This window comes from Chenopodium album, chromosome 13 (assembly GCF_948465745.1).
Source record: "Chenopodium album chromosome 13, dcCheAlbu1.1, whole genome shotgun sequence".
NCBI classification, from domain to species: domain Eukaryota; kingdom Viridiplantae; phylum Streptophyta; class Magnoliopsida; order Caryophyllales; family Amaranthaceae; genus Chenopodium; species Chenopodium album.
The window spans coordinates 23,029,989-23,099,583 of NC_137846.1; the positions used below are offsets into that span (position 1 = coordinate 23,029,989).

The following is a 69,595-nucleotide window of genomic DNA, read 5'->3' on the forward strand; positions in this document are numbered from 1 at the left end:
TTTTTAGCTATATTAAACATTGAAAGTGTAGAATAATTATGTCATGTATTCTATACAAGATATTGCATAATGGCAGGTATTTTATATAAGATGTTGCCTCAAGTCGTTAAATCTGGTGATTGATTACTTATAGTAAAAAAGATCCCATTACAAATTCTAACAACTTTTTTAGTTTGGATACAAATTTTCATAGTTGATTGCATTAGTTTAGACCGGGAAAAAAGATATATGTACAATTGCATGCTTGAGCATAAGTTATTTTTTTACAAATCCATGAAATCAATTTTATTGTTACCACAAAACACATTAATAGATGGCAATACTTGACATGATTACAAGTCGCACAAAACAATGACATGACCACTCATATGCTACATATGTCACCCTCAACTAATTATTGAATGCTTTGTACTCCATGTAACCCATACTTTGTATATACTACGAGTATTAAGATTACTGGTGGTAGTCAAGTATTTGCATATTAAAAAAAATTAAAAAAAAAAAAGTAAAACCTAATTTAGATTACCAAATTTATTATTTTGTGATCTTTATGTATTTACCTGTAATATCATTAACAATTACCCAAATCATTGTGGGTTTATTTAGTAAATAGGTACTAGCATATAATATATGGAATAATTATGAACAGTTATACAAGACATAAAAAAGTAGAATTGGAATCGGATTGCAGTATAAAGGTTTTTGACACAAATTGTACTATGATATTACCTGTTAACAGTGCAAAGTATAGGAAATACAATTTAGCATTGTCACATTATTATTTTTTTAGAAAGCATTGTCACATTATTACAACCTCAATTAGATTTTTGTTACATCTTCTAACAATATAATTATATGTAAAAATTTTAAAAAATACAAATTTAATGTCATCATTATCACATCCACTTAAGCACTCCATCTTACCCCAACCACATACACACACCTCGGTTAGAGGGAAAAATAAAATAAAAAATAAAATAAAATAAATAAATCAAAAGAAAAAATCAAAAGAAAACCGTCAAAAATTTAAAACAAAAGGTAAAAAAGTATTCCTCCCATAAACCGCAATTCACAATCCCCAATTTTCCAAAACCACTCTTCTCAACTAAAACCTCTCCATCTTCACCATTCACATAATCACATTCAACCTTCTTCAAACTCGAGCACAAGGTATGTAAATTCTTTTTTAGTTTTTTTATGTTTTTAATTTTGTTAATTATTGCATTTACAAAATTTACGGCATGATTATACCTAAAGACCAAAATTATGTACAAAATTTTGTCAAAAAATGGGTATTACCACATTTTTGTGAAATTTGTTATAGGTTTAATAGAATTGCCGCCATTGATTTGATGTATAGTTTATGCATAAATTGTGTATTTAGATTTCATTTCAGTTTAGAATTAGATTCCGTAGTTTTACAGTGAATGAATTAACTCTGTTTATTTTGTTTTTTTTTTAAATTTCCAATTTTTTTTTTCGGTTCCGATTATAGGTTACTTTTATAGTTCATATCTTTAATTGAGTTAGTATAATTTGTCATGTCGATTGAAAAAGTATAATGTCCAAATTTACCCCTTTCAAAATAAATAAACTGATTATTGTCATGTCCAAATTTGCATTTTTTTATTTTGTTATGGTATATGTTTTTCAATTTAGAAAAAAGGCTTAATATGTTGTTGCTTTTTCTGTGTTTCCAACAAAATGTATATTCTATTATCTTGCACATGACAATAGTTTTACTCTACCTGTTTGGAAAATCAAAACTGTAGTTTGTTCACTTGAAACTTTGTATATTTGGGTATATACATCTTATGTTTATGTTGGAAATGACCTTTTGGTATTTTGGTGATTACTAGTTTGTTGACCTCTTAATTTTTGCATCTTTGTGTATATTGACTACCAATTTACCTTTGATAGTCACACTGTATTTTTTTTTTTTTGGCAATGACTTAAAATTTTTGTATCTTTTGGTATATACATCTTATGTTTTTGTTGGCAATGAAATTTGGGTATGTTGGTGAATACCTGTTGTAGACACCCATTTGTGTCTCCCCAAAACCAAACCCAGTGATGAATACCTTTTGCGTCGAATGATTATCGAACGAGGTGAAAGTGTGAAAGGTCAAGTGTTGCGGTTAGTTTTATTAAAAATTCTTTCTTTCTATTTTCGAAAAACAACTCTATTTTATGAAAACAGCCAATCCAGTTTAGTTTGGTCCACGGCAAGGGTCCAATAATAGTGTAGTTGGATGGGGCTTGCAAAGAGCTTTCCAACGATGTATTATAAGCCCAATTCCGATGAATAATGAGGAAGTTATGGCCAAAATACTAAACTAGGCCCGGTTTGGTCTGTACATGCGGCCCAATGATCTAGGGGAAGGCCCAATGTTAATTATTATTCCTAAAGTTATTAGAATTAATTATAGTCTTCTAGAATTCTCTAGAAGGTTCTTTTAAGTCCTAATAAAATTAGAATTAATTATTATATTTTGATAAGTTTTACTTGGAATAAAATATTATTTTATGAAAAATACGATTTCAGTTTTCATACAGACTTTACAAATCAATTTTGATTGATAAGTGGACTCCGTGTTTGAAAGCGCGTAGGAATCCAGGCTGTCGCCAAACAACAGGCCTGTCGCTACGCGACAAGCCTTGTCGCCACGCGACAAGACTAGTCACCACGCGACAGAGCTTGTCGCCAAGCGACAAAGTCGGTTTTGCGGCGACAGAGTGGAGTTTTATTCCTTATCAAATTCTACCTATTTCCGGACTGCTTTCTTAAATAGGGTCCTGAACCTCCGTTTTTATTCAATCAACAATCAATCATCATCAACAATCAATCATCATCAACAATCAATCTACAATCAACAATCTTCTCTCTCTTTCTCTCTCTCTATTCTTTTTCTAAACCTTCCCTCTTACAAAATTCCGCATACACGAGATCTAGACACACCTAGCCAAGTTCGAAGTTGCCTTCGCCCTAGACGTGAAAGGTTATAATTTCTGAGGGTTTGGTCTCAAATCTCTATTTCAATTATTTAATTTAATTGTTTGTTTTATTATTTTCCTTTGAAGTTACTAACATGTGTATTTTGTAATTAGAAAGAGGTACGAGGCATCAAAGCATGTAATCTTATTGCTCTATTCTTGTAGAAAGCATGTTTGTTATTTATTAATTCCTAGCATCATGTTAGGATGTTATTATTGCTTTCTAGTATCATGTTTAGGGTGCCTTTTACTCTTTTCTAATATCATATCAATATCATGTTAGTATCATGTTAGGGCTAAAGCTTTGATCTTTATTGCTTAGTGACATGCTAGGGTTTGTTATAAATCTTGTTAGTATCATGCCTAGGATCTTGCTATTATTATGCTTTAGCGTTAACATGATTATTTCAATTATGATTGTTATTATAATTTATGATGATTGTTATAATGATTATTATTATGATGATTGTTATTATGTTGCTTGATGCTTATTTATTGTTATTGCTTGATCACGCCTTTTATGCATGTCTAAAGGGAATTTGTACTTGTAATCACGCTTAATAAGATAATTAATAATCTTGTTTAGGGTTAATATGATTATAATTCAAGTGATCGCCGATAATAGTTTTGTTTGTGCATTATATTCAACCAACATAGATAAACAGGTTTAGGGTAAACCTATTGTTTGCATGTTAGTCAGAAAGCGCACATGAATACGAGAAGAATAAAGTAGAGGCCTTTTTAGGGAAGGTTCAATCTCTTTTAGGTTGGATTTGTACCTTCATCCCCGAACCCTATTTGGTTCCAGACCTTTTGGAGTTGACGATCTCCTGGATCGTTAAGGGTGTAACCTTCACCCTGTGAACGGTTTACAAGTTCCTAAAACTTGTTGGCGACTCTTTTGCTCTAGCTTCTTTCCCTTTGGACGCCACCATGCTTAAGTGTATGATCACAGTGGAGTTCAAGTTTGGGGTAATGCTTGAAATATTCCCTACACCTGTTATTCTTTAAAAGTAATGTCAGGGTATATACATCTTATGTTTGTGTTGGCAATGACATTTAGGTATGCTGGTGAATACATGTCATTATTTAAAAGTAATGTCAGGATATATACATCTTAAGTTTGTGTTAGCAATGACCTTTGGGTATGTTGATGAATACTTGTCATTCTTTAAAAGTAATGTCAACATGGTACTTCTTGTTGGCAATAACCTATTAATATTATGGTTAATACATGATTTCATATACCAAAAAATACATAGCACGGTTTTTTCTTAGTATGCTACATTTATTTATTTATTTATTTATTTTCAATAAAATGGCTAAAGTGAAGCAATCAGCAAGGCGACAGAACCCGCGTAAGAGAACAGGGGCCACATACAATCATTGGCATTCAACCAACCAACTCTCCAACCACAAGGTCAAGAAGGCAAGCTTCGGTCGCTACTACCCCACCCTCTCCTGCTGCATAGGGTAGTAGCAGAGGCCAAACATCAACTGATGATGAAAGGTTCAAGTCCTCCCTGTACCGTGAATTGTACTTTAAGACATTCGCGAAACGAAAAATCTGTGAAGGGAAACATGTAGACTTTAACTCCCTTGACTTAGCCCATGCTGATTTTTTACGAAAGTGGTTTAAACACCAAGGATGGGACAAGTTGCTTACAGAAAATTACCCTATATACCCCGACCTTGTTCGACAGTTCTACACCCACTTCGATCATGCAAACAAACAAGATGGAGTAATATACACTTGGGTGAAGGGGAAGGAGATAAAGTTGGATGAAGCTACCTTGAGCAGCATCTTGAAGATTGCCAGACAAGGGGTGCAAGCTAAGCTCCCGGGGAAAAAATGGAGTACACAAACGGAATTTGATGTTGAGAAATGCCTTAATCTTGTGTTTATGGAAGATGAATCTAACAGAGATAAAAAGCCAGAAGTGTATGAATTGCCGCTACAAACTCGTCTTTTGCATTTGATTCTCTTCAAGTCCTTCCTTATGCGAAAGGGGAGACTGTCCTCCTTAACATACCTAGACATGTTGGTCATGTACTTTGTCCTCACCGCTGTGAAGATGAATATGCCGAAGATGATGATTGATTACATGATTATCGTTCAAAAGGGAACAAAGGAAAGGTTGTTCCTTCCTTATGGTATGTGGTTGACCAAGGTGTTTGAGAGATTTGAGGTCGATTTATCGGAAGAAGTGATGGAAAGTAACCAAAATAACCATTCAACTCAAATACAATTCATAATGCTTTGGGTTACTTATATGATGGCGACAATGAAAAGTGGGTAAATAAAGAGGTACCACGTGCTCCTGTTCGAAAACGGCAGCGTGTTGAGGAAGAAGAGGGTAAAGATGATTCTGAGGAAGATGGTAAAGGAAACCGTTGTGCGACATCCTTTAAAGCTGTCATGTGTGAGAGCATGACTGCGCAAGAAATGCTTAAGCGCATTAGGCCGGATATCTTCACTAATGCTGTTATGCTTGAGGTCCAAGAGACTGTACAGTCTCGAATAGATGCCCTTAATGAGAACTCAGGTATTTACTGTCCTTATGTTTCATTTTCTGTTGAATTTTCTGGCATTGTTAACCTTAATTTCATGTCTAATTACATATGTAATTACATTTTATGCTGTTGTACGTTGCCAATTATGTATTGTGACGTTAAGGTTTTCTCTGTTTTTTCATTGGTAATATATTTTGTAATGTTGGGATATAACCTATATTGATGAATGCATGTTACATTTCTATTTTGTAAAATCATGGGTAATGACTAACTATATTTTAAGTTATAGACTTTTTATATTGTCCTTATGGTTAATTTTCTATAGACATTCTGGTAATGTTGACCTTAAAATCATATATGATCCTATATGTATGACCTTATATGTTATATTACATTGCCTATTATGTTGTGATCTGGTTATTCTCTGTTTTGTCACCGGTGATTACCTGATTTTGGAAATTAACTATATTGATGAATGCATGATAAAAATTCTCAGTTTTAATATTAAAAGGGTAATGACTAATTATTATTCGGGTCATTACCTGAAAGTTTTTTATGTTAAATTCAGTTCCAGTGACATTCTGGTATTTTTTATTTTTAATTTAATCTCACATAATGACCTTATACATAGTTGTATATTGTATCCTTCAAAAAAAAATAGTTGTAGTGTACACCTATTTTGTCATTTATATAATTGCACAAGTGCATTTTGTAGTGTACTTATATTGCTGAATTCTACATAACAAGTCTGGTTTGTATATTAATGGATAATAACCCTATGTGTTTCGTGTTATTACCCATTTTAGTTTATAGTATCAATTAAAGACATTTTATCGAATTACATTTGTTCTTTGTTGGGAAGATGAAGATGTTGGTGACGATGAAGATGAAGGTGAGGGCGACAACTCTAAGAGAGTACGAAAGGCTTCTGCTGCACCTGTTGATGAAGATTATGATTTTGGAAATGAATACTTCTATAATACTTAGGTTTCTTCTATGTATCTATGTATGCCAGGGAGCTATATACTATTATTGTTGTATTTCTGTTTTCTCAACTATGATCCTAAGACGTTTTAAGTAGTAAATTATTATGTGGGTACTAGCATGTATTTTGGCCCAATGTGGCGAAACTGTAATGGTGGCATGTCACATATTTAGTCTTTGTAACGTATGGTAACTAATTTCTACGTAACTAATTTCATTTTATGTTAAAGTACTTTATGTTCATACATTGAATTTTGAATTAGAAAGCTCCCTATTTTCACAACCTTTACAGTATTAAAGGGTCTATATTAGGGGATTATTCTAAATATTAAAGGGTCTCTATCTGTACATGAATTTAGTATTCCTTGTAAATTGTTTTAAATAGTTAATTTTGAAAAGTTAGTTACCAATTAAATATAATTAACATGTGTTACAATTGGAAACATATCAATTGATATCCCCATTTTATATGAGCTCAATCAGGATATGTAAATATTCCATTATATCTACAAAATATATTAGGTTAGTAATAATACAAGTACTGATACATAATAAGCCATTTTTCCTTTGATAACTCAATGTATTCAAGGCAATCAAGGCATATTTTTTAAAAATTGTCATGAATTTGAATTGATGTATCAAATGATACGGAGTATTTTTGTTTAATATTATAACATAAATAGAAAAAATAAAATAAATGATATTTAGAATTAACCAAATCCTCAACTAGTAATTCTGCAATGTATTTTATTCAATAATCTTCTAATACTTGACCACAAATATAGCCCATGAATTAATAAGTGCAAACAAAGTCATAGATGTGTATGCAATATATCTGTTCTTCTCCATGGTTGATTGACATAATTGGCTTTTCAAGTCACATATTTGTTCCTGAAACTGTGATTTTTTTATCTTCAATTTGTTTAGCTTCATAGTTAGAGATTCAAATTCTTTCTCAGTTGCATCCAATCTCTTTGACATCATCTCACACTCGACGCATCCAACAACACCATCATACAACAATTTGAAAAATCCACAGTCCGCCTCCTGCAATTTATAAAAGTTAAATAAACCCTAATAATTACTTGGAACTCTAATGACAGATTATTATATTTACTCATATACATTAAAATTGAACCGTAAATTACAAATGGGTTTAGAATAAAGTACCGGATATTTTCCACAATCACAAAATTTCCTTCCCTTATTATGGTTAGGCTTGTTCACAGTTCGAATCTTAGAGGGAACGCCACATCCACATTTCACCATGCCCCCTCCAAAACTAGAAGATGAACCTCAAGAAATGGAATTTTGTGAATCCCCCCCTTTTTTTTTGGTGTGTGTGTGTGTGTTTTTTTGTGTTAATTACAAGGTTGAGAGTAGGTCAAGAATATAATTGAGCTTTTAAAAACTAACCTCCGAAAAACAAGGGCGGTCAGTTGAAAATTTTGAATTTAATTTTAAAAATTCAACGAATAAATTAATTAAAAAAGATACCGCGTCACTGCTGTCTTTTAATAAACATATAATATGATTTATCCTAAACATTTTTGTGTTATTACCCGTGTTTATATGTCTTTTTTTCTACAGCTAAGGTTCATTGGAATAACAATTTAGTACTTAGACATTGGGCCTTAAACAACATAACATTATCATTGGGTATAAATCATATATGGAAAATATATCAATGTAACCCATAATGTTAAATTGCATAAAGTATGATTAAATTCTTAGTTACGTTTCTTAAACGATTATGCCCATGGAATTTTCTAAAGGTTGATGTTTTAATTACTTATATTGAGGAAAGGTGGATGTTTTAATTACTTATATTGAAGTATATGTTGACATAATTAAACAGCTAAAGTAGATGTATAATTCACCTTTGATATCAAACCTTATCTTGGTAACATATAAAATGTGATTTGTCTAGGGAAGACCAAAGTCATATTAACCATTAATTAATAATATAACAAAATATTAATAAATGAACAAACAATATTTGGTAATGTCCAAAGTAACAAATAGTCGTATCTAATAATTTATAGTAATGTTACTTATAGGTAGGGTCCAACATGTAGTTCTGGTCATTACATTTATGACAAATATATTGGAAACTAACCTCCGAAAGTAAAGGGCGGTCAGTTGAAAATTTTGAAATTTGGATTTAATTTGAAAATTTTGAAATTTGTATAAATTAATTGAAAAAGATACCGCGTCACTGCTATTTTTTTTGATGAACATATAATATGCTTTCTCCTAAACATTGTTGTGTCATTACCCGTGTTTTATATGTCTTTTTTAATTGTTTTTTTCTTTTTTTTTTTTTTTTTTTTTTACAGCTAAGGTTCATTTGAATAACAATTTAGTACTTAGACATTGGGCCTTAAACAACATAACATTATCATTAGTTATAACTCATATATGGAAAATATATCAATTGTAACCCATAATGTTAAATCGCATAAAGTATGACTAAATTCTTATTTACAATTCTAAAGTTTGATTTTTTAATTATTTAGTTATAAAGTATGAGTAAATCGCATAAATTATGCCCATGGAATTTTCTAAAGGTTGATTTTTTGATTACTTATAGTTGAAGATAAGTGGATGTTTTAATTACTTATATTGAAGTATATGCTTACAGAATTAAAACCGCTAAAGTAGGTGTATAAGTAATCATTCATATCAAACCTTAGCTTGGTAGCACATAAAATGTGATTTGTGTAGTTAAGACCAAAGTCATATTTACTATCAATTAATAATATTACAAAATTTTAAAACGCAGTATTTGGTAATGTCCAAAATAACGTGTGGTCATAACCAATAACTTATGGAGATGTTTCCCTACAGGTAATGTCCAATATGCAGTTCTGGTAATTACATATACACAAACATATTTAAATTAACAAATGCGTTTTTTTTGGATGAAACTGGTTGCGCAAACAAATTGCATTGATTTCTTCTTAGAACTTCCTGTAGAACCCAGATTGTGGAAAACTTTAAAATTTTGATTTCGATTGCATAAAACCAGTGATTTCGCATCAATTGTTGGACTTTGTACAATAAAAACCAATTATTCAAAGATTAAAAATCAACCCCGTTTGCGCTCAATATCGAAATTTGAGAAAATCTAGATTTCGAATTCGTTGTTTGAATCCGGCCATGTCTTTGATGTCAATCGTTGCGCAATCACGACTAAAGGAAAACAGAATATTAATTACATGTTAGATTGAACCATAGATGAAGGACATTGAATAAGCATGAAGAACACGAAGAACAATGAAGAACACTTTTTGATTTTTTTTTTAATTTAATTTTAGTTTTTGATTTAATTAAAAGTTGTTTTTTGTAAAATAATTTCAAAAAAAAAAAAGATTTTCGATAAAAGAAAAAGTAATTTTTAGAAATTATAAAAGAATTTAAAATAGGAAAAATAAAAAAAAGGGTTTGACCAATTATTTTAGGAGAGATAAGATTAGTCAATCAAATTTAAGAATAGTGATGGTCATAAAGAAGAATAACCACATTAGAATTTTTAAGTAAAAACATGTAGGCATTTGTTTTAGTTCGGGTGTAGGCAATTTGTCAAAATCCACACACAAAAGGAGAAGATCCATAAATAAATGAGCAAATAACCCACTGTGTTGGTATTTTTTTTTCTTTTTTGAAGAAAGTATTTTTTTTTTGTTTTTTATTACTCTGTATTTTTTTTATCTATTTTTTTTTTTTTATTACTCTGTATTTTTTTTTTTTTTTTTTTTTTTGAGAAAGGAACTGTGTGCGTGATTAAATGAATTAGACAAGACTAATACAGCAGTTAGTCTAATACTCTTCGGTTAAAAAATTAATACTCTAGAGCTCTGATGTCTAAACTCCTACCACCTCTTCTAGCTTGGCAAAATATGAATTGAAGCCTAATTATTGCAATTAATTACTCCGTATGATTGAAGGAAATATAAAAAAACTTACAAGTAGTAAAAAAGTCAACACTCATCAAAACTTTAAAGCTTGAGCAATGGCCTTCATTCATTCCTCACACATCCCTTCATTACAAACACACCTTGTACGTTTTACTCTCTCAACCTCTGTTTCTCTCAAACTGCATACAGCTACTTGATCCATGGCAGAAGCCTTAGCAGCAAGACTCGCGTTAGACGCAGCGAAAGCCGGGATGAAGTTGGTGACTGGTCGAGTGGTGGAGGAGATAACACTTGCCTGCTGGGGTTTTAAGGATCAACTTAAAGTGCTCCAAAACAGATTCACCGACATCCAGGCATTTCTTGAAGATCTGGCAAGTGCTAAATATGCAGAGAAGAGCAAATTTGTGAATCTTTGGCTCACAAAACTCACTGATATGGCCTATTCTGCTGATGAACTCATGGATGACTATGAATATGATTTACTTCGTAGGAAAATTGAGTTGAAGAACAACCATCCATCATTCAAGAAAAAGTGTAGCAACTTTTTTAGTCCTGCTACTAACCCTGCTGTCTTCCGTATTCGGATAAGTCATCGGGTTTGCGAGATCCTTTCCAAGTTAGATGAGTTGGACAAGGAGGCCATGAACAATGGTCTACAAAAGGTGCAGCTAGCCAGAGAAGCAGTAGCATCCAGCAATAATACTGTTGGCTACTATGTTAATGTAACGTTGCAAGAAAATCGGAAACATGCTGCTGCAAGAGGTTCAGAATTCATTGGGAGGAAGTCTGATGGGGAGAAGTTGCTGCAAATGATTCTGAGTTCTACTGGCGAGGATGTTGATCGTCTTTCCACTATTGCCATTGTTGGAATTGGAGGTACATTATTTTTCAATGTCTAAACTCTAAAAAAAACACACTATTTAACACCAACCACCTTTATTTTTTAATATTTTAAAATGCCGCAACTTAAAATAAAATAAAAATAAGGTTAGGTATCACCGCCCACTGTCCGAGTCCGGCCACTTTTTCGACCTCGGGGCCACTTTTTTTTTTATTTTTCCAACTTTTTTTACCTTTGTTAACCCACTCCTAAACTACTCCGTTTCAAACCTATCTGTTAGATTTCGGGAAAATTCCTTGGATTAGAGTGTGTACCATTAAATAATATATATAGTGTTACAATACTAGCCCTAATCCTGTTAGGAAATCTAGTACGATAAGAATACAATCTATATCACAAATATATACAAATATATCCTAGCTCTGCGACAAATATTATAATAATCCTATAATATCTATCACACCCCCGCAGTCGTAGCAGGAGGAGGGCGTACGCTAAGATTGGACCTAAATTTCAGAATTAATTCTCGTGGTAGGCCTTTGGTGAAAATGTCTGCAAACTGATATCTAGTAGGAACATGCAGAACTCGAACTTGTCCCAAAGCAACCTTTTCTCGAACAAAATGAATATCCATCTCCACATGTTTGGTGTGTTGGTGTTGTACCGGGTTGCCAGAAAAGTAGATAGCACTGACAATAAACAATAGTAGCCTGCCGTAGAGGACAATGTAACTCGAGTAAAAGATTACGAAGCCAACATGCCTCTAAGACAACATTTGCGACGCCTCGATATTCCGCTTCTGCACTCGACTTAGACAAAGTATGCTGACGCTTAGATGACCAAGACACGAGGTTGTCCCCAAGGAAACAACAATATCCCGATGTGGAACGTCGGGTATTGGGACAACCTCCCCAGTCAGCGTCAATGTAAGCAATAAGTCGATGAGAAACAGTCGGATATAAATGTAAGCCGTGATCAATGGTACCCTGAACATAACGCAGAATGAGTTTCAATGCCTCAAAGTGAGGTTCCCAAAGATCATGCATAAAAAGACACACCTGTTGTACCGCATAGGCAATATCCGGCCTAGTGAAAGTGAAATACTAAAGAGCACGTGCTAAACCGCGATACAAAGTCGGATCCCGAACCGGTGGTCCTGTATCTGCACTAAGTATTGACTTAGTGTCAACTGGAGTGGCTGCAGGTTTACATGAGCCCATACCTGCACGCTCTAAAATCTCCTGTGCATACTTTTCCTGTGAAAGTAGAAAACAAGAGGGAGTATGAGTCACTGCAATCCCTAAAAAATAACTCAATGGACCCAAATAAGGATCGGATCTTTTTAGGAAATTAAAAAATTTGTGTAACCCTAAAAAAATCTAGGCTCTGATAACATGTTAGATTTCGGGAAAACTCCTTGGATTGGAGTGTGTACCATTGAATAATATATATAGTGTTACAATACTAGTCCTAATCCTATTAGGAAACCTAGTACGATAAGAATACAAACTATATCACAAATATATACAAATATATCCTAGCTCTGCGACAAATATTATAATAATCCTATAATATCTATCACTATCTGATTATAATTTGAATCGTTTATTATCTGAACCGATATGAACCCGAATCCGCATGAACCCGGATAAACTTGCTCCCAAACCAACTTGTTTCAAACCAATCCGATTATAATCCGAACCCTTTACAATCTAAACCTAATTAAAACCGCACAAAAATAGATGGTAACCGAACCGAATTGATACTAATCTGAATTGAACTGAAACCAACCCAACCGCCAATTGAATCCGTCTCAAATCGACCTGTTTCATACCGAATCGAAACCGAACTTCATATTGTTGTGGCAGTGGTACTCAAAACTAATTCTCTTACAATATCTAATGGATATCGTCCCGGTCTTCCCTAAGAAATAGCTCCTTTTAAATCAAATTACACATACCTTTTTTAGGTTCAACATTTCCTTTCATAATACTAGAATTTGAATTTAGTGCTATGTTTAACCAAACTTACATTTATTCCACTTTTAATAATAATTTGTGAGTCCCTTCACCTTTAGCATTTGCAACATTTTTACTTTTGATGATATATATCTCCCAATAGTTATTACCAAATTGCTTTATTATAGGAGGATCGTCTCACATAATTGATAATGGATAATAATCTTTTATCTTATGTAAACAGGACTTGGCAAGTCAACTATAGCTCGGAGGCTATATGAACATGAGAATGTTGATATGCATTTTGGCAAGAAAATTTGGATTTGTGTTTTCGAGGATTTCAAAGTTGACAGACTTTTGAATGAGATGGTTGACCACCTTACATCATCCAAATGTGACTTGACAAGCACTGGTGCAGTTACAAATAAACTTGGAGAACTGTTAAAGGGGAAGAATTTCTTTCTCGTGCTAGATGATGTTTGGGAAAACAATCAAGACTCATGGAATTCCTTAAAAAAATGCACTTCTTAGCATTAGTGATTTACGCAGATGTGTATTTTTGATTACCACCCGTAGCATTGATGTCGCAAATAAGGCACATGCCTTTTATCAACACAAACTGGAAGGATTATCCGAAGATGAAGGATGGGCTCTATTACAGCAACGAGTTTTTTATGAGACATTTCAATATAATTCTTCTTTTAGTGATGTTGGGAGAAGAATTATTAACAAATGTAAGGGTGTTCCTTTGGCGATAAAAGCAATCGCTGGCATATTACAGTCAAAGACGCACGCATATGAATAGGAATTGATAGAGAATAAGGAATTATGGAAATGCCAACCAGGAGATGTAAATGATATCTTGCCATCGTTATTGTTGAGCTACAACCATTTGAATCATGTTTATGTAAAGCAATGCTTCGCATACTGCGCAATCTTCCCTAAGGATTCTGAAATGGAGAAGCATCAATTAATTACTTTGTGGTTGGCGCAAGGATTTCTTCATGATGAATGTGCAACCAACAACTCCACTTCGACATCGGAAATGGTTGGTGAGAAGTATTTTAATATATTGCTGAATAATTTCTTCTTAGAAGAGGAGAAAAATGATAGTGATGACGGTCGAATAAGGTACAAGATGCACATTTTAGTGCATGATCTTGCAGCCTACGTTTTAGTGAAGGAATTTTTGGTCTGGAATGCTGGAATCAAACTGGCAGACGTCTCTCATGTTCGACATTTGGCTTTTGATTTAGCAAATTATGAATCTTTACCTGAAGCTTTTACTCTTACGACAGGTTTGGGGACAAGAAAGCTAAGAACGATGCATTTCTGTAATAATGTGCCTAGATGGAACAACTCCACTTTAGGCTATACACGATACATGCGAACATTAATCATGGCTGATACTAGGCTAATAGAGGTTCCATTAATTATTGGGCAGCTTGTTCATCTAAGGTATCTTGACCTATCTCATAATCCGTTAGATCTACTATCGGAGTCGATTTGCAAACTTTATCAACTACGGGCACTGAGAATTGCAGGTTGCTCTTACCTTAGGGTACTACCTGGAGAATTGCATAGGTTGGGAAGTTTTTTTTTTTTTTTTTTTTTTTGACAAAGACAACTAGAAAACAAAACAACCAGCAAAGAAACCAAAAGCAAAGAGAAAGAACTCTCGCTAAAAAGACCATAAGAGAAGCTGACGACGACGAGCACGAGCTGCCAACCAGTGAGCCGGAGCAACTTCCGAGCGAGAAACCTTACTAATCCAACAGGAATTGAAACAAGAAATTGCATCCCTGACCGCATCAATCAACCAAATGCAGGAAATATCATCAAAACAAGAGCGACGCAGCACAGAAGCCAGGACAGCACTATCAGTGTAAAGGATAAGATTTAAAAAATCCCTACGCCTAGCAGCCTGGAGAGCCCAAAGACAAGCTTGAAATTCCAACTGTAAAGCTGAAGAAGTCCGACTAGCTTTAGCACCCCCACCCAGGACCAAAGGAGAAGAAACCTGGCGGAAAACCCAACCTGTGCCGGCCATTTGATCATCACTTTGCCAAGCTCCATCAAAGATAATACAACAATCCATATTGGTGGGAACAGAATCCAGACCCTGAAGACGACTACACGAGATCTGGGGGGAAGGAGAAACAGTAACCCGTCACGAACGAGAAGAAGAATTTCCCAACGTAAAAGCTGTAGAATGCCTTTCAACCCACTCGGCAGAAATGTGTAGAATTGAATCTGGAGACCAAACCGCCTGTCTGAAGATAATGGCATTGCGGGTTAACCAAATAGCCCAGAGAAAGGAGACCAACTTAACAAGAGAGTTCCAATTTCGAGACCGCCCATAATCAGAAACCAACGTAGTAAACCAAATAGCAAAAGGTTGAACTTGAGGGAGAGAAGGCTGAATACCTACCGAGGAGCTAAAAACCTGAGAAACCAACGTACAGTCTCGGAAAGATGAGAGGTAGTCTCCAAGTGTTCCCGACAAAAGACACAGACTGGAGAAACCGGGAGCCCCTGAGCATGCAAAGTAGCACTAAGAGGAAGTGCATCATGAAGGAATTTCCAACAAAACATTCGAAACTTAGGTAGGAGAGGCATACCCCAAAAGTGCTTACACCAAATAGGAGGAGCAGGACACTAATTATAGAGTGCATTGATTGGCGGACTAGCAAAGCATACGCCGATTTGGTAGGAAAGCGACCATCTCTCGTAAATTTCCAGTACACAAAATCATCCATTAATTTTTGCGGACGATCAAGAGATAAAATTCTTGCAGCATTAACATTATTAAACAGCTGATGAATCTTAATAGTGTCCCACGCGTAAGAATGCGGATTAATGATAGAGGAAACATGAGTCGGAACTTCCGACTCACTTAAATCTGATCTAAAAGACACTTGACCTCCAGGAGCCCAAACATCGTCGAGGAGACGAACCGTAGACCCCGAGCCCACCTTCCAAGCAACGCCCTGCGCCAAAGTAGGCTGAGCTTCCAACAAACCCCGACAACCCTAAGAAGGTCGAGTCACCCGAGTGGAGCGAAGAGTTAGCAATGTTGGGTACTTCGCCGATAAAATCCTAGAAACCAAAAGCTGAGGGTGAGTAAAAACACGCCAACGCTGTTTAGCCAAAAGAGCAGAGTTAAAGCTCTGAATACTCCTAAGGCCTAGGCCCCCTAATCCTTTTGGGAGCTGAAGTAAGGAAGACGAGCGAAGAGCCATTCCCCTAGAGGAGGAAAAGGAGCGCCACCAAAACCAAGCTAACATCTTGTCCACCTGTTAACAAACAGAGCCCGGGACCTTGAAAACTGACAAAATGTGATTAAAAGAAGCGACAAGGACCGAGTTAATAATAACGAGCTTGGCAGCCGAAGAGAGACGGAGAGGACCAAAATCAGAAATGCGTTTCGCAACTTTATCGATTAAGAAGAGAAAGGTCGAAACTTTACTTTTTCCCAAGTCAACCGGCAAACCCAAATAAGAATCCAAGGTATCTCGACATTGAAGGCAAAGAGAATTCACCAGATAATCATGATAATCTGAAGGAGTATTGGGGCTGAATTTAACGAAAGATTTCTGAAGGTTAAGCAGCTGACCATACATACCACAGAAATCTGATAGCAAACTCATCAGATTATCACAAGCTGCAGGAGACACCTAAAAAAACAGCAGAGAATCATCGACAAAGAACAAATGCGAAATAGAAGGCGCGCCCCGACAAAGAACATGCTCGAAAGAACCTCCAGGCACAGAACAAACAAGTACGATGAAAGTGGATCACCCTACCTAAGACCACATTGAGGATAAAAGGTGGACGATGGATCCCCTTTAACCAACACCTGATAAGACACGGTAGAGTTGCACTGGTGGAAAATATGAATCCAATAAGGAGGAAAACCATAAATTCGGAGGACATGAAGTAAAAAATCCCAACGGACCCGATCATAAGCTTTATTCATGTCCAACTTCAAAGCTGCATAAAAACGCTTCCTAGCCTTAGAGGCATTCATGAAAGTAATAACCTCATGAGCTATAAGAGCGTTGTCCGACATCAAACGGCCAGGAATAAAAGCATTTTGACAGTCCGAAACCAATGAAGGAAGGACCAGACGAAGCCTACTAGTCAAACATTTGGCTATACATTTGTACAAGACATTGCATAAACCAATCGGATGAAACTGAGTGACTAGTTCCGGGCTATCCACCTTAGGTAGAAGAGTAAGGAATGTGCGATTCCATTCTTTCAACATATAACCATGGGAGAAAAAATACAAAATAGCTCCAGTGACAAAAGGGCCCACCGATTTCGAATGAACCTTGATAAAAGCTGAAGAAAAACCATCTGGGCCTGGAGTTTTATTATCATCAATACTAAACATAGCCACCCTGATTTCCTCAGCCGTGAAAGGAAGCAACAATTGTTGCTGTTGGGTCGAAGAGAGAGAGAGAGAGGGAAGTTGAATCTGATCCCACCAGGACGACTTAGAGACTAGGGAGGAGTCTTTAACAGTATAAAGATCCTTGTAAAATGAAAGAATCTCTGATTTAATTTCCTCCCGATCAGAAGTCCACAAATCATCTGAGATTCTTAGACTAAGAATCTTATTATGACGATGACGAGACTGAACCGAGGAGAAAAGAAGACGAGAATGAGACTTGCCATTCGCATCCCACTTAATCTTGGCTCCCTGACTCCAAAACATAAAAGCCGCCTGCGCTTCATCAATTTTCTCCTGTCTCGAAGTGAGAAACAAACAGCTTTCCGCTCGAGAATTTAAGGTCGAAGCACTTTGAGAGACTGTCAAAGCTAACTTTTTCCAATCAATACCCCATAATCGTTTATGAGTCATACACCAGACCAGAAGGCGATCCTTGATGAGTGATAACTTTGTGGATAGAGAGAAAGGAGGGGATCCAGGGATAAAGGTCTAAAGAATTGATTCAATTATGGAAGAGACCTCATGTGCTGACAAACACCAGTTCTCAATCCGATAAGGACGCCGAACAACTGATTCTTCTTCTGATTCACGTAAAATAATAGCAGCATGATCCGAGAACAACATTGGTTGATGAAGAACAGAAGCATCTGGGTGATCCTCAATCCAAGAAGGAGAGGCATAAGCCCTATCTAGACGTTCCAAAGTAGGGTCCAAATCAATCCTATTATTGGTCCAAGTAAATTTTGGTCTCAAAAAAGGAATATTAACCAAATTCAAATCCAAGCGCCACTGAATAAAATCCAGTCGACCTAGAATCGAGGGACTACCCCCTATTTTGTCGGAGAGATATTCAACCTGATTAAAATCTCCCAATAACACTACATTTGGAGTAGAAGCCAAAATAGTAGCAATTATGTCCCAAACCTCTAATCTATCTGCAAGATGAGGCGCACCATACACAAACATGATATGCTTTATTTCATTTCCCAAACTGTATTTACAAAGGATGACATTTGGCGAGGTAAAACAAGAGCCAAACTACAAGGAGCAAACCAACCTATAAACAAACCACCGCTAAGACCTAAGGCATCGAAACCACAACAACCCAAAAAAGGTAACTATGCAAGCTTTCTAGCTACAGCAGAAACAAAAGGCATAGTTTCCATTAAAAAGAAAACATCTAAACCAAAAGAGCGGACTAAAGACAAGATGTATGGAATTTTAGGGGAGTCCGCTTGCCCAAGGCCCCTACAATTCCAAGCTCCTAACTTCATCCCGACTTGGGTGACCCATTTCGGGAGGCCATCGATCCCGCTGATGAAGAAGCTGTTGAAACCGAATCCGACCCACCCTTCCTCTTCTTACAAGGAAGCAAACAGGGGAGACAACCCGAAACTTTCTGCAACTCCGAAACAGGAGGTGCTGAGGGTTCCAACGCACCCCCTGACCTCTTAGCAGGACACCGATTAAGGACCCACTGCCGAAATTGCTTGCGCCCCTTCTCGATCAGTTGGACAGCTTTATTTTTACCAGAATCTTTCAGAGTAGAGGAACTAGTGAGTGTAACCCGAACTTGATTGTCATCTAACACAATATCGAGAGTCGAAGGGGAAGAAGGAGGGGAACACTCCATTGGCACAGCTTCATCTTCTGGTTCCGCCACCTCCGGCGGAATTGGAAGGCCACCATTAACAGGAAGCTCAAGGGACGCCTCCACTCTTTGGACTAGAGATCCACCAACAGCAGGAAACTCCGGATGGGGGTTTGCTGGTGGAGTAACAACCGGGGAAGTGAAAAACTCGAACACATCCGAAGATGAATCTGCAACATAACCCGAGAATTCCGATTGATCAGAAGGGTACGAATTCGAAAGTGAAGGAGAAGGAGACAAGTGACCTTCCTGATCAAATGCCCAGTTACTTGGCCCAGCACCAAAAGGATCATCAAAAATAGGACCATGGGGTCCTAAAGGGGGAGGAAAGAAATTCGGAATCTCTAGAGGTAACTGAGGAACAAACTGGTCTAATCTTGGATGAGGAACAGACCCCGCTAAATCAGCCTGATCAATGTTGGGCCGGCCCAACTTAGGAACCAAGGCTGACTCATATTAATTAAAAGGGGGGTGAGTTGGAGAGTGAACTTGAGAGGAGAGGATTATTAATTGTAAAGCCCAAGGAGCTGAGTTGGAGCCCATCTGAACCTGGCCCATCGCAGAAGGAACGTGGTGTCCAATATTGAGATAAGGATCAGAAGACCCGAAATCATATAAGCCCAAAAGACTTCTTCTTGCAGCACTACACCTTTGCACCCTGTCACGTGGAACAGCATCCATAAGTGGCGCCTCATTCTTCCATCCCCCAAGATAGTACCAACGATTGTCGACTTCACTTGCATGTTGGACACGTGGAGCAAGCATGTCTGTCTCATTAGGGATCTCAAGCTGTTGATTAACCGCCCGATTAATGTCTAAATCGCGCTTAAGAACTTCATTAGCTGCACTCCGGTAAGCTGATGGAGTGAAAGGAGGAAATAAACCTGGAATCACCGAGGACGGCGGAGGATGGCTGTCCGAAGCAGGAGAATCCATACCAAGACCTGTATGAGTAGAAACAACCCCTTCTTCAGCTCCGTCATAGTCAGACGGATAAGAGTCCGCTGGAAATTCGGACGGATCATCTTCATCGTGGTCCCTAAACCACAATTCCGTTGTCCAAACTCGAGGACATGGAGCTATTCCGCGGAGAGCATTAGTATATAAAGGGGTATCGGTAGGGCCAAATAAAACACGTACGTCGCTTTCGTGAAGCCTGCGAAAGCGGCGTTCGATATGAAAACGAACAAACTCATCATTATTGGGACACGTATTCTGACCGTGTCCGACAAAACCACACTTTTTACAGAATCTGAAAATACCTTCGTATTTAAAACGAACCCACGTGACTTGATTCTCCCTCGTGGGGAAATAACAACCCAAAATCAACGGCATGGATAAATCAACTAGCAATTTAACACGAGGATATGGGATAGGAAACTCACCAATTCCATCGGTGTCCTCCATGGTAATCTCACCCACTCGAGAGAGAATCGAAGCTGCCACTGTTGGGGTAGAGAATATAATAGGAAGCCCCTCGACTCGAACCCACATATCAACCAGGTGCAAGTTCATGTTTAGAGGAACAGACCACCCTCGGAGACGCTGAAGCACCATTAGACTTCCCTTGAAATGGACCCATCCTCGAGCATCTAGTTCATCCGCATCTTTCGAACATCCGCAGCAGAACACCAACTCCTCTTCACCATAGGGGAAAACCCGAACAGGCGCTCGCAGGTGCCAAAAACGCATAACCAACCGTTGTACTAAAGAAATAGAAAAGTCACGTTCATCCCAAAACCTTCCTATGACACAACATTCCCAATCTATAGAATCATCATCAGAGAGAGGAGGAGAGGCAACGACTTCCTCACCAAGAAGATGAGGAGAAATAAAAGTTCTAGTGTTTAGATACCGAGGCATAGTTGAGAAACGAAAAGAAACTTGTAGTGTAAAAAAGAACACCAGAAAACCTAAGAACAGTAAAAGCTAAGGAAATATGAGAGGTTCTCTCACTAGGGACTTTCTCTTACTAGAGAGTTTTTTTTGACATTGTACGAAGGAAAATACTTTAGTGGTTGGGAAGCTTAATACATATAGATACGAATAATTTCTTTTTGGCATCAAGAAGATTACGACAATTAACTAATTTTCAGACTTTACCTGGCCTTGAGTTGCGTGACGATTGATGAATTAGGACCTTTAGATCAAGTTAAGGGTTAGATGAAAATCAGAGGTCTTCAACATGCCAAAAACAAAGAAGCAACAAGACAAGTTGGCCTTGTTAGGAAGGACAAAATTGTGACACTACATTTGGAATGGAATATATACAGCCAAGCAACCTCTCAAAATGATGAGGATGTTTTGGATAGCCTTGAACCTCACCCTAACTTACAATCATTATATGTAAACGGATTCATGGGTGTGGGATTTCCTTCGTGGATGATGGCAATGGTTGTAAACAACGGTAGTCATCCGACATCACTTATGAATCTTACAGAGGTGAAGCTAAGGAGTTGTAGGAAATGCCAACATCTTCCTTCATTAGGGAAACTACCTTTGTTGCGGATCTTGTCGCTTTAAGAGTTCGATGATTTAGAATGTATAGAGGAGGCATTTTATCATGTGATTGGGACTGCAAATGAAAATGTATCATTTCGTTCCTAAGTGTTAGTTGAGACGAACACTACAAGAGGGGTTGAATTGTATGTGAGTTCCTATTACTACTTTTTGCGGAATATAAATAAACTGTAAAGGAACTTGCAATGCACACAGATTTTTACGAGGAAACCTTCCAGGGTCCAACTGGAAGTAAAACCTCGACCCTTCCTAAGGGATTTTCAAAACCAGGATACTTCACTATAATAGGGCAATCCCAAATTACAACCTATTATACACAGACCTTTACTCACAAGTTTCACACTGAACTTGCTACACAGTAGGACCCTATCCTACCAAATCTAAGTCCCAAACTTAGATTCACTTGTACTCCCAAAGTACTCTCTTAGCCTCACACTAGAAGCTTACACACTGTATGCAAACTATAAATTACACACTCACCTAAGAACCCAACCAATACAAAATATATGACACTAGTATATGTTAGGCAAGCTATGCACGAAACCCGAAACTAATATGACAAGATGATAAGCTTGAAAAACTTACACAATTAAAGCACGAGTGATTTCTTCAAGCATAAACTCACGAAAACTATGAAATGAGATCTCTACTATTTATACAAGATTAACTCGTATAGCAAGTAGGGTTTTCAAAAGATAATTATGTTAATTTTAACTAAATCTCAAAACACGATTTTTAAGTAAATCTAGTTTTAAATAAAATCTTTTCGGAAAATAAGATAAAGAAAGATTATCAAAAAGAATAACATCTTTTTGATATTCTGATTTTAAGAAATATTTATTTAGAAAATCTTTTCCTAAAATCTTTTTTTTTTTTTTTATCTTTTCCTTTTTATTAGATTTGTCAAGCTCTTGCCACGCTTCTAATAGATTTCATGCATATCCTACTTAACATATTTAACAACACATCTAGAAATTAAAATCTTAACTAAATTAAGTTGTTGCGCCATTTTATTCTGCACTCGAAGATTGCTTGGGATTCACGCAAACCAGGACCAAGTTCCTGCTGTCTTCAAGTTCCTGTTAGGGAACTTAGATAGTTCTTGTTAGAGAACTAAGTTCCTGTTAGGGAACTCTTCTTTTATCTTTTTTAACCTTCTTAAAGTATTCTCTTCATGTTCTTCTTAGTCAAGGTTACTCTTCCACCACCAAGGTCCACTTCACCTGTTCTTAGTCAAACACTTAAAGAAATCTTTAGTCAAGTTTGCTTGAGTTTAAGTCTATCATCATCAAAACCTTTAAGCTTCAACAATTTCCCCACTTTTGATTATGACAAACTTAAGAAAACTCTTTAGAAGATTAAATAAAACAAAAGGTTCGTATTTTTTTTTTATTTTATGAACTGAAAAAAAACACACAACAGAAAATAAGACAAAACAAAAGCAAAAATAAGAAAAACTCAAAAATAAAAACAGAACTCAAAATTAAACTAAGTAAAGAACTACTGGCATCAAATCAGACAGAGGTTTCTGATACTTTGAGAAATAGGTTTCTGATACTTTGAGAAAGTTTTGATACTTTCTCAACTGGAACCCAAAACAACTTTAGCCTCAAAGTTTGCTTCTTCTTTTCCCCCTTTTGGCATTATCAAAAAGTCCTGATTTTTCAAGGGTATTAAGCATCTAGCCACAGCCCCACAAGAAATTCATCAAGTGTGGGAAATTGAAGGCAGCGCTGCTAACTTCCCTTAAGTTAGTTCCACTTTCCTGCACAAGCTTTCATAACATACACTCTGATAGGACTCTCGTCCTCATCATCACTAGGCGGCCGAGCTGTCCTTTTAGTCTTGGCCATAGTGTCATGCCATGCACAGACACAGACACAGTCGGATTCAGGGACGAGTGTAGTATGGGACAGGCGGCACCCCTAAACCTAGATTTAGCCTTCCCAGGTGATCGGCTGACAGCTATTCTAGGTCGTCCCGTGTGTGTTTGTGATACCATTTATAAAAAGGGAAGAGCAAACACAGGCGGAAAAAACGAAATGTAAAGAGAGAGAAAGAGCAGGCGGTTACCTTGTGAAGGTACTGTTGAAAGTTGTTCGAGCCGACTGTGTCAAGCGGACGAAAACAAGCGACAGGCGGAAATGTTCTTTTAAGGAAAAGTCAAAGATTCTCTCAGATTCTCTCAAGTGTTTTTTCGTGAACATGCTAAAAATGAGGGGCAATGATGATATTTATAGAGGGTGAATCCAGGGACAGCCCTGTAAATTACCCAGATGGGTAAACATTAAAATTGATCACCCAATGCATGTGTGACAAATGTCATAGAGTGGCAAGCCACGTCACATCTGTGAGGGGCAAATGTTTTGGGTAAAATAACCCAAGACACGTGGCCTTATCATAAGCTGACACGTGTCAGCCCCTGGGAGGCCCAAATGGATCTCTCATCTAATGACACGTGTCACTCCAAACAAGCTGGAGAAAAGGCTGCTTTTTCTGGCCCAAACCCCAAGAAAGCCGTATTACGACGCAGCCCACCAAATTAGGTTAGAATGACCTAAGAAAGGGCACTTTTCCCAATAACCCTATAAATAGAGAGATTTCCCTCCATTTATGGGGTAGAGACATTTATTACAACAACCCTACATTCTCTTACATTAGAGAAAACACCTGATCTCGGAATCTGAGAAGATCTCACTCTACTTTTTTCCGCACCTTTTTACCTACTTCATACACGTTCTAACTTGATCGTCGAAGGCGGAGCTCCAACCAACCGGAGTCTTCGTTGCTTTTGCAGGTACAAGCGCCGTTGGACTAGTCTTCGAGCTGTAACTCTCCCGAGGACAAAAACACCCAAAACAGGTTGGGTGACGAATCGGCCGGTCGGATACGGATGATGATACGTCCAACCCATCACCCGATCCATCACCCGACCCATCCATCCACCCGTTAAATAATTAATGTATATTGTAATGTTAGGAATTGACATTTGTTTTTAATTTAGTAAAAAGGAACGAGTATTAGAAGGATGTATCTAAGTTTTAATTAATTGATCACTTTTTTTTTCAAATCTCGATTTTAATTATTAAAGTGAAAAGTTGTATTTATATATTTATTTCACCCGAATTATCACCCGATCCACCCAATTCATCCATGGATGACGGATGGATCGGATGTGGATGAAGGAAGATTAGTTGATGGATGGGTCGGGTGATGGATGGATCGTTGGTGGATGGAGGCAGATAAAGCATCACCCGACCCACCTCCGATCCATTGCCATCTCTAACTATAATAACCTTTAGTTGGGATTAATATGAGAAGAGTGGCCATAATTCGGATTATTTATATGAATTTTTCCTTATTTATTTTTTATTCTCTACATTATTTTTCTTCGTGACCCCTTTTATTCATTTTCTTCTTTACAATTTTTTTTTTTATTTTTTATTTTTTTTGTGTGTGTGTGTGTGTTTAGAGAGCCACAAGGGCAAATGATGAGAATCGATTCCAAGATCACTTGTAATCAGGAAGAGAGCTCTAACCACTTGAGCTATCTCTCACTCTCATTTTGTTCTTTACAGATTCATTAATTAATTTGTTTATTTATTTATTTATTTTAAAGTCTTCACTTTAACTATCCAAAACAATACAAATTCTTATATGTGACTGGCCACATCGTGTTGTCAGCCATCATAGGGGTTACTTCGTTAGTGTAATAGGGGTTACTTCGTTAGTGTAGCAAGGTTACTCGATCAGTGTTATAAGGGTTACTTGGTCAGTAATACAATATTTACTTCATCGGTGTTATAGGGGTTACTTTGTTATTTTATAAACGGACACACGGTGTGATCAGCCACGAGCTAAACAACACAAATCAAATGCTGCTAGAATTCTAGCTTTTCTTTGCTCAAATAAGATGGCGATTTTCTACTTTCAAATACTACTTTTATCGTTGTTCCTATAATATGATCATGACTTGTGGTTCTACTCAAAATTGCTTAATTAATGGCATTGTAATCATTTTCCTTTTTTCATTTCTTTAATATAGCAACATGGGGAGGATATACTTTCTACAGTGCTACTCTTATTTAATCTTAACTTCTTTAATTGAATAACGGTAAATCAATAACCATTAAAAAGAGGAAGCTTTGTCAAACATTTTATTTTGAATGAATTAATTAAAATATATGGAGAATGGACTCACGCATAAATATTTTGAATAGGTTTATCTATTATTGGTACTCCGTAATTGATTTCTAGGGTGGGAGGTTTGTTCCATTGCCGTTGCTCCGAAACCCTTAGCATTAATACATGCATTTCGTTAATGAGTAAAAAAAAAAAACATAAAGCAAGCAATTCCTGCTTCTGATTAAAATCAGGCCTAAAAATAGGCTACAGCAATCCCGAAATTCTATCTCCAGTAGCAATGAGCAGACATCTTCTGCAACTTCTACTCCTCAGTTGAAAATATGCTGCTGTATGCCTCGAGCTTGTTAGAAAATGTCAACATTCATTTCCCGTCATTTGCATATATGCGTCCCTAGGCTTTTTCCCATCTGCATAAATACACTAATACACCCATATAGTTTAAGGGGAAAAAACTTCAGGGAACAGCTTCTATGGTATTAGTAAATTATACATAACCAAATGTTTAACGCAGATAATAATGTCATTTAAACCAGTGAACACTTCGTTTATTAAAACTCGTTAGAGGTGTATAATAACATCACTCAGAAAAAGCAAGAAGTTGTAATGCTTTTACATTTTATTGAAGCCATACTTGGTAAATGCAGCATCTTGATAATCTCAAAGAAAGTAGCACAGTATACTACAAACTAGCAAATGGATGAAGTGATTACTCCATGGTTTGAAAAACAGCGTAATTGAGTTAAAAGGATAACCAATATAAGGTCAAAAGAGTTAGGGAGGCATCATAACCTTGTGTAGTTTTCCAAAGTACTAAATCTCTAGTTCCTAAATCATCTGTCAACATGACTAAAGGATAAATCCTAAGTACATTCTATTTGCTAATAGGAGAAAACAAAAACTGCCCAAAACATGAGTTCGTTAGTGTACAGTTGACAGAGTACAGTCAAGAACAAAAACATTTACGATAATTGCATTCCTTCTACAACCAACAAATGATGTAGCAGTCATTTCATTTGATGCAAAAACATAAAGAAAAGGATATTGAGAGAGGATACAATCCTAATCATATTAATGAACCACAAAACATACTTAAACACATTGCGACAACCAAAAGTAGTAGATTAGAGAAACAAACCCCAATCAATCATTGCAAAAACCTTTGCAAGTTTCATACAATGGCACTGGTATAGGTTGCCTGATACCTGTAAAATGGGTAAAACTTAACTCAGTCTGCATATTTGTTTATTATGGCCTTCAAAGGTCTACAACCTGTAATGTAAACAAAAACAAGAGCTCATATTAACAAACACACACACATCAACAAAAACACATAAATTGAGTCAAAAGCTTATGTCCAGCCAATCATTAGGCTCCAAGTCTTACTTAAGTAAATTGACATGATTAATGACTTAATGAGTGAACTTCAATAATATTTAAACAAAACTTCCTACCGATTGCTTTACTAATTACTTGGTGCCTGTGGAATTTGGAAGACTGTAACTATATAAGCCAAAGAATCATACTTCCTTCATCCTTATCTAATAAGACAAACTTCTCTTTGTTTTCATAAATGGCATGGATACACTAAGCTTCTATCATTTCTCTGATTTTAGACCCATACTATCCACTTACTATAATGCTCCTCCGTATCTTTTTTTATACCCAATTTGACTTTTATTCACATACTCCACTTAGACCAACAAATTTTTATTTATCCTTACCATTTAAAAAGTTTGACATAAGGCTCATGAATAGTGTTTGGACAATTATACTATTTAATTGTTTATTTACTTATTTTTCCCTCGTTAATGTTAATTGTCTTTTTTTTTTTTTTTTTCCTTTTGAACTCTTAAGAAAAATGTACAGACATTTATACCCCTAAAAATATCCGTTTACATATTCTCCCTCATTAATGTTGTCAACAACAAAATTTGTGACATAAAGCCAAACCGAAAGAGCGACCTAAACATGCCTAGCTATATATGGCGTGCACGGTTAGCCGCCCTAGTATATATAAGTAATAAAGAAAACATTTATGTGGATTTGGTTAGAATCGTCTCAATGTATAATTTCCAAATTTCAACTTATTATAATTAATTTTTCACCTTGACGAGCATGAAAAGCCAAAACATGTAAATTAAAAAGGCACAGACCACTACCCTTCAACTATAACAAAAATAAATAAATAAACAAAATATAAACCTCACTACCTACTAACAATAATAATAATAAAAATTAAGAAATAAAACCCACTACACACCATCACCCGATAAAATAAGTTCATTAAATTTATCTATATTTTTAAGTCAATCAAATTGTGTCAACTAAATAGGGATGGAAAGACTATAAGAAAAGTTTAAATTGGATAAACAAATACAATATTAGATGTATTAAAAAGATACTTCATATGTGTTTTCATAAGGTACTCAAGATAGTCAAAGGTACGCTGTTAGAAAAGGGAAAAGATATGACTACCCAACTTGACATGAACAACGGTCTTATAATTCTAAGAAAGCCATTACAGCCGCTAGACAATCTATATGTTCTCTGTCCAGTATAGATGAATGCATCAAATATTTCTTAAGAAAGAACAAAGTAGCTCTATATGTTTCCAGTCCAGAATAGATGAATGCATCTAAAATCTCTTAAGACAGACCAAACTTGCCGATCTTGGTAATAGCCTTAGTCCCAAATGATTTGGGGTCAGCTAACATAAATCATCATAAGGAACCGTCCAAAAAGGAACAAGAGCATAGCAAGATAATTGATTGAATAAAAGTTTGAAAAAATAAACTAAGGCATGAAAAGTTTTCTAGAATCAATAATTATCATGGCAACGTTTTAAAGAAAAAGTTTATTTATAAGCACTCCCTCATCATTTTCACCAACTCATACCCTGCTAATTAATGCTCAAATAAATAACATGGAAACAAGAACAACTAAGGATCAATGAGCATTGGAGTGTCAGATATATAAAGCTTCTTAAAACAGCGCTATCAATTGGGATTTGCAATTGTTTCTCACCATATGAGAACAAAGTTCAACTGCTAATTGTCACATCAGTTTAACTTTTAGTTTTGTACCTGAAAGGGTTTACTATTCCTTTTAAATTCCCATGAACTCCCAGAGCCATCGTTAGAGTTCTAGCTCCACAGTGCATTTTGATAACATAATCAACCAAGGAAAACAAGTCTCATGTTCATGACTTATTGAGTAATGTAGTACTTTAAGACCTTAAATTTAAGCAACAAGCTAACCAAATGTCCAAATATATTGTAGTCGGCTAAAAGTCTAAAACTAATTATGCAAATGTGGAAACATGACCAAAAAAGAAGAATATTAGATGTCCCAAAAAAAAAAAAAAAATTCCTGACCCGAAGTGGAATTGACCCAACTTTGACCCAAAACCCGAAGTTTACCCGACCCAAAATTGACCCGATACCTAAAGTGACCCGAGAGCATGTTTCAAAAGAAATCTCATCTAATAAGCCCACACACACCAAAACATGAAACTAATCACATAACTTATACCAACATAACCAACAAAAACTAAGATATTTGTAAGAAACTCATTGCCCTTATACATGACATAATCTATCAAAGATTCAAAGAATGCAAAAACTTCTGAAATGTATACTTACCCAACATCTAGAAGCAAGACAAGTCAACGCTATCAAAGAGTATCAGCTCTTTCCGTAGTCGGTGGTACATCAATAGTGCTATGATAAACTTGATGTATATCAGGTACAACACCTTTAAATGGTTCAATGAACTTCTGAACAAACTTAGGCTCAGTCCAAGTAGCAATATTTAGAAAATTGTAACCCCTAAGCAAACCTTTCTCCTTCAGAAAAAGCAGCAATTTATGTCTAGGCAACAGTCTTTTCTCAAGGCTATACGCCATCAGGTTATAATGCGATGCCAAGAAAGCAGGCTTATAACCAAGCACTTTCATAAGAAATTCCAACTTCTTTGTGATCCTTGCTTCAGAGTATCCCAAGCAATAAGGATTTTTCCCAATTAACCTCAAGACCTCAGAATGAGTCCATCCATAACTCTTAAATATATCACATTTACCCTTAACACTCTCCTCCTTATAACAAGCCAAGTAAACACCAGGCAAGAAACTAGGAGAATCACGAGGAATCCGAAACTTATCTTCAACTCTAATTAACAAATCACGAAATATGTCCGTCTTCCTGACCAAGACTCTTGGTTGCTGAAGCATGAATTTTGCAATTTTATCATTAGAAACTCCATAATCTTGCAGCAATTTAACATTGGGAATCAAATAATTAGCAGCATTAGCAAACGAGAACCAATTCGACCGCTTCAAGATTTTAGCAACTTTGTAATTACTACCCACAACAACCCTTATAGCATCTATTGCAGGACCCGAAAGTCGGGTTAACAACAAAGGATTAGCCACTATAGCATGAACTAAATCAGACCCAGAAAATCCCACCTCTTGAAGAAGCTTAATTTTAGGTTTTAGGGTTTTGTCAACATTAGAACATAGGATTCTAGGTTCACGAGCAACTACCTTTTTAGTTTGGGGTTGTTCAAATCCAATTTGTTTAAAGAAATCAACAATTGAAGCAACATTGTTAGCGAAATCAAAATCACTGACCTTCTTGGCCTCTTGATCTTCAAGAAATCGAGATAATCTGGTTGGAGAAAGGGGTTTTTTGCTGGGAAACCCTAGATAATCAACCAAAAGAGCCTGCAATGGTGGATGAGAATCCGATGATGATGATGTTGAATACAGTAAATGGCGGCGGCAGCCATGGATGATGTATAGAGGTTGGAGTTGATGACTGAATTTGGGACCAAACTTGAGCATTGTTATGGCGGGAATTATCACTGTTTTTCCTTCAAAGTCTCAAGTGACTCAATCAAGTATGAAAAAATAAACCAACATTGGATAATAGTGGGCCGGCAATTTCTAACCCACCCGAACAATATTATTGTATTTTATTACTCTATCATAATACTCCCTACCTTCCTATTGTATTTTATTACTCCATCCATATTTTATTACTTGTTCCATTTTTCTTTTGAGACTGTATTTTATCTTAGGAAAATTTGACATTTGGTACCAGGTAAAGCACCTTGCTTCACATTTACTACCCCTTTAATTTTTTATTTTTTTTATTTTACTACCACTCAAACACACTAACTATTAAATTAACTACCACTTAACAGTTTATGTTAAAGAAACGTTAGTGGGGCCCACACACTTAACTACCTCCATCTAACTCCATCTCTCTCCCCGTAACTCTCTTCTCCCTTTCTCTCTTCTGCCATTAATTCTTCCCAACCTCCATAATTGACCAAGTAGAAGTCTTTTTTTTTCCTTTTTTCTTTTCGAATCTTTCTTTCTCTCTCTTTCACTTGGTCAATCTACTTCTCTCTCTAACTTATCCTCAGATTTAGGGTCTGTGTGCATGTAAGAAGTTGATTGAAGGAGGAGGTCCTACTGGAAGCAACGTCAACTTCATTGCTAAAGTGGAAGCTTGAAGATTCTCCTGACAACATTTGACAAGTAAGAACCCTTTTTCGTACTTGTAGTGGTCCAACAAAGCAACAATTGTGGTCAATTTGCAATATTATACTGTTAATGTGGGCAATTTAGACAAAATTATTGTTTTAGTAAACCCTAGATTTCTGCGCTTAGATTAAGTTATTCCCTAATTGTGCAATTAACTAATCATGTGTGGGTATACAGTAATGTGGTATGATGTGTTTGTTTATAATTGTTACTTTGTGTATTAAAAATTGATTTTTTGTATGTTTGACTTGCTTTAATTGTAGAAAATATGGATGGTGAGGATGATACTATTGACATTAAGCTTAGGTTATTTGGAGGGTTTGTGGAAAAGCATCGTAGGGGGAAGTCATATTTGGTTTATGAAGCTGGGTTTGTTTTTTGGAAGTATGTTGTCCCAGTGTCTTTTGTGAGGAGTGTGAGTTACTTGAGGTATCTTTGTAGTGAAGGGTTTATTGCGATGGGATGGGAGGTTCCTCAGATTTATAGTTTGTGGTATAAGGAGAAAGGAAAGACTTGGGCAACTGGGAAGAGGAGGATTGATAATGACGATGATGTTAGAGGCTTCTTAGAGTCCAAACATAGTGAAGGGCATGTGGAGCTGTTTCAAACTGTGAGGTTGGAAGAGTGGGACAAGTATCACCCTCTTGTTGTAATTGTGTCAAACCCATCCACATCCAACCCATCTGCATCTTGATCACACCCACCCCCTTCTAATCCAACTGACCCAAGTCCAAATGATAATGGATCTAATCCATCTAATTCAAACCCATCCTACAGCAATCCCTCTCAAACACAACATTGCTAAAAAGTAAAAGGCCCAACAGAAACCAAACAGACCCCAGATTTGAGCATTGTGCCAGTGTGTAGGAGTAGCCCAAGGTTGAGTAAGTGTACTGAGAGTGAGCCAACTAAAACTACCTTACCTAAAGCAAAACTGAAACCTAAAAAATCTAAAAAAACCTATTCAGTCTGTTTGTAAGAGCTGCCCTAGGTTTGTCAAAGAATCTGGGAAGGAGGGGGCTGTGAGTGGTGTGAGTGAGAAGGGGAAGGGTGTTTCTAGTGAGGTGATTGAGCAGGAGAAGGTGAACAAGAAATGGAAGTCAGTGAGAAAGTGTAAGAAAAGGCTATTCAAGGATGAGGATTGTGGATCAGAGTCTAGTTCATCTTCTTTTGAGTTAAGTGATTTAGACATTGAGTGGAAGGCCGGTGAAGAAGAATTGGATGACAGTGAAGAGGAACGGGAAGAGTGGCATATACAGACCAAAAGAGGTCTAGTAGGGGTGGTGGAAAATAGCTTCAAGGTTGTTGATGTTGGTGAGCAGTCAAATCAGAAGCTAAATCAGCTAGTGAAGGACATTGGGTGTAAGAATCTTGAGCTGCAGGTGGAGGACAGTGACTCAAATGAACTCAGGTCTCTACATGGGTCAGATGAGGATGAAGATTCAAGCCCCTGGTTCAAAGAAGACACTGACTTTAAAAAGCCAATTGTTCTCCTAGACAAGCAGAAGTTCACCAGCAGTGCCGTGCTTAGGAAGGCACTCAGAACTCATGCTATAGAGAACAGGTATGAGTACTACTACCTGCATAATGGAGGGAAGAGGATAACTACATTCTGTAGGAGGAGGTGTAATTGTGAATGGAATCCAAAGAGAAGTCAACTGCCTCTATGCAAGTGTGGTGATGAGGTGAAGAAGTGTGAGTTTAAGGTGTCAGCAAGGAGGTTGTATGACAGTTCAGCTTGGCAAATCAGAGAGCTAAGGCTAAAGCATAGGTGCATGAGAAGCAAGATGAATGCTTGTATGTCAGCTGAGTACCTGGCAAGAGGTGTGTAGAGGAGTGGAGAAGCAATCCTACATGGAAAATCAAGAGTTTCAAAGCAATGCAAGGGTGCTAAAGGAGCTAGGAATACAGATTGGTTACTCTTTGGCTTGGTTAGCAAGAGCCAGAGCAAAATTGATGATTTATGGTTCAACTTTAGAGCAATATGCAAGGGTTTAGGATTATGGAAAAGTTGTGCTTAAGTATAATACAAATAGTGGGGTGTATGTGGTTGTTGATGGTGTAGACAGACCAGAACCCCCTATTTTCTTGAGGATGTACATCTGTCTGGCAGCTTTGAAGAATGGGTTTAACAAAGGTTGTAGGCCTTTCATAGGCCTTGATGGTTGTCATTTAAAAGGGGCCTACCCAGGTTAGATACTGGTTGTTGTAGGCAAGGATGGGAATAATCAGATATTTCCCTTTGCTTAGGCAACACTTGAGGTGGAAAACAAAGAAACATGGGGCTGGTTTATAGAATGTTTGAAGAAGGATGTGGGTAATTGCAGTGGTGGCTTAAGGCTCACTTTCATGAGTGACAGGCAGAAGGTGATGTTATTTCCACTCAACTCATGCATTACACCTTTTATTTTTGTCCATAACACTTGTGGTACATTGAGTGTCACTAACTGTATTATTTATATTTGTAGGGGCTGCTAGAAGCCTTTGATGATCTTGTGCCATTAGCTGAAAGGAGATATTGTGTAAGGCATATCTGGGCTAACTTTAAGCTCCAGTTCACTGGTTCCACTTTCAAAGAGCTTTTCTGGAATGCAGCTAGAGCAACTACTTTGGTTAGTCTCTTGATCCTTTAGTAAACTCTTCCAATTATGTGATTTTATGTGTTGTTTGTCTAGTTTTGAACTATAGTTGTTTGTTTGTGTATTGTAGTTTGATTTTAAGGTTGCAATGGAGTCTATAAAATTCTTATCAGTTGATGCTTTTGAGTATCTAGAAATATTCCTGCCAAACACTGGTCAAGGCGTGCCTTTGATGATTTTTGCAAGTCCAATATGCTTCTGAACAATCTTTGTGAAACATTTAATGCTGTTATAAAAGATGCAAGGGATAAACCCATTTTCACTCAGATGGAGTGGTTAAGGAATTATATGATGAAGAGGAATTGTGAGAAATGGGAAGCAGTTTAGAAAGTAGATGGGAAGAACATGCCATATGCGGGTAAGGTTTTTGGTAGGATAGAAAAGGCAGCAAGATATTGCATAGTCCAGATTTCAAGGGGGGATAGCTATGAGGTGAAATTGAATGGGGACCAAGTCACAGTTGACCTAAGACTTAGGCAGTGCTCTTGTTACCACTGGCAGGTAACTGGGATCTCATGTGTACATGCATTTGCATGTATATTAGATAAAAGAGTGGACCCAAATGACTATGTGGATGCTTACTACAGTAGGGCCACCTATGTTTTAGCCTATGAGGCTGCAATTAACCCTATGCCAGGACCCAAGCTTTGGGATAGGGTGGACCTCAGACAACCAGTTCCCCCTCCAATAAGGGTAATTCCAGGAAGGCCAAAATCAAAGAAAAGGAAGCTTGAAAAGGGAGAGTTTGCATCTAACAACAAAAAGCCACAACCAAAACCACCCAAATTTCAGAAAAGGTGCAGAGACTGTGGTCAGCTTGGTCGTTATGCAAAGACCTGTGGGAATGAACCTAAGCCTGAAGTTGCAACCTCTGAGCCAAAGACATCAACCAAACCTGTCCTAAACACACCTTGGTTGCAGGAACAGAGGAGAAAAAAGGCACAAAGGGCTGCAAATAATGTAAGCTTGTGTTATACGTCCTATCTTGTTTTGCCATGTTTATTTATGTCAAATATGCTTATCTCAGTCTGAATTCTTATTGCCATACAGACTATAGCTAGTGCAGGGCCATGGAGCATTGTAAATAGGTCATTCCCACAAGATCAGAACCAGCAGCAACCTGCTACTGCATCCACTCGGCAATCTCAAGCATCTACAACAACAAGAACAGTGCCAGTAAAGAAGGGAGCAAAGGGCAAGAGCAAAATTTTTTAGTTCAATTATGTACCCTTTGTAGCTTATGTTTTAGTGAATGAACAATTTTAAGTATCAACTTTTGTCTTTAATGACTAAGTACATTAATTTAGCTAGCTTTTGGAACAATTGCACAACTTAACATTTCAATGATAACAAATTAAGTTTGTTGTCCCATAAATGTTGCATTTTCCATTCATAGCTATAGTTGTTACAATTTCAAGGAGTCCACTCCAGTTCAGCAGACTTACGGTTACATAACCACAACTAACAGCAACTATCCTATGCTTACTTCAAGTAAAACACCAACTAACAACAACAAACTTAAGCTAAGATAACCACAACTAACCTAAGCTTACTTAAGCACAACTATCCTATGCTTACTTCAGCACAACTAACATCATCCCTAGCATCGTCAAAACACAACAAATGACAACACCCATAGCTACACACCCAAACCATTTATTGTTCTGCTCCCCTTCTTTAGAGTACCTCTTCCTGTCACCATTGAGAGCTTTGCACTTTAGCTTCAGGTTGTCATTCTCAGTCAGGAGGCACCTTCTTTGTCCAGTAAGATCCTCCACTTCTCTTTGCAGTAAGCTTATTTCACCCTTCATGAGTTTTTTTTATCAAGGATCAATTGGTTGATCACATCCCTTTTCCAATCAGTCCCATCATCTTCATCCACCCACTCAAAGCTCTTGCAACCCCTTGTTTCAATTTTGGGATCATAGAACTTGCAAGTCAAAAACTTGTTGCCTAGATTCTCTCTAGTCCATGAAGTTAGCCTAGCCATGGGAATACCACAGTCACACTTTTTGTATTTTGAGGGTGAGCACCTAACCAAAGCCATAATTCCCTGCATATTCACAAAATTAAGGAATCATTACAACATTAAATACTTTAATTACCCACCAACACTTTCAATTTCATGATTATCACACCTAACAAAAAAACCCCCAATTTAACATTAGACTCAAGAACCCTAATTTCTTTTCCAGAAATTAAGTAGAACTTACACCCACCACAATTCGATTAAAGCCAAAACATCATTCCTATGTACTAATAAAGTTACTAATTAAACATATAATTGAAGATTACTGGCCTAAATTGTTTGATTAAACCAAAGAACTGACCTTTTTCCGATTCGCAATTCTTCCCTATTCAACCCACCAATCACCAATTAACCACACTCACTGAATTCGCTTTTGATTGTTTGATGGAATTTGTGTTTGAATTTGTGTTTTAATTTGCTCCAATTGATACCAGAACGATTACAATGAACGCAAAGCATGAAGAATCGTATTTAAATGGGAAGAATAAGGAAGTAGTCGTTGGAGTAGACCCCACTTCACAGAAACAGTAACATAGTTGGTAGTTAATTTAACAGTTAGTGTGTTTGAGTGGTATTTAAAAAAAAATTAAAGGGGTAGTAAATGTGAAGCAAGGTACTTTACCTGGTACCAAATGTCAAATTTTCCTTTATTCTATGCTCTATTTTTTTTTAAAGGGTAATGCTAGAAATGTTATATATAAGCATTAAATACACTCTTGAAAATTGTATAAAATTAGGAATTCATGACAAAAACACGCGTAAATCAGTGTAATTAGTGTTTATATTTTCATGATTTCTTAACTTTTTAAGATTTTCAAGTGTAAATTTAATGCTTATATGTAACCCTAAGGGGTATATATAACATTTTCCTTTATTAAAACATTTCACAATATTTTATTAATTTCTTCTCTCCTATAGTCCTACTAGACACTCCAATTATCGTACTCTTATAGTAGTATTTCCATATTCTCTCACTCCTCCCGATCATCATAAAATAATTTATTCTTCCACAACTTCAATTATTTTATATTTTATTACTTTGAAGGGAAATTGGCTATTAAGACGGACATAAATAAAGCCTATGATAGGATCAAATGTGATTTTCTAGAGAGAGTTTTGTACAAGTTTGGTTTGCCTGGAGCTAATGGTTAAAACTATCATGAACTGTGTTAGAATGGTTTCTTTCTCTGTAGTTATCAATGGCTCCCCCCCCCCCGAAAAAATTTACTCCAAAATGTCGACTTCGTCAAGAGGATCCAGGGATCCGCTATCCCCTTACCTCTTCATTCTTTGTGTGGAAGGACTTTCAGGTCTCATTAGAGAAGTAGAAAGAAAAGGTTGTATTGTGGGGATTAATGTAGCACAAAAGGCACCAAAAATAAGTCACCTCTTTATTGCAGATGACTCGGCTTTCTTCTTACAAGGAAAAGAAAGCAATGTTTTGGCCTTAAGAAATGTGCTTGATATTTATTGCAAAGCTTCGGGCCAAGTCATAAATTAAGACAAGTCAGTGTTATTGGCTAGTCCCAATTCTTGTGAGGGATGATACCACCAGGTATAGTGAACTGCTAGGAATTAAAAAAAGTAGCAGGTTTGGGATTTATCTTGGAATACCTTCTGATTTTGGGTCGTCTAAACAACAAATTTTTGGTAATCTTGTGGACCGAGTGAAGGAAAGGTTGAATGCATGGAACTCCATATTTTTATCACATGCTAGTAGACTAACACTTATTAAATCAGTACTTTCTAACCTGGGATTTATGTGCTATCTGTCTTCAAATGTCCTGTTACTGTGCTGAAGAAAATAAACAACATTGTGGCCAAGTTATGGTGGTTAGGAAATAAAAGCGGCAGAGGTGTGTACTGGAATGGTTGGTCTCATCTCACTCAGATAAAGGAGAAGGGGGGTCAAGCATTCTTGACGCTCGGTTTTTTTAACCAAGCTCTCCTTGCTAAACAAGGATGGCGCATTATAAATTACACCGAGTCTTTGGTCAGCAAAGTATTTCGAGCTAAATATCGCATTGATAAGTTTTCACTCTTTGAGGATTCATGGTGTAGAAGAAATTTGGGCTCGTGGGGTTGGATTGGAATCAGGTGGGGGTTGCAAATCTTAAAGCAAGGTTGTGCGTGGTCCATAGGTGACTGGTGCTATGAAAAAATTCACCATCCTTGGGTTTATGGCGCGCCACCAAAATGGAGAAACCAAGACTGTTTTAGTAATGAAAACGTTGCCACCCTCCGAAAACTAAATGGGGATTGGGATATGGATGCTTGTACAGTATGGTTCTTTGATGAAACAATTAAAAAGATCTCAACTATCAAGGCCATGGATGCAGGATTTGAGGATCTAATCATCTGAAAAGATGACAAATGTAGGAACTATTCTGTGAGAAGTGGTTACAAAATCCTTTTTGTTAAGAAACACAACCAAGATATGAATTCGACCAACAGCATGCAATGCAATATAAATTGTATGTCTGGAGAAATAATGGGACGCCTGAACAAAAAAAATTCTTGTGGAAAATACTAAAAGGTGCACTACCTGTTGGTAGTGAAAGGAAAAGAAGAGGTCTGTGGCATCATCTTATTACAGGAAAGGGTACTTGCAGTAATGTACGCTTGGAAATCTATCAGGTTTCTGGCAGGAAAAAGAAGGGCAGATGGGGTTGGTCACTGAAGTCTGCAGATACAAACATAAAGCAAGGAGAGGAGCAATTTCAGCAGCAGGATAGAATTGCAGACATGCTAAAAACGATCTTCAATGGATTACGAGAAGCAACTAGATTGCAGCTGTAGCATTTGCAGGTTATCACCAGAGAACGAAGGTTTATCAAGTGGATGCAGGGTGATCACATGGGCATCCAAAACCATAGAATGCTAATTCAGAAGATAAATGATTTATTACCTAATTTTCATTATGATTCTGTTAGTTACCAAAATTGTAGGGAGTAATGTTATATATATATATATATATATATATACATACATACATATATATATATATATATATATATATATATATATATATATATATATATATATATATATATATATATATATATATATATTATTACTTTGTAAAAACAAAAGTGTGTATAAATGGAGAGGAGAGAGAATATGAAAAATACAGTATTAAAATATAATATGAGAGACCAATAGTGGAAAAAAAAGGGTAAGATATTTTTTATTAATTTTCCAAAAAAAAAAAAACGGCTTCAAAAGGAAGGCGGAGCAAATAATAAAATATGTAGAGAGTAGGATACAAAGGTGTTAATTCGGCTGTCAGGTCAGTTTCAATAACGTCGGGTTGGGTATTTTTAAATTCGAGTCATACAAAATTATTGTGTTCCTATATTTCGAAGTTTGAATCAGGTTTTATTTGGCCTGGTCGGTCAGATCAGTTTTTGACACCTCATGTATCGAATTATAAATCTTGTGTTCAAACCTTGTGATAAAACCTCGCTTTTTAGTATATAAGTATAAAATGAAGGCTCTTTAAAAAAAAATGTACCGAATGAAGATGGGAGGCTATTCAGATGAACAAATGAGCGAAATAGCTAGCCCCGATAGTGTATGTTTTATGGTTAGTTATAAGACTATTGAGGCTCGTGATGATTTGCTTTAAGAATATAGACTATTGGAACTCTATTGCACTATAATTCCAAGTGTCCGTCAGTATGTATATGAATGTGCACACTAAATGTTGAAGAATTGTAGTGTGTAGTAGTAAAAATCTCACAAAAGAACATTAATTAGAAAGAAACAAGTAATATATCATATTACTACGTATAAGATTCAAGTGATTGACATATATATGAGCTCGCAAATCTACATACATAATCATGTTACACCTTTAAAATTTAACAAAATGCAAAATAATTCATAATCAAAATTCAAAATTGAAAAGGTTGAAATGTCTTCTATACAACATAAAAGTATGACTACCTACCCAATATTCAACAATTAAAGAATAATATTCCTTCACATTTTATATAGCACCAGGTTCTCGTCAATTAGATTTTCCACCTCCAACCATCAAAATACTTCCTGGTCGCCCTTTTGTAGCTAGGCCTTTGTCGCACCATCTTCTAGTACTCCACAATATTCGGCCATAGTATTGAGGAAAAGAAGTTTCGCCTTACCATTTGATTACATAAAATTCATAGTATTGAGGAAAATGCTAGCCCGGGTATCATTCTAATTGATAAAACTTTCGAAATTCTTAGAAGCCATAAAAGAATGAAAATACTGCTGCTCTACTCCAAATGAACAAGAATAGAGAGAAGAAGGGGATTTCCCATTCTCCCACATTCAAATGCTCGGCCAAATTACATTTCTACACATAAAAATCAAAAGAAATCGATTAACTGATAAAATAAACTACTCTGTTTATGAAAAGATTCAATATTTGAAAGATTAAGTTAAGGGAAGAATTACAAACGGGGTTTCGGGCTAAGAATTTGGGAGAAAACTGAAGATGAATTGAAAATCAATAATTAATAATATTATTAACATATAACAACCATTACATAAAATAATAATATCACTTATCAAAACCTCACATCAACTCAATAATGGAAATTATTCAGCAAGTAAACTTACAAGATTGAACTTCCATATCGTCTGAGAATTTCGGCAACCGTACTTCCATTGATCCTTAGTTCAATTCGTTGATTTAGGAGTCTACCAAATAAAACCACTAAAGCAATCAAATTCTATACTAAAACATCAAAATTAAGAAAAAAAAAAAAAACATAAATAAATTCAAAAGTTAATACAATTGAAAAATTATAGGATAAGAGAGGTGGTTTTGGGGTAAGGTATTGCAGGTATCTATGGACACACGCTAAGTACGATCAACCCGTTGAAAGGTGTAGATGCGTCGTTCGAAGTGCGCTACGTTAAGCATGTGTGAATATGCTTGGCACTCATAGGAAGTGAGAATTGACGTATACGGTTAGGGACAAGAAAAGTAGGGAGCCGCCAAAAAGTTTTTTTAAAGAACTTGTAAACCGTTCACGAATCATAAAAGGCAACCACGAATAAAGGGACAACGATAGGCAATAACGATTGACCCGTGAAGGTTACACCCCATTCATAATCCATGAGATTACTAACTCCATATGGTTCGGAACGACGAAAGGAGGATCGGGAATGATATATGGTACGAAGTGAGTCATGGAGTCACATTCACCCGTGCGTATTGGCCTCTACTCGATTCTTATAGTGAAAAGTGATTCCCTGTTATCTCAAAGGCATACAAACAAAGATTCGATTTGCTCCAAACTATTATTATGCTAAATTGGTTGAATATTAATGCAACATATAATTCTAAAATATTTGTGATCACTTAATTAAACAACAAGATTAAAAAGGAACCTAAACCGGTCGTCCAAATTATCTTATTAGGCGTGATTTTCATTTACATATTCCCTTTAAACATGCAATATGGTGATCAATAAAATATAATAAAATCAACATTAATATTGGAAGCAATTTAACCATAATATCGTTAGTCATATCAAATTAAATAATAATAATAAACCAAATTATAATACTAATATTAAAATAAAATAAGTAATTAAATTAATTAATTACTCACATTTCGCGCGCTCCTTTAAATTGCAACATCATGAATAAAGGTTAGTAACTTCAATAAAAATATAAATCAAATGGAAATTAAATTAGATTAAAAGTAAAGTTGATTTGGTCCAAACCCTCAGTTAATTATACTTTTCACGCCTTGGTTTAAGGACGGAACCTCGGGTCAAGTATGGACTCCTTGGAGTGCTTAGGGGAAGTATTATGGAAGAATAAGGAGGCTAGTGTTTAGGCTAAAGAGGGAGAAGAGAATGATTTTTGGTGTTAGGAGAGAGAGGATGATTTTTGGTGCCCCCGAAACTGCAGAAATCAGGTTTACATTTATAGAGGAGACGAACAGGGGGATGAAAAGAACCCTAGAAGAGATAAGAGCCGCTAAAAAACCCTAATTGGGAACCGTGACATGGTGTTGGGCACCGTGACACGGTACAGTCCACCGTGGCACGGTGAAGCACACCGTGTCGCGGTGTATAATTTGTCTAAAAGTGCGTCCAGATTCATAAGGGCGTGACAAAAAACGCGAAATAGACACGGGAAAGCACCGTGTCACGGTATGTGTACTGCGACACAGTGCAGAATACCGTGTCACGGTACCAAGCACCGTGACACGTTAGCTTATGCCGCGACACGGCAATTTAGCTATTGCGCGGTAATTCCAGTTTTTTTACGCGTTTTTAAAACTATGATAACTTTTGATCCATAACTCGAAATAAGGAATATAATATATCGTTGAAAAGCTTATCAAGTCTACTTTCCAACCCAATTGGAATCAGGTCAAAATATTTTGTAGATTTAAAATATGGTTGTTTTAGTGAAAGGGTTTCGGTTTTGGGCCGAGTTTAGTATTTTGCTCATATCTTCTTCGTTTTATATCGGAATTAGGCTTATGATATATCATTGGAAAGCTTATTGAAAGGCCTATCCAGTCAAATAATAATTGGATCAAAATTATAGGGCCATGAAATCATTTCAGCTCGGTTTTGTGATGTGTACACGATAAGTGGAAAGTGAGTTATGGTTTGGGGACGAAATGGGCTAAAAATTGGGTTGGTTTATAAAATGTATTGAATGGAAATATGGATTTAAGCACTCCAAATATTAAATACTCAACCCGAACAATAACGGCGGTGAAAGATTGTTTGTTCATCATCGGATTTGGTTTTGGGGAGATATTTTTAGGTGTCTACAAAAGGTTAACACTTTCTTCCTCACTCTCCCAAACCACCATTTCTAAGGTTTTTGCAATTTCACCAAACTCCAACAATGGTGTCTCCTTAACAAACTCCTTTCTACGATCAAATCGTCTTAATTCAATTTCAATTCATCGACTAAATTGGGTTGTAAAATTCAATCAAACCAAAGTGAGAGAAAGTGAAGAAAGCAAAAATAAAATTGATTCAGATACATGCATTTCGATTTTCCAATGAAAAAAAACGTAGACCATAAATTTAACAATAAACACATATTGTGAACTTTGAAATTCAATAGTTTAAAAATAAATAAATAAATTTAATTCACCTCGAAATCTAATTCAATGGAGAAGAGAAAGCTCGGTAAGCGTTTCAATGGAGAACTCATAGGTCGCTTCAACGTAGGAGGCAGAGGAGGAGAAAAGAGTGTTTAGGAGAAAGTAAATGGATAAACTTAGATTTTAAGGTTAATAGAGATAAATATGTAAATATACATTTTCAAGGGTATAATTGGAAGGACACTATTTATAAGAGTTTTTTTCTACTTTTTATAAGGTAGGGATAAGGTAGGGATTTAGCTAATGTGTGGCCTAAGCATTGAGCTGGATTGCTACCTTGAAACATAAAGTTCGTAAAAAAAATGGATTAAAGAGTAATTTTCTTTTGTCTTTGAATTGTTGAGACTATTCCTCTTAATTTATTTTATTTTTTTGAAGGCATTCCTCTTAATTTATTTTTTCCAAGTTACATTTACTTAAAGATATATTTATTCATTTGTGTATATAAAAACAATAAATTACTATTAACTAAGATGGTAAGAAATGTACTCTTATATCCATGATGAATTAAGTATAGATGTTATTCATATAATTAATTAAGTTTTACACTCATGGAAAATACAAGGTTACCCTTATAAACAAATATAGCCACATTATGTGGCTAGGGCTAACCATGCAACAAAAAAAAAAATAAAAAAAAAAAATTGTTAAATTTTTTTTTTCTAAATGAGGAATGTAATTAATAATTAAATTTCTTAACTTTAAAAAAAAAAATTTGAACAAAATTAAACGAGATTTATTGAGAATGGACCCATGCATAACCCTTTGAATAGGTTTATCTACTAGATTATTCTCAAGTCATGCTCGATTTTTAAATTATTGATAATTGAAATATAAAAGTTTCTAGAGAAATAAACACAATAGTCAATTATTATAAGTCTTCAAAAAAAAAAAAAAATAAATAAAATTATGTTTTAGTATAGAGTAAAATAATAGATTGTTGGTACTCCGTCGTAGATTTCTTGGGTATGACCGTATGGGGTGTGTTCCATTGCTATTGCACCAACACCCTTAGCATTTAGTTCTACAATGCAATTCATATTTAAAAACAGATGATCCTTTTGGCTTATTGTAATCTTTGTCAATATATGCTGCTGTATGCCTCAAGCATATTAAACAGTGTCAACATTCATTTCCCATCAGCTGCATATATGTGTCCTTAGTTTTTTTTCTCGTCATCTGCATATATACACCCCTACAGTTTAAGAGAGAGAGAGGGGGGAGGGGGGGGACTTCAGGGAACAGCTTCTATGGTATCAGTAATTATACATAACCAGATGTGTAATTCAGATAGTGTCATTCAAACCCACTCAACAATATACTCTGTATAAAACTTGTTAGAGGTGGATAATAACATCACTCAGAAAAAGCAACAAGTTGTAATGTTTCTACACTGTGTTGAAGGCATACTTGGTAAACCTAGCATCTTGATAATCTCAAAGATAACACAGAAAGCTACAAACTAGCAAATGGATGAAGTGATTACTCCATAGTTTGATAAATAGCGCAATTGAGTTACAAGGATAACCAATGTTAGATCAAAAGATTTAGGGAGGCATCATAACCTTGTGTAGTTTTCCGAAGTTCTAAATCTCTAGTTCCTAAATCGTCTGTCGACACTATAAAAGGATAAATTTTAAGTACATTCTATTTGCTAAAGGAGAAGACAAAAAGAGGACTTATTCAACTTCTAGAACTGCATAAAACCTGAGTTCCTAACAGTACAGTTGACAGAGTACAGTCAAGTACAAAAACATTTAGAAAATTGCATTTCTTCTATGACCATTACATGATGTAGCAGTCATTTGATGCAAAAACATAAAAAGAGGAAATTGAGAGTGGATATAGTCCTAAGCATACTACTGAACCACAAAACATACTCATGCATATCGCGACAACCAAAAGTAGTAGATTAGAGAAACAAAACCCAATTAATCATTGCAAAAACCTTTGCATTTTTCATACAATGGCACTGGTATAAGTAGCCTGATATCAGTAAAGTGGGTTGGACTTAACTCAGTCTGCATACTGTACTTGTTTATTACGGCGTACGAAGGTCCCACAACCTGTGAACAAAAACAAGCACTCATATTTAACAAAAACACATACACATCAACAAAAACACATAAATTGAGTCAAAAGCTTATGTCCAGCCAATCATTAGGCTCTAACTCTTACTTGAGGAAATTGACATGATTAATGAGTGATACTCCAACTTCAATAACATATTCAACAAAACTTCCTAGCGATTGTTTTACTAATTACTTGGTGCCTGTGGAATTTGGAAGGCTGTAACTATAGCCAAAGATTGATACTCCCTCTATACTAGTCATAAATGGCATATACAATCAGTTTCTATCAGTTCTCTAATTTTGGGTCCCCTATCCACTTACTATTAATACTCCATCTGTTTGTTCTTTTTTTTTTTTTACCCACTTTAACTTATATTCAAATATTCCATTTGGACCAACATTTTTGATTTATAAATAAAAGGGTCAAGGTTTTGCACGGACAAGCATGAAAAGTCAAAATGGGTAAATTAAAAAGACGCAGAGGTAGGAAAAAAATTATCCACTACCCTTCAAATATTAAGTTTTTTAATAGTTTATCACTGCCGAGAGTACCCACTAACTATAACAATTAAGGATTAAAAAAAGAAAAAAAAACACTGCCCACCATCACCCGATAAAATAAGCAGTCTATTAAATTTATCTTAAAATTTATGTGAGTCAAGTTGTGTCAACTAAGTAGGAACAAAGAGTATTAGAGAAAATTAGAATGGATATACCCCATATACCAATATTAGATGTATTAAAAACATACGTGTTTGAATAAGGCACTCAAGATAGTCAGAGGTACTGATAGAAAAGATACGACTGCCCAACTTGACATGAACTGCAGTCTTATAATCATAAGAAAGCCATTACACTAGTCAATCCATAACTTCTCTGTCCAGAATAGACATGCATCTAAAATTTCTTAAGAAAGAACAAAGTAGCTCTATATGTTTTCTGTCCTGAAAATCTCTATAATGCGTCTAAAATCTCTTAAGACCAGAACAAACTTGCTGAGGGACAATAGTTACGGATATTGGCAGTTTGCTTGAGAAATTTTCACCATGACATTATTATGCGAAAATCAGAATCAATAATCATCATGGCAAAGTTTTCTAAAAATAAGTTTACTATCAGTACTCCCTCATCGTTTTCACCAATTCATCCCCAACAAATTAATGCTCAAATGATAACATGGAGAGAGGAAAAACCAAGAATCATGAAGAGTGTCAGCACAGAAAACTACCAAAGGCATTAACAGCACTAATCCATAGGGATTTGAAATTGTTTCTCACCATATGAGAACAAAGTTCTAGCCAAATGCCCTGTCGACACAAAGGGTCACGAACCACTCCTTTATGTGAGAACACTCTATACGTTCTAAATTTTTACTCGTATGTTCTAAAATTTAAATCTAATGTTCTAAATTTTAAATCTAACGTTCTAGATATTTACTCAGGTGTTCTAAATTAAGTAAGATGCTCTAAATTAGTACTCACATGTTCTAAACAATAAATTAGTTAAGTTAGATGTTATAAATTTTAAATAACCTGTTCTAAAATTTTAACTTATATGTTCTAAATTTTAAAACATGTATTCTAAGATTTGTAATCATATATTCTAGAATTTAAAGCAAATGTTCTAATTTTTACTCGTATGTTCTAAATTTTTACTCACATTTTCTATATTTTATACCAGATGTTCTAAATTTTTATTCACATGTCCTAAATTTTAAATCAAATGCTCTAAATTTTACTCATACGTATGTTCTAAATTTCATAAAGTAGTTTTTTAAGTTTTTACTCATATGTTCTAATTCTTAAATCAAATGTTCTAAATTATTACTCACACAGATATTCTAAATTTTTACTCATATATTCTAAATTTTTACTCACTTGTTCTAAATTTTAGTTCATTTCTCTAATTCTTAAATCAGAAGCTCTAAATTATTTCTCATACAGATGTTCTAATTTTTTACTCGTATGTTCTAAGTTTTTAAGGCCTGTTCATATTTACTGAACTGAATTGAACTGAAGTGATTGGAGCTGAGCTGAACTAAAATGAGATAAAATGAATATTTTATGAGAGAGGGAAATTAGGAGCTGAAGTGAGATGAAATGAATATTTTATGAGAAAGGGAAATTAGGAACTGAACTGAAACTGATTGGAGCTAAACTGAACTGAATAGAACTGAACTGATTGGAGCTGAACTGACTGAAATTAAGTTAATGTGAACAGGCCCTTACTTACATGTTCTAAATTTTAGTTCATTTCTCATATAAGTTTAGATTCTCACATATTAACCTATTCTCACCATATTCCTCCCCTATATATATATATATATATATATATATATATATATATATATATATATATATAGTCAAATGAGAACAATCTTAAAATGAGAAGGATTTTATGTGCATAATTTTTGTACCAAATGTGCATATTTTTTTAACTGAATGTGCAAAAAAATATTTGACCCAAATTCGATGCGCATAAATTTTGAACATAATGTACACAATTTCTAAATTTCTAGAAAATTCAATTTTTTTTGTTATTTGAAAATTTGTTTTGTACATTTAGTGAAAAAAAAATACACATTTAGTGTAAAACTTATGCACATTTCATCCTTCTTATTCTTCTCATTTTAAGAAACTTCTCATTGAATCTCAATCCCAACCTTATATATATATATATATATATATATATATATATATATATATATATATATATATATATATATATATACTACCTCCGTTTCTTATTATGTGCAACAAAGGGGTATTATTTGTGAAACATAAAATATTCCTTTGTTGCAAATAATAAGAAACAGAGGTAGTATATGTATATATATGTATATATATATATATATAAGGGAAATAAACAGCAATACATTTGGGACCTATATGAGCTTCTAGATAAGCAGATATCTGAGCATGTTTCGAAAGAAATCGCATCTAATAAGCCCAGAAACACCAAAACATGAGACTAAACAGTAAACACATAACCTATACTAACTTAGCAAACAAAAACTAAGATATTATTTGTAAGAGAACTCATTGCCCTTATACATGACATAATCCTACCAAAGATAAAAAGAATGCACAAACTTCTGAAATGTATACTTACCCAACATCTAGAAGTAAGAGAACCTCAACGCTATCAGCTCTTTACGGAGTCGGTGGTTTATCACTAGTAGTGGTACGATAAACTTGATGTATATCAGGTACAACATCTTTAAATGGTTCAATGTACTTCTCTACAAACTTAGGCTCAGTCCAGGAAGCAATATTTAGAAGACAGTAATCCCTAGTTAGCAAACCTTTCTCCTTCAGAAAAAGCAGCAATTTATGTCTAGGCAACAATCTTTTCTCAAGGCTATAAGCCATCAAGTTAGAACGCGATGCCAAGAACGCAGGCTTATAACCGAGCTCTTTCATAAGAAATTCCAACTTCTTTTTTATCAATGTTTCAGATAATCCCAAGCAATAAGGATTTAGCCCAATTAATCTCAAGACATCAGAATGAGTCCATCCATAACTCTTAAATATATCACATTTACCCTCAACACTCTCATCCTTATAACAAGCCAAGTAAAGACCGCGCAAGAAATTGGGAGAATCACGAGGAATCCGAAACTTATCCTCAACCTTAATCAACATATCACGAAATATATGTGGCTTCCTGTACATGACTTTTGGTTGCTGAAGCATGAAATTCACGATTTTGTCATTAGAAATTCCATATTCTTGCAACAATTTAACATTGGGAATCAAATGATTATCAGCAGCATGAGCAAATGAAAGCCAATTCGACCGCCTCAAGACTTTTGCAACATTCTGATCACTACCCACAACATCCCTTATAGCATCAATTTGAGGACGCATTCTTCGGGTTAACATCAAAGGATTAGCCAATATAGCATTAACTAAATCAGACCCAGAAAATCCCAAATCCTGAAGAAGCTTGATTTTAGGTTTTAGGGATTTGTCAGCATTAGCACACAGGATTCTAGGTATATAAGCAACGACCTTTTTAATTTGGGGTTGTTCAAATCCAATTTGTTTGAAGAGATCAACAATTGAAACTACATTTTTAGCGAAATCAAAATCACTGACCTTCTTCGCCTCTTGCGCTTCAAGAAATTGAGATAATTTGGTTGGAGAAAGGGGTTTTTTGCTGGGAAACCCTAGATAATCAACCAAAAGAATCTGCAATGGTGGATGAGAATCCGATGATGATGTTGAATACAGTAAATGGCGGCAGCAGCCATGGATGATGTACAGAGGTTGGAGTTGATGACTGCATTTGCGACCAAATTTGAGCATTGCTATGGCGGGAATTATCACTGTTTTTGAGTTTCACAGTCTGAAAAAATGGACCAACAGATGTAACGAATTTGAATTTGAAAAACTGGACCGACAGTCTGAAAAAATGGATTATTCAACAAAAAAAAAAAAAAAAAATCTTCGCCGGCGAATTGGGTTAGTTTTTTTTTTTGTTTTTGAACGGAACTGGGTTAGTTTATATGTTCTTGATTTCTTTATTCCCTTGTTTAGTTTTTTTGTTAATTAAGCTAATAATTAGGGACTAAACTTTTTTACTTTTCACCTTTTGTGATCTGAACTTTTTTCTTTCACCATTAGGGACCTGTGAAAGAATTTTATTGAAAAAATTAACTATGGTTAAGTGTTGGGGTCCACTAATTATTTTAGCTTCTAATTTATTGGCAAATTAAGGATTTTTGTTGATTTCACCCAAAAAAAAAAAAATAATAATCTAATCTAATATATATAAATAAAGTAGGCATTTTTTGAGAACATTCGGCGCGCCACATAAGAAAAGGTATCATTTTGTCCGATGAAAAATTAGATTAATAATTTATTTTAGAAGAATTAAAAAATTTACTCGCCACCTAAACAAAAGTGACGAATAAGATTTAAGAATTTTGACACATAAGTAAAACCAACGAATAGAGAATAATTAAAATTTAAATTATTTTTAAAAAAACCAATAATTATCTTCTCTCTCAAAAAAAAATAATAATAATAAAACTAAGTAATAATTATCTTATTTACATATATGGATGCAAATTTTTGAACGGAAATATCTTTAATCTCTCCCTAACAAATATTATAAAAGTTTGATTCTAATAATGTACTCATCGAGACGAATAGAACTAAATCTCATATGACTAATTCCCCATAATTTTTAATAGTTAAACAATTTTAAATGAGACTAACATTTTAAACAAAACGCGTATATTAAATAAACGCATAGGCAAAAGACTTTGATCAATAAAAAAATGAGATTTGTCCTTTATTTTTTGAATTAAAATTTTAAATTGTCACATAAGCAAAATTAGTGAATAAGCTTTGGGATTTTAAATTCAAGCGTCATGTAAAATAAATAAATCAACCAAAGATATAACTTTAGTTTTAAATAAAAAAAAATTATCTTATGATATTAGAAATTTTATCCATATATCTAATGAAAACTTTCATAAATATACAAAATTTTAAATTAAATAAAATAATTTATACAACGAATAGTGATTTATTAGGATTTAATTTAGTTTAAAAACTATAAATTATCTTTTAAAAAATTATCTATGAATTATATTATTTTAATGGTAAAAAAATTAAATAAAAATCTAATGATATAGGTAAACTACATATTCTCCAAAAAGATAATATTAATTAAACCACTATACTATCTAAAAACTATCTTCACAAAAAAACCATGTATAGTATTGAAATATCATTTATATGATAATAAACACCCACTATATATAAATATTGAAATATCTTTGAGTAAAATATTATATGATAATAAACACCCACTACATATAAATATTATACTTATTTTGTGAATAAAACGATATCATGTAGTTAAATACTGATCACAATCAATTTAATTTCACTACATATAAATATTATACTTATTTTGTGAATAAAACGATATCATGTAGTTAAATATTGATCACAATCAATTTAATTTCACTACATATAAATATTATACTTATTTTGTGAATAAAACGATATCATGTAGTTAAATACTGATCATAATCAATTTAATTTTTTAAATCGATTATAATTTGCCATGTCTACTATATATTTGCGACATATACTATATGAGAAATATGACACACTCTTTGGACTATTTTGTTTGGATTGGCTTTTATTGGTTTAGCGTAAGATAATCGTAACAAAAATAGTAAGATAAAATTTATTTTAATAATAACCCAATAAAATAAATTAAAAATACTTATAATCATATGACAAAACATACCTACTATTATAAGATAAATTTTGATGGTGTTTACGATAAGAATTAAAAATTGTTCGTTAATTATAATTAAATTAAACTTTGTGATACCTACCATTATATATTGGCGCATCATACGACACCAACAAACTTTCATATCAATACAAAACCAAATCAAATAAATTTTGTGTTAGTAATTTTGTGTCAATTTTAGATCATCAATGGCTGGGTAATTCTTAACTTATTTTTAAAATTTATATTTGTAATTATTATGTACATTGTGTTTATTTTGGGATTTATGTTATGTTTTGTTTTTACATGCAGATCAAATTTAATCAGAGAATTAAATTCAAGCAAAAATGATTTGAAGGTCAAAGTACGTGTTTCTTGCCTGTTTAACGTACTGAATTTTCACAAACAAGATAGCTTAATAAGTTTGGATATGGTCCTATTGGACGAGGAGGTATTTCTTATAAAATATTTACCTCTATTAATTTTTTAATTGAAATTTCTTTAGTTTTTATTGTAATTAATTAACTTAATTTCTTATTTTTAATTACAGGGTGATTACATTCACGCCTCAATCAAATTCAACTTTGTTCAATCCTTTCGTTCGAAATTGATTGAAGGAAAAGTTTACACCATTAGATACTTTTCCGTCATTCCAAATAAGAATCAATATCGCATTGTCAGTGACAACAAATTAATGATTCAATTTTTTCATAATACTGTTGTCCGAGCAATTGGGGATGATGAAAAAATTCCAATGCATAGATTTGATTTTATACAATTACATCCTTTAGATCAATTTCGCAACAATTATTCACTTTCCGGTAAATATATTGGTTTATTTTATCTAAATGTATAGATTGTTTTATATCAATTTTATTTTTGCTAATATTTCAATGTTCTATTTTTCTACTTTTATATTAGACGTAGTAGGTATGGTTGTGAACGAAATTGGTGATTCTATTGAAATAGAAGATAAATGGTATGCATGTTTTTTTTTATTACTTTTAAATAATGCTTCTTACATATATTTATTTCATATGTGTCTAATATTTATTTTTTTGTTTTTAGGGGGAAAAGAGTTCAAATTAAGCTTTGGAATAAAGTTTTTGCTGAGTATACGAAACAGAAAAACCAACTCAATGATTTCACTAAACCTTTTCCTATTATAGTAACGTCAACGATGGTGAAAGAGTTTAATGGTAATTTAAGTTTATTGTTGTTTATTATTTTACTATTTTTTTTTTATTATTTTTCTATCTATTTATCTATTATTATTACTTAATATATAGGCACTTTCAAGCTAACCTCTTCATCATCGACCAAAATCTATACAAATGTAGAAGTTCCAGAAGTTCAGTTCTTAAAAGACATTTGGAAGTATGGTTTCTATCTTTCAAAATTCTTTTTTGGTACATAGCGTATGCTTTTAACAATAAATTGATGTTATTGAATTGCTACATGTAATAGACTCTACTAACACTATTGTTTGAAGATATAATCAAATTGGTTTGTTGCTATTGGTGGGTCCATTATGCGAGTTTCAAAGTCCATCGACTCTTATAATTTATTATTTTTTGTACTAACTATTTGTATTTTTTATTGTAGTGAAAAATCGGAAAATAGTACTATTGGAAAACTTGAGATACAACATACTTCTGCGGACTCAGAAGAAATTATCTCCAAGAAGATTGATATCTCAACTCTCATGAATCACATCCAAAAAACTGTTGAAAAGGTATTATATTAAAAATGCTATTTTTATAATTTTGAAGCATTATTTAATAATTAGATTTATATCATACAAATAAATTTCTAATAATTTCGTAAATATAGGATTTAATCTTCTACTGTAAGGCTAAAGTGACTGATATCATGGGTGAGAATGGTTGGTATTATATCTCATGTCCGGTTTGTATAAGACGTGTCACTCCAAGATTGACTGATTTTTTATGCATCAATTGCAAAAAATCAGTTGAAAGACCAATACCAAGGTTAGAGATCTACGAATAGGTTATGGTTTTAATGTTAATCATATTTAATTAGCTATTGATTTTATTTTTTTATAATGAACTTTAGGTATCGTTTGGAGCTTGGTGTTGAAGATCATAGTGGTTTGACCATATTTGTTATTTTGATGAAGAAGCTAAGAAGTTAATTGGTCAAGATGCAAGTACTGTTTTTGAAGCTCATATTTATGAAAAGGTTGTCCTTTTTTTAAATTACTTACAAAAAATTTAATAAAAACAATTATATATTATAATGATCATTCAAAATATTGATTATATAATAATATATTTATTGTAAATTAATCTTTTGCAGGCTAATAACAAAGACGATGCTAGCGATAATGACGCAGAATCAAAAATACCAATGATAATTAAAAATATCATTGGGAAAGAATTGATTTTCAAAGTTAAAATCACTGCTTATAACCGTAAAACATCACGACAATCCTTCACTGTGATGAAAACTTTTGAAACAATTATCCTTGAGGTATGTTTTAACTCTTAAAAATTATAAAATTTTTATTTAACTTATCCAAAAAAATAATTGTTATACTAACTATTTGATATGAAGGACGATAAAGAAGTTACAACAAAAGAAGAAGATACAACTAAGGATAATGGAAAACGGCCTCATGATGAATCTGATAATAAAGATGATGAAGATTCAAGCAACAACACATTTAAAAAATCAAAGGTATCTATCTAATTTTTCTCAAAAATTAGCTATTTTATTTTTAAAATAATATACTAATTAGCTGTTTACAAATCTATTTATATTGCAGGCTTAATTTCATGATCAAGATAACAAGTTTCATAGTGCGGAGGGATATTTAAGCTTCGAAATTATCATCCATTATGTAGTTTTTATATACTACATTAAATAATCATTGATGATTTTAGATTTTCATTATTAAGTTAGTCATTAGACTATTTAGTAAATACTTCATATGATTTTAAATTATTATGTACTCCAATATTTTAGATTTTAACTTTTTTAAGAGATATTATAAGTTTTATTATTACTATCATATTTCGTATTAATATTTTCGTGTTTTTCTATCACTTACACATGCATGGTTATGGCGGAAGACCCCACTAAATTAAAATGATATCACATATATGCACATAAGAATAGGCTTTCACAAAATTAGGTGTAAAATGATGATTGATGTTCACTCCAAGTACGATGAAAAAAAAAAAACAAGTATATATCTAAAATTAAAAAGACATTCTTCAGGAAAAAAAATTAAAAAATTAACTTTTGTAAAGATATTACTCTAAGTTTCAAGGCCGAAACTCTATAATCTAATCCTAACCCAACTTTAACAAAATCATTATCATACTTATTTGAATCATAATTGTTATTAAAAAAAATTATCATACCTATTTGAATTATTTATAAGACTAAAAGTTATCTTTTTTTTTAAGAGCAAAAAAATTATCTATAGATATTAAAATTATCTAATAACCAAAAACGTGTGTATGATGCTATTGAAGGTGGGGGTGAAAAAAAAAAAGAGGAAGTGGGAAAAAGAAGTTAATAAAAATGACAAAAAAGTAATAGGTGAAAAAAGTGGACCCATATAAAGTTATAAGGAACAAGATAATCTTTTCATGTGATGAAATTTAAAAAACAAAAAATTCTAAAATTAAAAAGATAACATTTATTTTATTGTAAAGATATTACTCATAACTCTATATTCTAATAACCCAACTTTAATAAAATTATCATACCTATTTAAACCATAATTTTTATAAAATAACATGTATGCAACTCAAGAAAGAACACAATCATCGTACAGTGAATTTATTCTAAGAGATAGCATGAACCAAGATTTCATTAAAAAAGCTTTGCAAAGAGAAAGAAGGAAAATGAGACGATTAATACTCAATGAGAAAAAAGCACGAAGACAACTGCATATAGCACCAGGTAATTAATATGAAACATAACTTGCTCTTTCTAATTTAATTAATCAACATATCAATCTACTGTGACTTGAAAGTGATGTAATTTGATTACCATTGAGAAAAAGTTGCTACATGAAACCGTATGTAATACAAGAATTATACGCTCTCTATGAAACAATATATGCTCTACGCTCTATATAAATTATAGCAAAAAAATGCTCACGTCTAAGTCGAACAACTTATCATGTTCCCAATCCAATTTTAGTTAATAGCTCTGTATAAATAGCGTTGTACACAAAACCCAAGATTATTAGGATATAATGAAATTTACAACTACGAAACACATGCTACAGCAACATCAACTATGAATCTGCATAGAGTATTAAAATTCAACAGTAAAAGTTAAAAAAAAAAAAAAAAAAAACCACAAATGGAAAGGCAACATTAGAACACCCAAAACCTACAATATATAAATTTACAATATTTTATCAATTGCTAACACTTTGCTCATCTTTGAATTGTATGTGCAGATTTGCATAAAGACAAAAAAAGGTGATTAATAAATAACGAAGAGAATGGACAAATTCAATTTGAAACAACATCAGCAGGTATCATAAAACTTACCAACTTCCGTTGCACTTTCTTTAAATCACTATCCGTATCTAAGCATGAATTAATTTAATGTACAGGAACAAATAATGAAAGCTACAAGTATATAAGCTTAGGCCTACCTGAATACGAATGTCCAGAGTGTGGTGCATTAATGTGGTACAAAGAGAGAGTTAAGAAGAGAAGCACAAAAAATAGGGCAATCTTCAACCTATGTTGTCAAGAGGGGAAAGTAAAATTACCCAAATTCAAAGAACCACCCAAGTTGCTGGTAGAATTGTTAAATTACATGGGAGAAAAATGCACATTAGTCTTCAGACAACTTATCCGTATATACAATTCATGTTTTGCATTTACGTCAATGGGCGCTAAGATTGATAATTCAATAAACACAATAGCAAGCCCATATGTTTTTAGAGAAAGTGGACAGAATCATCATCGCATAGGGTCTCTTCTGCCGGTAGATGATAAACAACCATCATTTGCACAGCTATATATATATGATGGTGCATCAGAGATCAATTTAAGAACAGAAGCTGTTCAAAAGAATGAAAACAGCCCAACATTGGATTTTGAATTACTATCCAAATTGAAAGCAATGCTTGACAAAGTAAATCCCCTAGCACAAACCTTTAGAATGGCACAACAAAGAATAAGACAAAATGTGGGAGAAAAGTGGGCCATAAGGCTACTTGGTACAAGGGACAACAAAAACAAAACATACAACATGCCAACGTCATATGAGATAGCTGCACTTATAGTAGGAGATATTGGACATAACACATATGGAAGGGATATAATAATTGAGAACAAATCAGAAGGATTACAAAGAATAAGTGAATTACACCCAAGCTTCATGGCTTTACAATATCCTCTGATATTCCCATATGGAGAAGATAGTTACCATCTTGGGATAGTATATGCTAAGGAAAAAAGATTAGGAAAAGGCAAGAGGGAATGTGTGACCATGAGAGAGTTTTACGCATACAGGTTGCAAACAAGAAAAATAGAAGCTCAAACTCTACTACGAGCAGGTTAACTACTTATCTTATTCAAATTAATATGCACGTTTTTACTAATATAACACATATATAAACCTTCAAAAAGGATACGAGAATTTGTTTACTTATGTGACAATAAATTCATATTTTCGAAACATAATTCCTTGTATCTTACTGCAGGTCGGTTACTTTTACAATTTATTGTAGACTGGTATTGCGCGAATTGAAGAAGAAAGGTTGTCATTTATCCGAAACAACTAACAACAATTTAGGTGTGAAATTTATAGCAACATACGAGATGATGTGGTACAAGGAGACATGAATGGAGCAGCAGTGGGAAAAAGAATTGTCCTACCAGCATCATTCACGAGAGGACCAAGATACATGTACCAAAACTACCAAGACGCTATGACAATCTGTAGACGGTATGGAAGTTCACATCTATTCATCACAGTTACAGCAAACACAAAGTGACCAGAAGTACAAGCAATGTTAAGCCATATTAAAGGACAAAAGCCAGAAGATCGACCGGATATCATGGCAAGAGTATTCAAGCTCAAACTAAAATAGCTCATGAAGTGTCTAAAAGAAGACCATTACTTTGGGACTGATGTGGCAGGTAAAGTAATTTAAAAAAGAATTTGCAAATTTTTGAATGCGTACCACAGTAGCAGGACACACACACACTTCAAACACAGGTAATTCATTTTGTTTCCTTAATCTACGTTTATAGTTCTCTAAGGTTTACTTTTTAGTTATAAGCAAACTATAATAATTTTATGATGAACTGATAATGAGCAAGTTAATTAAAAGTGACAAAAAAAAAACCAATAGCCAAGAATACTACAACTAACTTTCACTAATGTATGGCTGAAATACAGATGTATGCACTGTGGAATTTCAAAATAGGGGGCTACCTCATGCTCATATACTTTTATGGATAAAGGAAGAAGAGTTACAACGCACTCCACAATTCATAGACACAATCATACAAGAAGAGTTCCCAAACAAAGAATCGAAACCAAAATTATATGAGGCCGTTACGCGTTACATGGTCCATGGTCCATGCGGAAATTCCAATCCAAATTGCCCATGCATGGTGGATAAGAAGTGCAGCAAAAACTATCCAAAGAAATTCAATTAAGAAACTGTTTTTGATAATAATGGTCACCCCGTATACAAAAGAAGGGACGATGAAAGGTAGTAAAATTTTTAACAACTAATGCTTACTAATGCCATAAATTGCTTCATACTCTAATCCCAATATAAAACTCGCAGGTTCATTAAAAAGGGTGATCGTCTAATGGATAACAGATCAATAGTTCCATACAATGAAGGCCTACTACTAATGTTTGATGCTCATATTAATGTGGAATGGTGCAATACCACACGTGGTATCAAGTACCCGTTTAAATATATATGCAAAGGACCAGACAGAACAACCATGATAATTAGTGACGACCAAACAGATGAGATAAAATCATACCTTGATTGTAGGTATATCTCAGCATGTGAGGCCGCATGGAGAATTTTTGAATTTGATATCCACGAAAGAAGTCCGTCAGTCATACGTCTACCTGTACACTTGGAAGGAGAACAGGCGGTTGTTATTTGAGACAATGAGAATTTAAGCATGCTCATTAACAATGAAGAAGCCAATGAGACTATGCTCACGGAATGGATGCATACCAATGCAATTGATAAGGATGCAAGGTCCTTAACATATGCAGATTTCCCTACAAACTATGTATGGATTACCGTTGATGTGGTTGATGAGCTTGGAAATACAAAAAAGAAAAAATCATGGGAGAAACGACATCATGGAAAAAGCATCGGAAGAATAACATATGTACACCCAACAGCAGGAGAGAGGTACTACCTTTGTCTACTACTCAACATTGTCAAGGGTCCCAAATCTTTTCGGGAAATAAGGACAATCCATGGCTTCTTTCATCCCACCTACAAAGAAGTGTGCTATGTTTTGGGACTACTTAGCAATGACAAAGAATGGCACGACGCTATACAAGAGGCCAACCAGTGGGCGATGTCATCGCAACTACGAGAACTATTTGTCACACTACTTTTATTCTGCGAAGTGACTGACATATTCAGCCTATGGGAAAGTAGCTTCAAGGCCCTCTCAGATGACATACTACAAAAGAAAAGGCAATTATTCAAACATCCAGAACTATTACTTACAGAAGATCAAATAAAGACATTCACCCTATTGGAGATAGATAGAATCCTTGTGAAATTCGGAAAGTCATTAACCGATTTCAAAGATTTGCCACAGCCCGACTTCACTGAAGCAAAATGCATGGAAAACAAGCTTATAGCAGAAGAAAGACTATATGACACCAAAAAACAACAAGAAGAGTGGTTAAGTAGAGTTACAAAACTGAACAAAGAGCAATTGGTTGTTTATGACAGAGTTGTGCAGGCTATACAGAACGAAACAGGGGAGATATTTTTTGTATATGGCCACGGAGGGACTGGAAAGACTTTCCTATACTGCACCATATCATTAAGGCTTTGTGCTGAAAAGAAAATTGTTCTAAATGTGGCGTCATCAGGTAAGGCACTAATCTTTAAAAATGTTATTACTAAATTCAAATGCTACGTGATATTAAATTAAAAATCAAACAGTAAAATTAGTCACATCTTCACGATATGTAATCTAGGTAAGATAACAAAAAACAGAAGAAAAACAAATATTTACCAGTCACTTATCTTCAAACTGCAAATCAGGTATTGCGGCCCTACTATTACCTGGAGGAAGAAGAGCACACAGCAGGTTTGAGATACCGATTGACCTACCAGAGAATTCAACATGTCATATCAGTCATAAAACACAACTAGCAGAACTACTACAACAAACATCGTTGATTATATGGGACGAAGCACCAATGGACCACAGGTTTGCATTTGAAGCACTTGATCGCACTATGAGGGACATTACAGGGTACAAGAACCCAAACGCAGCATCTAAGTTATTTGGTGGCAAGGTGATATTACTCGGAGGAGACTTCCGGCAAGTACTCCCATCGTGCCAAAGGGAGGCAGACAAGAAATTGTCCAGGCTTCGATTAATAGATCCCACATATGGAAAGATTGCAATGTGTTTATACTGAAACAAAGCATGAGGGTACGAGAAGGGGACACCGAGACAGAGAACTACTTTAAAAATAAGAGGTTCAATGAATGGCTGCTAGCTATGGGAGATGGAAGGCTTCAAACACAAAATGAAGATCATGAAGCCGAAGGAACATGGATTGAAATACCAAGTGAGCATATAGCAAATGTGGATATCTTTGATTTGAAAATGGTCGTGGAGACGATTTACCAAGATTTTGAACAGAGAAGAAGTGATGCCAACTACTTGAGGGAGAGGGCTATACTCACACCCCTAAATGATACTACGGATAGAATAAATGACTACATGATGGGTCTCTTACCCATAGAAGAAAAGACCTACAAAAGTTGTGATGAAATATGCTTATCCTCAACAAAATGTGACCAGCAATTTGATGCATACCCTACAGAGTATTTGAACAGTCTAAAGTTACCGGGCTTACCCTACCATGAGCTAAAGTTGAAAGAAGGAATGTCGGTCATGCTCCTCAGAAACATAAACCCACCACAAGGGCTGTGCAATGGAACTCACCTTATTATTACGCATATTGGGAAGTTTGTGATTGAAGGAAAGATCATAACAGGGTCTAAACAGGGAAACAAAGTTTTAATACCCAGAATTGTAATGACATCAATAGACCACAAACTGCCATTTATATTGAAAAGAAGATAATACCCTTTAAAGCCTTGCTATGCAATGACAATAAACAAGAGTCAAGGACAGTCACTTTCATATGTGGGAGTATACCTACCGAATCCTGTTTTCAGTCACGGACAACTCTATGTGGCAGCTTCAAGAACAACTTCACCAGAAGGCCTAAAGTTTTTTATTGATGATTCTTTGCAAAAGTACAAAAGGAGCACAAAGAACATCGTCTACAAAGAAGTTTTCTCAAACTTACCCTCTGTGTACTAGTCATATATTTTATTTAGACCCAAATTTTTACAAATATTTTTTATTTTAAGCAAAACACAATATTTTTTTAAAAGCATACCACATTAATCATATAAAGATTTTAATTTTTAAATAATCCATATTATTCATTACACTTAGAAATTTACAACTCAATTAAAACATGCTCAATTAACACATGAGCAGCAAGAATGAGATAGTTTATAATACGTTAGTTAGTTAGTTACAATTACGAACAACAAGCAACCACTACTATGGTGATTAGTTTCTATTATCTCCCCTACCTTTTCTTTTAAAATAGTATTTGTGAAAAAAAAAACACTAACAAATAATAACAAATTAAAAAATTATTTTCTTCAAAAACAAAATAAAAATATTAAAGTGTTCCAAATCTAGCCAATAAACCTCATGATTGACACAACGATTAAAGCCTTGAAACCACCTCCACCCACTTTTTCTTCTAATTTGATAAGCAAATAAGCAACTTTAATTTCTAATTAATGCACTGCAACATGTAACATTTTTCAATTCAATTAATGATGACAACAAGAAAAACACTGATTTAATCGGACTAATAAACTGGAAAAAGTTAATTCAAGTTGAAATTTATATATAATATCTTCACCTTCTTCTTCAATAACTCCTTTCTTCACAAATGCATGTATTTTCTCGACCAATTAAGTAAATTTCTCACTTCTCTAATCACCTAAAACTTCGTCCTGCATCAAACTTCTCCAATTTCACATCGAACATTGTCTTCTCCTTGATCTCGGCCTCTACAATGGACAAGGCTTGCCAGAAGAGCTTGCCCCAGCTAACCTTACAGCAAACTAGGCATTAGGCTCATCTACATCCAAAATAGAATAGAAAAATCGTGAAGTGATAGCAGCTTAATTGATTTGATCTAATTTTTGGGGTTTAGATTCAGTTGATGTAAAGAGAGTATAATGAGAAAGAAATGGATGGAACAAGGTACTTTGATGGGATTCTGGTGATTATTGAACGCGGATTACTAATTGAAAGTTATGGAAATGAAGCATGGAGAGATTGATTTTTGGGTTTGATTTAATTTGGTTAGGGTTTATTACAGTGAAAATTGAAACAGTTGAAGATTGAAGAAGACATAAAAGGGTAGCTTTTTCATTTACAAATATTTATTTTGAAACCCATATAATTGAACCGTAAGTTGTCACAAAAAAAAAAACAAAAACAAAAAAAAACAAAAAAAAAAACAATTGAGTCGTAAGGTCTGCCCCTTATTCTTAATTGATGTACATGGAAATATGGAATGGAGTAGGATTGGCTATACTTTAATTTATGGGGCAAGTACTTGAAACATATGCTTGCGGTGCTAAAGAAATAGTTGAGTCAAATAAACCCATATAATTTTTATTTAAGTTTTTTGTCTGAAAAAAACCCATATTTTATTAACAGGAAAAAAAACCCATATAACTGAAGTAAAATATATCAAACTAAAATATGTTATGATATATATAATTCGTCGGATGTAAGAGCATGTTTTTATGTAAAGTAATTAAAATACTCAATACAAGCATTTCCTTAAAAAAAACATACAAATTAATACAAACCAACGTATATCATAACCATTAAATAGATTTTTAAATAAAAATACAAGTGCTAATGATTAGTCTGCTTAATAATGATGATTATGAATACAAAAAAAAAAAAAAAAAAAAAAAAAAGAAGATAACAATTCAAAATATTAAATAAGATTAACATTATAAAAATGATAAAATTTATGTAAACAAGATAAGATTTATTGTATTTCCTTATAAATAGACATTAATTTATTTCATAATGCATCAACAATTAACCACACAATACGTAAAAAAAATAATAATTGGTTTCTTGTCATAGTTTAATATCAAACCTACATGGCTTTACAATACCCTTTGCTTGACCCATATGGTGAGAATATACAACAACATCAACCACAACTAGAGATGGCAACGGGTCAGATCTGGACAGGATCCGAATGGATCCAGATCCAGATCCGTTTTTGTACCCGGGATCCAGATCCGATCCGGATCCGCCGGGTATGAAAAAGAGGGATCCATATCCATATCCGTTGGATCCTACGGATCCGGGTCCAAAACGAATCTTAAACGGATCTTTCCCATTTCACCTATGTTAAATACCAAACTAAGTGTTTTTTAAAAAATGTAACACTAAGTTAAAGTATCACTAAACCACAAGTTATAGTAAACAATTACACTAAGATTAAGTCATTAAGTTACATATTAAAATGAAAAAAAAAACGAAAAAAAAAACATGCAAAATGTAACTCCGTAAAAGTCAGTAGCACTAAAGGAGTAATGGGAATAGCAAATAGTATGAGCCTAAGTTAAAAAATATAATAATTAAAAAAAAAGCGGGTAAACGGATATGGATACAAGTATTTTAGTTAGACCCGTATCCAGATCCGTTTTTATAGCACAAGATCCGGATCCGACCCGGATCCGTCGGGTCCAAAATTTTAAGATCCATATTCGTGAAAACGGATATGGATCCACGGATCCGGGTCGGATACGGATCCATTGCCATCCCTAACCACAACTTGCCACGATGAGGGATGCAATGGTAAACGAAGATACTGCGAGGACCGAAGATGGGAAAAGAACAATCTTGCCACCAACATTCTTCGAAGACACAAGATACATGTACCACAACTATAGAAAAAGAATAGACACAACATATTACACTATTGGGACGGAAAAGGAGAATAGAATAATTTTGCCGGCATCATTCACGGGAGGACCAAGATTCATATACCACTATTACAGAAGCAAAATATACCCTACGTAGAGGCGACGAAGATAAAATCAGTTTGAAACTAGAAATTTTATTTCTAATCATGTTATTAATAAAAATAGTATTTAATAAGTTGTAATAATTATATTTTTTCTTTGAAAACAATTGCAATAGTATATCGATTACAATAATTCATCTATTCGTTATTTTTTATGTATTTGATTAATAATAATTGATCCAACACGATCACCTATGGTTTCAAAAGATAACATGTTGCTATCTCCCAGATTCATAATTAAAAATAATAGTAGTAATAATAATAATATTTAAAAAATAATAAAATAAATTATATAAACTAACAGGCTTCACACCTAGTAATAAATTAAAGTTAGCCGTTTTTACCAAAAAAAAAAAATGCCTTTTCAACTCCTACTTTTTAGTCTTCATCTTCAATCTCCTCTATTTGTTCTCCCTTAAAATAAAATATAGATATTCATGAATTATGATGTTGAAATCAATACTTAATATTGTTATAGTGTTGAATTTATTTGTTTGTTCTTGTATTTAAAATTTCAAATTTCAATTTGGGGTCAATTGAGAATTATTTTGTTTATACAATTGTTTCCAAGCTGGTGTAAAATTGCATTTGAAACCATATCCATCCATTTCCATATTCTTTATCTTTCGACAATTCAGTTGCTTGACGGTAACTATAGGCTAGTCAATTATGCTATGCAATTATCATTTTAGAATTACCAAGTATAAAGTTTGGCACCTAGTTTACCACTAGGGATGAAAGGAAAGGTTCAATTCTCATAATTTAATTATATATTTTAACGATCAAATAAACTACTTTAGTGTGGAATTTTGATGATATAGTTCAAATGATCAAATAAACTACTTAATTCTAGCAAAATTAGTTGTGTCAATCTAAATTGAAGAGAACAATTATATAGTTCATGTAATTGATAGTCAATAAATTTTGTAATTTGTAACTCTATTGACTTGTTATAATGTAAAATTTGGTTTAACTGATATAAATAACATTTTTTTTGCTTTGGATTACTGATATTTTTTTAAACTACAATTAATGCATAGGTTGGTTAGTAAGCTTTTTAGATGGGTTAAATTGCTTGAGAATTAACCATAGGTCCCAAAAAGTGAAAGAAAAAAGTTCAGGTCCCAAAAGGTGAAAAGTAAAAACGTTTAGTCCCTAATTGTTACCTTAACTCGTTTTTTTTTTTCATGGCTCAATTTTTGTCTCCTTTTGGAAAATTTGAAAAATATCATCAATTAAATCTAATCTTATATACATATATATATATATATATATATATATATATATATATATATATATATATATATATATATATATATATATATATATATATAAGGGAGTTTTTTCCCGAGATTTTAGAGAGCCACGTAGGATTTAATTTTTTCAGCGCGCCATGTAGGATAATGAATTTTAGTGGTAGCCAATTAAATTCGAGATTATTAATTTCTTTTATAATTAAATAGTTTAAATGACAAGTAAGCAAAATTGACGAATGAGATTTTCCAGTTTAAATTAATTATATATAAAATATTATCTTTCATATATAAAGGGGAGTTTTTTCCCGAGTTTTTAGAAAGTCACGTAGGATTTAATTTTTTCAGCACGTCATGTAGGATAATAAATTTTAGTGGTAGCCAATTAAATACGAGATTATTAATTTCTTTTAGAATTAAATAATTTAAATAGCACGTAAGCAAAATTTGCGAATGAGATTTTCCATTTTAAATTAATTAAATATAAAATATTATCTTTTGATATCAGGAATTTTATCTAAATATATAACAAATTTTAGCACATAAATATATATATTAAAAAAATTATTTAAAAAATTCAAATAAATCGTGCATCGACGGGCTTCATCTAGTTTTTTACTAATTTGTGGTAGTTTTTTGAAAATTTGAAAAATATCATCAATGGGACCCACATGCCGGAGATTCCATTCAGAATTGCTAGAGCGGTAATGCTAATGAACCTTTTTACAAGTTGTGGTAGTTTTTTGGAAAAAAAAAAATAGGTAATTGTATCCAAAACGCGTGCTTTAATTGGTAGTTTTTAACAAAATTTCTGGAGTTTTTTTTTCTTTTTTTTTTTAATAAGAAAAGTAGGTGGTAATGTAAAAAAATAAAAAAGCTGAAGGTGGTAATTACTAAAAACGTGAACAATAGTTGCTGGTATTTTTCAAAATTTCCTTTTGTTTTTTTAAATCCCTTGTTTGGTTTTGTCACTTTTCTTGATTTCTTTTTCTTGGTTTAGTTTGCCACTTTTTTAAGAGAAATTGAAATTTTGTTTCGTTCAGTTCTAGAGGTTCTTCTTGTTTTTGATTTGTAGAAGTCGTGGTTATGCTTGGTGGAGTTTCCTCGTTGGGTTGTATACTTGTATGTTGTTTTTGTTTCGCTTTATTAAGGGCTTGTTTGGCATCATTTTTGCTTTTCAGCTTCCTATTTTTTTGAAAACCAAAAACAGAAAACAAGAAAAAGGTGTTTTCACTTTTTTGTTGTCAGTTTTCAAAATTATCATGATTTTAATAAGTTTAAATAATTTTTGATTCATTATGGGGCATATATCATATACTTTTAAAAAATAAAAATCCAAAAAACAGAAAACCACAGTAATGCCAAACAAACCCTAAGCTCTTAGTTTAGAATTTTGAGTTTCAATATGGAGTTATTTCCAGCCCTTATTTCTTTCTTCTTCTCGATGATTTCAATGATGAAAGTGTTTTCCACCTTCTTTCCTCTATGGATAATCCCAGTGATGTTGTTTGTTCCTTGGAGTTCAAGGAGCAAGGAAACTCCTTGTTAAGGTCGGCAAGTTTATACTTGTCTTTTCTAAGTATGTGTTGGCTTGTAAATTGTTGTGCTTTACTTGATGAGTTCTTTGGAAGCTTTTTCTTCATTTCAATCTTTGGCATTTGCTTTGCATCTCAATCTTGCGGCATGTGCTTTGAAATTTTTCTTGATTATTCTGTTGTTGTTAAGCAATGTTCTTTCGTGTTAGAGTTTGATTCCTATCAATCTGTCAGGTTAAGGCTCTTTATAGGAAGGCCTCTGCGTATCAAGAATTGGGTAAGCTTCGTTCCGCTAGGAAGGATCTAGTTAAGGCTACTAAAGGTGATCGTAACAATATAGAGGTGTTAACAAAATAAAATTGTGTTGAGGGTTTGTTACAGGATGTGTCTTTGGTTGATCAGTAACAGAAGGGTAAGATGGTCCAGTTTGTTACCCAAGTTGAGTCAATGATATGTCTCTTTTATCTAGTGATTTACTCTCGTCCTTTGGTCATACTTCCTCTGTTTTTTTTATACTTGCAACACATCTTTTATCACGTTTTTCGAGGAGGTGATTAAATTAGGTAAACGAATGAATTAAGCTATAAAATTTAAACCGTAGCAACTTATTCCTTTGTTCTTATAGGTGGTAAAATTTTGTAAATTAATTTATCCGTTTACGTAGTTTAATATCTTTCTTAAAATGTGTGCCAAAGGGGTGTGTTGCAACTTAAAAACAACGGAGGAAGTATTTAGGAGTATTTTTGGCTCTACGGAGCTAGTTTGATTACTAATGTGCGCTTTTCTAGTGTTTTCGTAGCTCTGGTATTGTTTTATAAGAAATTGCACATTTGGCTACTGAAAATTATGGAAGAGAACAAGGCCTAAATAATTTAACACTCTAGCGTAAAGAATCTCTCAAAAAGTTCTCATTGATTTATACCAAGCTACCACATTATCCATTAGATTTTCCACAATATTTTCCCGAGAAGCTATTGCGTGCGGGCAAATTTTCGTACGAATGGCTTCGTTGATATGATTTACTTGTTGGCTGATATGTTTCATATGGTGGCTGATATGTTTTATTTGTTGGCTAATATGATTTTTGTGTTGGTTAATATATTCTTTTTGTTGGCTAATATATATATATATATATATATATATATATATATATATATATATATATATATATATATATATATATATATATATATATATATATATTCCCTTTGTTGGCTGATATGTTTTTTCGGTTGGCTGATAAGTACTTTTTGTTGGCTGATATATTCTTCTTGTTGGCTAATATATTCCTTTTGTTGGTTGATATATTTTGTTGATGTCTAATATGTCTTGGCTAATATATTTATTTTAATGTCTGATATGTGTCCTTCGTATGCTAATATGATTATTAGCATACGTATATACTTTCATTTCCACTCTCTCTCTCCTCTTTCCCCATCTTCCTCTTAATCCTCTCTTTTCTCTTGTTTCAAATGAAATGGATTCCTTCTTTTTCCTCTTTCCCCTTCTTCCTCTTCTTCTTTCTCAAATTAAATCAGCCATAAATCCCACCGCACCCACCAATCACCAATCACCAATCATCGAGCCACCGAAACCACCCACGACCCTAACCTCACGCCACCGCCCAACCAGCCACCACCCTAACCCACAATCCTAACCTTACGCCACCATCAACCTGCCACCACCAACCCATGACCCCTAAACACCAGCCACGCAGCCACTCAAATCGCAGCACCACCACCACCCATTGATTAATCACGCCATTTTTATGGAAGAAACTGAAAGGGAATCGGATTCGTCGGCTTGTTCCAACCTCCAAACAGGCCCCAAACGAGATGGGTCCCTCGTTGTTGAAATTAGGTTTCGAACTTCTTTGATTGATAAATTTGTTAAGAATCGTGATAAATTAAAGAAATTCAAATCAAAGCATCACAAATCTATGAAGAAGAAGAAAACAAATGTCGTTGCTGCTACCACTGCTATTACCGCTATCGCAGCCGCACGAACTGTTGGGTGCGAGTAGACGCATCCAATAGTTTGTGTGTTTTTCCCGGGTTTTGTCCCATTGAATTTGCATCATTTTGTTATTGTTAATATGATCAGATGTTCCCAATGCTCCGCACAATCACTCTATATCTTTTCTAACAAACATTTTATAAGAGAAAACTAATTAGGGCCTAATTAGGGTCTATTCTCTTCAGATTATTTTCAGTTCAGTTTTGTTTCAATTTTAATTTTCTTCTCTCATAAAATATTCAGTTTAGTTCAGTTCAGTTCAGCTTCAATAAATTCAGTTCAATTCAATTCAGTTCAGTCAATCAGAACAGACCCTTACTCATTCAATGTAACTTATAATAAAGTGAAATGTAAAAGATGAGGCAATCTAAGGAATAAAGGGTGTATAAGCTTACCAAGTTAAGTTGATATTTGTTCAACTTAACTCGTTAGTTCAAAATACATGGTCCAAAACTCTATGCCATTCTTCACGTTTAAGGTTATTTTTCAAGTCATTTGATTTTTGTACCCTAAGCTTTAATCTAGCATATGTTACTCAAATATTGTAGCATCATTCTCAGTTTGCAGGCTTTATCGAGTGTTGTAATAGCTTTGTTACCTTTATTGTTGTTCTTCGTTAAATCCTTTACGAGGCTGATTCATCAACAACTAAAAGTTATTTCATCCTTCCATCAAGTGTTATGCTAGTTTTGTGATAACAAACAACAAAATTCTTCAAAAG

At 34.2% G+C, this 69,595-nt stretch overlaps 6 protein-coding genes across 6 annotated transcripts; 3 read left to right on the forward strand and 3 right to left on the reverse strand.

Annotated features, from left to right (window-relative positions):
• Positions 1-10,612: 10,612 nt before the first annotated feature.
• Positions 10,613-14,016, forward strand: LOC145575384 (putative disease resistance protein RGA3). The gene is made up of 3 exons (XM_081633262.1): positions 10,613-11,288; positions 13,456-13,651; positions 13,761-14,016. Exons 1-3 carry the CDS (start codon positions 10,613-10,615, stop codon positions 14,014-14,016), a joined length of 1,128 nt encoding a protein of 375 aa, XP_081489388.1.
• Positions 14,017-14,892: 876 nt separating this feature from the next.
• On the reverse strand, positions 14,893-18,636 carry LOC145575385 (uncharacterized). The gene is made up of 7 exons (XM_081633263.1): positions 18,190-18,636; positions 17,071-18,042; positions 16,589-16,888; positions 16,262-16,507; positions 15,833-16,201; positions 15,675-15,746; positions 14,893-15,354 (listed from the first exon to the last, which is right to left on the reverse strand). Exons 1-7 carry the CDS (start codon positions 18,634-18,636, stop codon positions 14,893-14,895), a joined length of 2,868 nt encoding a protein of 955 aa, XP_081489389.1.
• Positions 18,637-26,070: 7,434 nt separating this feature from the next.
• LOC145576515 (transcription termination factor MTERF8, chloroplastic-like) lies at positions 26,071-30,901 on the reverse strand. The gene is made up of 2 exons (XM_081634262.1): positions 29,629-30,901; positions 26,071-27,256 (listed from the first exon to the last, which is right to left on the reverse strand). The coding sequence occupies exon 1, from the start codon at positions 30,828-30,830 to the stop codon at positions 29,661-29,663; it is 1,170 nt and encodes a 389-aa protein (XP_081490388.1). The 5' UTR covers positions 30,831-30,901; the 3' UTR covers positions 26,071-27,256; positions 29,629-29,660.
• Positions 30,902-45,003: 14,102 nt separating this feature from the next.
• Positions 45,004-49,822, reverse strand: LOC145576516 (transcription termination factor MTERF8, chloroplastic-like). The gene is made up of 2 exons (XM_081634263.1): positions 48,522-49,822; positions 45,004-45,404 (listed from the first exon to the last, which is right to left on the reverse strand). Exon 1 carries the CDS (start codon positions 49,718-49,720, stop codon positions 48,563-48,565), a length of 1,158 nt encoding a protein of 385 aa, XP_081490389.1. The 5' UTR covers positions 49,721-49,822; the 3' UTR covers positions 45,004-45,404; positions 48,522-48,562.
• Positions 49,823-58,828: 9,006 nt separating this feature from the next.
• Positions 58,829-60,326, forward strand: LOC145575386 (uncharacterized). The gene is made up of 2 exons (XM_081633264.1): positions 58,829-59,768; positions 59,944-60,326. Exons 1-2 carry the CDS (start codon positions 58,829-58,831, stop codon positions 60,324-60,326), a joined length of 1,323 nt encoding a protein of 440 aa, XP_081489390.1.
• Positions 60,327-60,334: 8 nt separating this feature from the next.
• LOC145575387 (uncharacterized) lies at positions 60,335-61,000 on the forward strand. Its single transcript, XM_081633265.1, has one exon. It carries the CDS (start codon positions 60,335-60,337, stop codon positions 60,998-61,000), a length of 666 nt encoding a protein of 221 aa, XP_081489391.1.
• Positions 61,001-69,595: the final 8,595 nt, after the last annotated feature.

Excerpts from the sequence above, each read along its gene's own strand:
- LOC145575385 (XM_081633263.1), bottom strand. The coding sequence starts at position 18,636 with ATGTTTGTGTATGGTGCGCCTCATCTTGCAGATAGATTAGAGGTTTGG. Across the intron at positions 16,889-17,070 it reads ACTCTACCGTGTCTTATCAG|GTGTCTCCTGCAGCTTGTGA; the intron begins GTGTTGGTTAAA and ends CTGTTTTTTTAG. Across the intron at positions 16,202-16,261 it reads TAACTCTTCGCTCCACTCGG|GGCGTTGCTTGGAAGGTGGG; the intron begins GTGACTCGACCT and ends ACTTTGGCGCAG.
- LOC145575387 (XM_081633265.1), top strand. The coding sequence starts at position 60,335 with ATGAGGGTACGAGAAGGGGACACCGAGACAGAGAACTACTTTAAAAAT.
- LOC145576515 (XM_081634262.1), bottom strand. The coding sequence starts at position 30,830 with ATGCTCAAGTTTGGTCCCAAATTCAGTCATCAACTCCAACCTCTATAC.
- LOC145576516 (XM_081634263.1), bottom strand. The coding sequence starts at position 49,720 with ATGCTCAAATTTGGTCGCAAATGCAGTCATCAACTCCAACCTCTGTAC.
- LOC145575384 (XM_081633262.1), top strand. The coding sequence starts at position 10,613 with ATGGCAGAAGCCTTAGCAGCAAGACTCGCGTTAGACGCAGCGAAAGCC. Across the intron at positions 11,289-13,455 it reads TGCCATTGTTGGAATTGGAG|GACTTGGCAAGTCAACTATA; the intron begins GTACATTATTTT and ends TTATGTAAACAG. Across the intron at positions 13,652-13,760 it reads ACAAATAAACTTGGAGAACT|ATGTGTATTTTTGATTACCA; the intron begins GTTAAAGGGGAA and ends TGATTTACGCAG.
- LOC145575386 (XM_081633264.1), top strand. The coding sequence starts at position 58,829 with ATGCTCATTAACAATGAAGAAGCCAATGAGACTATGCTCACGGAATGG. Across the intron at positions 59,769-59,943 it reads TCTAAATGTGGCGTCATCAG|GTATTGCGGCCCTACTATTA; the intron begins GTAAGGCACTAA and ends ACTGCAAATCAG.